The sequence below is a fragment of the Cupressus sempervirens genome, chromosome 10 (genome assembly GCF_028749045.1).
Source record: "Cupressus sempervirens isolate cs-2001-9-10 chromosome 10, ASM2874904v1, whole genome shotgun sequence".
Lineage (NCBI taxonomy): Eukaryota > Viridiplantae > Streptophyta > Pinopsida > Cupressales > Cupressaceae > Cupressus > Cupressus sempervirens.
Genome location: NC_143127.1, coordinates 937,253,465 through 937,325,553, shown reverse-complemented (window position 1 = coordinate 937,325,553; position 72,089 = coordinate 937,253,465). Strand labels below are relative to the sequence as shown.

Here is a 72,089-nt window from a genome sequence, read left to right as displayed (position 1 = left end):
AGTGTGTGATTTGTGTTTGTAAATAAGTTGTTGTTGTGTTTGAGTTCCCAAGTTGCTTCTATGTTGGCAAAATTGCTTAAATTGCTTGTTAGAGCCTAGAATGGTCAAACATTGACCAAGACCCCAAGGGGATGGGAAAGATGGAAAAAATGTTAAAATTTTTAATTACATGTAAATATGTTCATTTAACCATGTTTGAGTTCATGGAGCCATTAAATGCACAATAGTGTAAAAGTTGCACTTGGCAACTTTGCAAGTTTGCAAAGTTGCTTGACAACATTAACAAAAAGTGCTAAAACTTTATAAGGGCTTCAAGAATCAGTTGGAAACCTATAAAATATATTGATTCATGTGGGTAAGAGGTATTTAAGACCAATCAAAGTCATTTTGAGGGTTGGCACATGCTTTTGTACGAATTTTGGCATTGGAATGAAGAGCAAACTAAGCATTTTGATGATAGTTTTCTGATTTCACCCTTCATCCACATCTTTAATGGATTGATAGGGTTTTTGTTTTCATCTAGTTTTAAATTTTATGGAATGTAGATGCTTTGGTAAATATTAGGATTTTTTTTTATCAATTTCTTTACTAGTTTGAAAAATCTTTTTAAAGTTGCCAGTTTGCTGGTCTGTACAAAACAATTAGCAAAGAAACCTCTATAACTTGAATTCCAATCATGGAACCATGATGGAATTTTGGAATCAAGTAATAGACTTTATAAAAAATTTAAATATGTATTTTTGTCTTGTTTTTCAGAGGTTCATTTTTTTTCCAAGATGCCCTAGGCGAGTTTGCATACCCGGCTAGGCAATGAAGTCAGCAAATAAGTGTTTGAAAGGAGCATAGAATGGGGTGTTGGTGGTGCAGGGGCACCTTAAAACATAGGTTCGTCACATTTTATTTTTGTTGCCTTTTTCTCCAAGAGAGCTCATGTAAATGATAATAAGGGTCATTGGACCTAAGTGTGGATGTTGGGGTGTAGGAAGTCAAAATGTCCTAAGTAGACTGCAAAATGGCCTAAAAGGCAAGGTATACCTTACCATGGGGTAATGGGTAGCTTAAGTGATGAGTAACTAAATTAGGAAAGGGTCTCTAGCATGAAATTGCTAAGAGGTGACATATTTGACAAGTTGGAAGTGTAAAAAGGCATATAAGCAAGAAAAATTGCAAAAGTTGCTCTATTGCAATTTTGCAATTTTTGAAAAAAATGTTGTCCTTTGCTAGAAATTGGAGTTTTTTTCTTTAAAACATAAAGAGGCCAATGAAAAACATTATGAGGGGAGGAAAAGATCTAGGAGGAAGTATAAATGACTTCCCAAACCCTACAGTGAGGAAGAAGTTGTCATTTTGCAAAAAACAAGTGCTATAGCATGCATTTTGAGAGCAAAAAGATTGGTTTTTTTCAGTTTTGATGTTTTTCTTCATTTTTTTTGTGTGTTTTACCTGATATAATGTTATATGGAATGATTTAGAACAATTTTTATTTAGGAATTTTGGCTTGAAAGCATTTCGTTTGGTAGTTATAAAAATCTTTTGTTTTTAGGTAGTTTTTTGTCCAGTTTATAGCACTTTGTAAAGAAAATGAGATAACTTACTATCCCATTGTAGGAATTTTACAACCTTTTGGGGATAGTGAGTACACTAAATTTACTATATTTAGGAAAAAGTAGGGCCCTTCAAAATGCTGGCAAGCATTTTTAATCTCTTGCCCTAGGTGAGCCAAAGCAAGCCTAGTTAGGGAAGAGTTGCATAAATAAGCATTTTACATTGCAAGATTGTGGATTTTTTTGTAGGTTGTTGAAGGAGGTTGGAAGAGGAGTTAAAGGAGATTCTTTGGGTGAAATGATAGTGCTCCACAATCCATTTGGCCAACAAACAAGATAGGACAGTAGGTTGTCCTTTGATTCCTTGTAGCTCTATTTTGGAGCAATTTGGTGAAATCGATAAAGAAGAAGGCTTCAACAACCTATTTTGACATGATAAAGGATTACATTGAAAGGGTGTGAAAATCCTTCCATATACTACAAGTGGTTGGTAAGATTGGTCAAGAAGACCTAGTTTGATTGAAGGTTTTGAATGATCTTCATTGAGAATGGCAGCCTGGCAAGTAGCAAGAAGTGAAAACTTCTCAAGATAGTGGAGAAGGGTTTAGGATTGGGGGATATTTTCTTGAAAAAGATCCTATAAATCCATGTGGTGATCTTTGAGGACACCCTAAATCTCAGAGGTAGACTGGAAACATGAATCAGTGATTGATTCATCCCTTCTCTCCCTATCAATTAGGTGCAATACAAATTCATGGAAGGCAAGAGTGGTGAGTGAAGGAAATTAATTCTAGAAGATTAGTGATTTAGAGTCCATTTGAGTGGTGGAAGGAAAACCCTCTATATTCCTATTCATACAAACAAGAAACCCTTGTAAATAGGCATATTTTTGGGAATCCCTTGTACGAATGACCTGGGTGTTTCAAACCTAAAAAATCTTCAAGGGGAGCCAAAAGGGTACCCAAATCATAAAAAAAATTTAGTTCTTCTTAAGGGTTTGAGGAGATATAAGCCAAAAATCAGTTTTGGAGGCCTAATTTGTTATTAGTCCTAGTAGCCCTCTTAACTATGCAATTTGCAAATCGATTGGAAACCCAATACTCCAATCCACTTAGTCATCCTAAAAACTATTGAATGAGACCTAATACAAGCCTTGGAATTCAATATAGACAAGAATGTACTCTTGGAAGCCAATTGTGAAGAATGGTGCAATGAGAGCACTAGGGAGACCCCATGGTGAAATAGAGTTTTGAGTTGATTGGTGAGGATTAGTGTAATAAGGGAATAGAGAGAAGATTCCCTTGGAATAGGGTATATGAGAAATACCCTAAGAGGCTAGGAGAAAGCATGGAGTGAGTTCTAGTAGTTGAGGCTAGAACCTTGTCCAAGATCCTCCCCATCATTTGTCCTCCAACTCCAAACTATTTCCAATACCAAACTAAAACTGATTTTCTAGAACAATCAAAACTGACAACACCAGAAGGCTAGATTACCATGCACCATGCACCTAGTACATACCAACTATTATAAAGACTCAAAACTAGCTATTTCAATCTACCAACTAGGCCTAGTTTAAGGCCATTTACAAAGCAACTCACAATCCCTTGACTTTTGGAACTCTGATGACCCAAAATAGTCTTAAGAGATGACTCAAATGCAAGGATTCTTTTTTTTTTTGGTCTCATGATCAACTTTACAATGGTTTTTACAAAACCCTCCTTTCTAGCTCTTTTACCCTAGGGCTTTCTAGAAATATTACTTTGCAACATCTCTAGAATCCCAATATGGTTCAAACACCTTCACTTTGGTTATATTAGATGACTTCCAATGTAAAATGAAACTCTTGTTTAGAGAAAACACTAAATCCACCTTTGGAGCAATCAATTTTGACTACCCAAACTTGTCTCCCACATGTGGGAATGAGGTTTTAAACTCATTTAGAATCTCAAAACTAAATGAAACCTCCCTTTGGACCCTTTACATGACTTAATTAAGCCCATTTTGGCTTATATTGCCAATGTTGGCAATTTTACAAAATATTGCACTTTTAGTGCCTTTTACATCTTTTAGAGACTTTGATAGCCTTATTACATTATTTAATACCTTTATAGGTCTTTTCTATCCACCCCTAACCTAGGATCAATCTTGATGCAGAGGATAGGGTGATGGACCCAAGTAGCAACCCAAAATGAGCAGAATTGTAACAATGTGCCAAGTGACCCTTCTAGGTCCTGATGGGAAAATCCTACAAATAGTCAACTCTAAGATGTTTTTAGGCTTTAATAGGTTTTTTCTACCCTATCTAACATGTTCCCATCAACACTTTTCAATTTCCATACCCTCCAAGCCAAAATGCAAAATTCACCCAAATGTTGTCAATGCAAAAATTACAAAGTTGCATTAGCAACTTTTACAACAATTTAGCAACTTTTAGGAAATAACCATTAAACTATCTATATTCCTATATTCCTTTGAGGTTTTATTTTTGTCAAACTTTTTCTAAGTCATAGAATTGGAATCAAGTGAAAAATGTAAAAATTGCACTTTTTGTGCAAAGTTACATTGTTGAAAGTTGTAAAAGTTGCTCAAATTTGCAACTTAGTGGAAAAAAGGTCATGGAATTGAACTGTCTTCTCTATTAGCTCTGGGTGGCTATGAAAACCCTATCCTCGACCTCATCCTATTCACTTCAGCACTCAAACGTTCTCGGACATGTCGAACCAGAATGTCCCCAAGGGTCACTAAATGCCAGAGGACTGGGATCTTTGACAGAGCATATCTTAGAGCTTGTGTGAGGTATGGATGTGATTTTAGTTCCTATAGGACCATTTGTAGAGACCTACAATAACTTCTCTCACTTTTTGGATATCACATTCCATTTTCATTTTACAACACCATCTCGAGTGATGTTGAAACTTGCAGTGTTGGCTAGTACAAAGTTGCCAACTGCCAAATCTCTCTCACCTTTTGTCCTGGGATTGAACTATCTGCTCCGTTAGCTTCGAGTGGCTAGGTAAACCTTATCCTCAACCTTTGTCTATCCACTCTAGCACTCGAACATTCTCGGGCACACCGAACCAGAATGTCTCTAAGGGTCACTAAATGCCACAGGGCTGCGATCTTTGACAGGGCATATCTCAGAGCTCGTGTGAGGTATGGATACCATTCCAATTCCTAAAATATTGTGTTATAGAGACCTACAATAACCTCTCTCACTTTTTGGAGATCACATTTTTTTTTCATTTTACAATGCCATCTCGGGTGATGTTGAAACTTGTAGTGTTGGCTAGTACAAAGTTGCCAACTACCAAATCTCTCTCACCTTTCATCATGGGATCAAACTGTCTACTCTATTAGCTCTGGGTGGCTAGGTAAACCCTATCCTCAACCTCATCCTATCTTCTTCAGCACTCAAACATTCTCGGGTACACTGAATCAGAATGTCCCTAAGGGTCACTAAATCCCATAGGGCTATAATCTTTGACAGGGCATATCTTAGAGCTCATTCAAGGTATGGATGTGATTCTAGTTCCTACAGGACTATGTTGCAGAGACCTATAATAACCTCTCTCACTTTTTGAAGATCACATTTTGTTTTCATTTTATAACACCATCTCGGGTGATGCTAAAACATACAGTGTCGGTTAGTACAAAGTTACTAATTGCCAAATCTCTCTCACCTTTCATTGTGGGATCAAATTGTCTACTCTGTTAGCTCTAGGTGGCTGAGGAAAACCTATCCTCAATCTCATCATGTCCCTTTTAGTGCTCAAACATTCTCGAGCACGCCAAACCAGAATGTCCCCAAGGGTCACTAAATTGCATAGGGCTGCAATCTTTGACGGGGCATATCTTGGAGCTCATATGAGGTATGGATGAAATTTCAATTCCTACAAGAATGTGTTGCAGAGACCTATAATAATCTCCCTCTTTTTTTGGAGATCACATTCCATTTTCATTTTACAATGCCATCTCGGGTGATGCTAAAACATGCAGTATTGGCTAGTACAAAATTGCCAACTACCAAATCTCTCTCACCTTTCATCATGGGATCAAACTCTCTACTCTATTAGCTTCAAGTGGCTGAGTAAACCCTATCTTCAACCTCATCTTGTCCCCTTCAGTGCTCAAATATTCTTGGGCACGCTGAACCAAAATGTCCCCAAGGGTCACTAAATCCCATAGGGCTGTGATCTTTGATGGGGCATATCTTGGAGCTCGTGCGAGATATGGATGTGATTCTAGTTCCTACAGGACCATGTTGTAGAGACCTACAATAACCCCTCTCACTTTTTGGAGATCACATTCTATTTTCATTTTACAATGCCATCTCAGGTGATGCTAAAACTTGTAGTGTTGGCTAGCACAAAGTTTCCAACTACCAAATCTCTCTCACCTTTCATCGTGGGATTGAACTGTCTACTCCATTAGCTCTAGGTGGCTGGGTAAACCCTATCCCCAACCTCATCCTATTCCTATGTGACAATGGATAATCAATATTGACTAACTTTAAAGATGTTGAGAAAAGGGAAAATTTAGTTAACAACATTGGAAATTTAGTTTAAAATATTAATAAATTGTTAATGAAGATAAAATATTAAATGGACTTATATCAAAGGTAGTGATGTAAAAATAGAAGATATGAGACAAAGGGGGATAAATGAACTATTGGTGAATGCTACTTAGGGAGAGAAGTGTTATAGTTAAGATATGAGTCAAGTTGCTAGTGTAAATAAGTATTAACTTATTACACTTACTTAAGTTTACTTAGTTTAATGCATTATTTAATTATTTTGCATTATTTTATTTGTGAGACACTTAGGAGTTTGTGCACTCTTGTGAGTTGTCTTGATGACATCATAGGAGTCCACACCTCTTTTAAGCACATGTTTTCTACAACACAAGAATCTTCTACACACATATGAAACTTTGTCATTCTTATCCATTCATCTAGAATTTTGGATAAGGTGCTTAGTTGTCTTATTTCCTGGTTGTTTCTAGAGACATTCTAGGTGCTTCCTGTATATGAGCAATGTTAGTATGCTAATAGAAACCAAATTTAAATAAAGCTTCTACAAACTAAACAAAATTCATAAACTTCAAGATAGACTAAGATGAACTCTCAATTGAGAATATGAGCCATTAATGGGCTCTCTCAATAAGAAGCTCTCTTGTTGAGTGGCTTTGTCTAAATAGATAGGATGTATGCTCAAGCTTATGCTTCAAAAAGGGCTTCAAATGAAGTTGGAATTTGGGTATGAGTGTATGGTTTTGATGTAAAATGGCTTCTTAAAATGGCATTATGACTTTACTTCATGGATTGTTTTAAAATGGGTTGGGAGAGGATTCCTTAAATAGGCAAAGGGCTTGAGGGATCAAGGGCTAGGATGCAAGGATGGGAAAAAGCTTATGGAAGGCTCAGGTTGCATGAGAGGAGAGCACATGGATTGTGCTTTCTTATAGCCAATCAGGGAGTGACACATGTCACAGAGTGAGAGGATGGAGGAAAGGGGAAGGATGAGTCAACAAAGGAGGCTCAAGGGATAAAATCTTCATAAAGACCCTCATAATGGCTTGTAAGAGCAATGAAAGAGCTTTGGAAGAGTCATTTATGGCCTAGTGGGCTTCATAAAGTTTTATGGTTGGGATATTTTGAGGGAGATGAGAGGAATTTTGACTTGGGCTTGATTAGGAAGGTTTTAAGCTTGCTTAGGATTGTGTAAATGATTAGAGGATGGATTAGGATGGTTTAGGATTAGCTTAGGGATAGGCAAGTGGATGGCATTTAATGAGGGTGGGTGAAGGAGGAGATATTTGTTAACTTTTGCTTGGGTTAGTAAGTCTTAACCCATTTTTAGGGAATGTGACAAGGTTAGGAGGGGATTAGGATTAGGTTTAAAGACATCTTCTAGAAGAGTCTAGACTTTGGATGAGGATAAAGACTTTCTAGAATAGTCTAGAATTTCATAGGATGAAGATGAAGACTTTCTAGAAGAGTCTAGAACTTCTTAGGATGAGGATAAATTAGATTTTTAAGAAATAAATAAAGTTTTATTTATTTCAAGAGTTTGGGTTGAGGAGATATTTATTAAAACTATTTTAATAAACATTAGGATTAATATTTAATCTTAATTAAATATTTTGAGTTGCGATTAGGGGTAGGAAATGATGGGATTAGCCTTTAATCAAAATTAAAGAAGGATTAAAAGATTTTGGAAGAGGTTAGTGGTCTTAAGGAAATTGGCCAAGTTTTGGGCAAAAAATAATTTTTTTATTTATTTTGGGTTTTTTGGTCAATTTATTAATTAAATAATTAATAAATAAGGAAATAATGTTTAAATAAGATTTAAACATTTTTGGGAGGGATTCCTTAATTAAATATTTTTAATTAAGATTAAGAGATTTAATGACATAAAAATTAATTAATTAATGATGATGTCATCAAGAATTTTTCAGAAAATAAAAATACTTTATTTTCTAAGGGATTTTAGGTGTCTACACTTCCTAAGAGGCCTTTATATACGGGCACTCCTAGTGTGTTGAACATCACATTTTGATCAAAGCAATCTATTTGGACATACTCTGATTAATTGATCATATCCATCTTTGGTCTACTGTGTGCTTGTGTTTGAGTTCTTAGTTCCTGGGTGAAGTTTGCCCTTAGGCAAATTCTTACATGGTATCAGAGCAACTTGGAGACTTTCTTATCACATAGCCATTTCGAGACCATACTTGCTTCATCTCCTCAGCCCAAATCTAGATTGTTGTAGAAATTGGGAGCATCTAGAACTAGATCTGACCTCGCCATTGCATCTAGAACGCTGAATCGGTGAAAATTGGCTACAAAGCTACCTACCCTAGGCCAAAGTCGATTGCGAGGCAAATTCTTTTTGCAAATCAGCACTCGAAGGACTAATTTGCAAAATTGGTATGATCATTTCAAATCTATATATTTAATTCTCAGATCTACTTTTTTTCATCTACATCTCTGCTATTTTTTTAGATTTGCATTATTTTCTGAAAAAAATTTGACCATAGGGTCATAGAAGAGATTTTTTGCAAGTGAAGATTAAAGCTTGTTGGTGCAAATCTGATCTTTGCATCACATTCAAAAGGTCCAAAAACTCCTAGATCAAATTTTGTTTCATCCAAATTGGACATTTGAGGCAAAATATAGAGCCATTTGTTTTTTAGAGGCGCGGCGGTGATTCAGAAAAAATAACAGCAGCAGGGATTTTCAAACAGCGATATCTTCCTCATACGGACTCCTTTTTGTGAGAAATTTTTTTTGTTTTGGGGTAGGATTTTGTGATCTACACATTAGTGCAGGTGGTTTGAAATCTCTATTTCTGAATTTTTTTGCAACTCCAAAATCTCAAATTTTACCACTTAAAATGCTTGGTATGGGCTCATCCGAAATCCAAATCAAGTTCCATTTTTTTTAGAAGTGCATTTTTTTTGTCTACTTTCCAAATCTACAATCACATTATAGGTTATGTGGACAGAAATACTACTTTCAAAAATAGGCCATATATTGGCAAGTGGCTACCAAGTGCTAAATCATACATTGGGGGGGGGGTGTTTGACTTTCTTTGATTCTTTGGGGGTTCATTGATTGATCTCATGGAGTCTTGTCAGATTTTTCAGTTTGGTATTATGAAATGTCCCTTTCCTAATTTTACATGATATTTCATGCCTCTAATCAGATCTTTAAGATCAAACAACTAATATCACAAAGATCCACCAAATTTTTCAAGAAACCCCAAATCGGGTATGCTGAAAATAGTGCCAAAAGCTTCACCTCTTATTAATAAATCTGAAAGTGGGCATTTTTACAAAAATTTGAGCAGCATAATAGCCTATAAAATGACATTTCTAGATCTGTATAACATGCACACAATAGCTCCCAAACGGAGGACAAAAACAATGCTCATCGGGCTCCCAAAAATAGCACAAAATAGCTTGAAATCACCACAAAACTTAATAATCTATCACAGAAGTATAATCATATCCAAATACAAATTTTTTGCTCTATTTTAACATTTAAAGGTCTGATATATAGCAGCAACCCAAACTGATATGAAATACTCAACTGAAAACACCAAACTCATACAAAAAACACACCCGAAAACTCACAAATATACACTGTTCAGCACAAAGGCAAACTCTGTATGAGCATGCACATGGAATGGCTTCAAACTCCCATCCTTAGCCTTCTTAGAAACCTACAAACTCTCATTCTTGGGTCTCCCTAGAAACCTGCAAACTCTCGTTCTTGGGTCTCCTTCTCCACAGGTTTGGCAGCCTCTGAAGAATAACAAAGAATGAGCAAAAATCAAGTTCTAGAATCAGCCCAAAATGCCTCCAAACCCCTTAAAAGAGGGCATAACCGTAACTCACATCCAAGAGAGGTTAATGAAACATATTTTAATAATAATTTTCATTTATTAGTCCAACGGTTTCCAAAGATTAACCCCCTTTTTTCGAAACTTCAGTTTCTTGGGCCTGCCTGCTTTAGCAAAGATTTTTTTTTTAATTATTTGAAAAGGGGACATGACAAGTCCTCCCCTCCCAAACATTGCTTGTCCTCAAGCAATGGCTGAACAATAAACCAATCAATCCACCTGGATCCCAAATGTAGTCATGAACTATACTACTACCAATTAACACAAGCTCCTGCAATATCCTCTGCAATATGACCAAAAGGAATCCATAATCAAACTGACAATTATAGCTCAACCAAACTCCAAAATCACCACTACCATAGTCAAAAACCCATGAGACACAAACTCTTAGAACATCAGAACCCAAGTAAAGTGGATAAATCAAACTACCAACGCAGTAAATACCATCAACGCATCCCACTGGCCTATATGGAATATACAATCCAACTCTACAACAATGGTGAACACTCTTGAATGAAACTGTACCAAGTATGGAGAATCCACACACTGTACAACTCCTACAGTCAACACAACTCTGCAAATCATCGGCCACTATCTCATAACCATAACTCCCATGCACTGCATGAACAAGTGATACAACCCACTGTGACTGATCACTAGCTAAGTCAGGAGATGTCATAGCCAAAGGAGTAGAATCAATAACAACACCCACTGAAGCATCACTCCCAAACTCCTGCTCTAAGTCATATATTATCGAGTTGTCAATTGCAGAACCTATCACCATGTCATGCCCATCACAACTCTCATCTTGAGGCATCAAACTGTCCCATAACTAATGATAAGCACTAGGAACCAAAGTACATCTCTGTATCATCATCTCATCAACATGGTCATCAAAGGTAAATTGATGAGTGTACCTCACAATGTAATGCCGATAGAATTTTCCAATCTCAGTCAGTGGCTCAAACTGTAATCTAGATGAAACTAACTACAATTTATCATTAACCATGTTGGAACTGACTACTACCTCCAAAGATATCACCAAGGGAGTAGTATTACTAGTAGGAACCATGCCAACTGTCGAATCACCAACATCACACATGATCTTTGATACATCTCTAGTCTTCGTGCCATTAGTACTAGAGGTCACCACCATGTCAAGCATACAACAATCTGCTACAACACCCAACTCAACTAAACCTGACTCTAGTGGGAATGAACCTGATATGCCAATGTTAGTATCAAGGATGGATGCATCTCCATCTCCACTATCTCTGACAATCTCGGCCATGGACATCCTCAGATCACCAAACACCACAGCTTGTGACTGTATAGAATCAGGTAAAGACTGTAGTCGCTCTAACTCCATGGTCACCTTAGCCAAATGAAATTGTGACTCCTTGAAAGCCAACTGTGTACTCTCAAGAATCTCAGAAGTCACCTCAAGCTGCTTAGTAAGCTCACTCACCTCATCTTCCTTGGCCAACAATGCATCATATGATGTACTGCCCCACTCCATAAGATAATCTCTATCAGCTACCAACTACATATAATCCTGTCTCAGAATTTGGATAGCCTCCCATAAAGAGTGGAACTCTATCAAGGAAAGATAACTACCTCCCTACTCATCACTAGTAGAAGAACCCCATCCATAAACTGCTAACAACTGACGAGCAGCATCGAAATGCTGGCAAGTGATAGCAATCTCTCAGTCACTAACTCTCAACTGATTAGACACATGATGGCACTGGCTTGACTATCTCCTACAAACCTCCTCTGATGCACTGTCTAAAGAAGTATCCTCGAAGTTACTAGTCTCTAGAGTATTACCATCCATATTGTGTGAATCAAATCTAAAGCTCATATCAACATATGGAGTATCAAAAACATTAGCATTGTTGTCCAACTCCTCCATACCCAAGGAAACTAAGTCTTCAAAACTGCCCACTGCATCCTCCTAGATGTCATCAATGCCAATATGATCCCAGGACTCATCTATACACACTGCTAAATATGAAATATCATCAACACACTCTAGTAAGTATGGTCAACTGGATATATGAACAAAGCCCAACATTGGTGTATAAAAACTAATACCAACATCAGACAAGATACTGGCACAAGAAAAGACAACACCGTGTAATCTGCTAATCAAATCCATGATAGCACCCAAACAAACACTGCTACCAAAAAGTGTTAAAGATCTCCAGTCAACTGAATCCCAAACGCCAATATAACAATCTTGAGTCCATATCCGTAAACTAGAATCAACTGGTAACTCAAGCAAACTCCTCACCTGAGTAATATGACCAATACCAACTAACTCCACATACCTTTCATGATGAGATAATGAAGTCACAATACTATCTTTGTTCACCTTCAGTTGGCTAGAAAAATCATGTGAAGTACTACCAGCCTCAACCTCATGTGATGAAGCATCTAACTGTGCCTGGTACTCTTTCTCAGCAAAGTCATGAATGCTCAATGTCTGCTCATCTCTACTAGGTATCTCACCATCTTGCACAACAACATCCTCATAATCATCATCTGAACCCACTACACTGTAGTCACTGCCTGTTGTAACTATACCATCCTGAATACCTATGGCATCACCCTTTGACGACCTATAAATAGTTGTCTCAATTTGAGTATCAAGTTGACTGTTACTATCAATCTGTGTAATATCCTTTCCCACCACCTCTTGTGGCAGAGTAAAATTTGAGACCTCTACCTAGCTATCAGCTAGTTTCTCAAACTCCTCATGCAAGTTCTTGGGAATTGTGTCATCTGTCCTGTGAGAAAATTTGCCAAATAGAAATCCAATCAACTTATCCACCTTAGCTGGGTCGGACAACATGTCATTCATTATACGGTGGTGCTCAACCAACTGTTCAGACATGTCATGGCTTATTTTCATAAGTTTATCTCGAATGTCTAAATAACCATCCTTTCTATTGTTTTGACTTTGGATATCAATTGTCCAAGATCGTGTCCTCTGAGACTCTGTACTATACCTGTCCATTCTAGATAAAGTAGAGTGTAACCCCAATAGGATATAACTTCTTCAAACACCAAGAACTAACATGCAAATGATTAGAAGTAGCATGCAACCATAGATTTTGACATGCAACTGATTTTAAGCAACATGCGACCACCAAATTCACTAAGAACTAACATGAAAATGATTAGAAGTAGCATCCAACCATAAATTTTGACATGCAGCTGATTAGAAGCAACATGCAATCATAAATTATGACATGCAAGATCTGGGTAGTTGTCAAAACTAACATGCAAGATTTGGGTAGTTGTCAAAACTGACATGCAAACCAAATTCACCAAGAAATAACATGCAAATGATTAGAAATAGCATGCAACCATAAGTTTTGACATGCATCTGATTAGAAGCAACATGCAACCATAAATTATGACATGCAAGATTTGGGTAGTTCTCAAAACTGACATGCAAACTTCTACAAACCCTCAGGCTGGCAAGATCATGGCTCTGATACCACTGAAATGTCCCTTTTCTGATTTTACATGATATTTCATGCCTCTAATCAGATCTTTAAGATCAAACAACTAATATCACAAAGATCCACCAAATTTCTCAAGAAACCCCAAATCGGGTATGCCAAAAATAGTGCCAAAAGCTTCACAGCTTCACCTCTTATTAATAAATTTGAAAGTGAATATTTTTACAGAAATTTTAGCAGAATAATAGCCTATAAAATGACATTTCCAGATCTGTATAACATGCACACAATAGCTCCCAAACGGAGGACAAAAACAATGCTCATCGGGCTCTCGAAAATAGCACAAAATAGCCCGAAATCACCACAAAACTTAATAATCTATCATAGAAGTATAATCATATCCAAATACATATCTTAAGCTCTATTTTAACATTTAAAAGTCTGATATACAGCAGCAACCCAAACTAATATGAAATACTCAACTAAAAACACCAAACTCATACAAAAAACACACCCAAAAACCCACAAATCTGCACTGTTCAGCACAAAGGCAAACTTTGTATGAGCATGGACATGGAATGGCTTCAAAATCCTATCCTTAGCCTTCCTAGAAACCTGAAAAATCCCATTCTTGGGTCTCCCTGGAAACCTACAAACTCCCATTCTTGGGTCTCCTTCTCCACAGGTTTGGCAGCCTCTGAAGAATAACAAAGAATGAGCAAAAATCAAGTTCTGGAATCAGCCCAAAATGCCTCCAAACCCCTTAAAAGAGGGCATAACCGTAACTCACATCCAAGAGAGGTTAATGAAACATATTTTAATAATAATTTTCATTTATTAGTCCAACGGTTTCCAAAGATTAACCCCCTTTTTTCAAAACTTCACTTTCTTGGGCCTACCTGCTTTAGCAAAGATTATAATTTTATTAATTATTTGAAAAGGGGACATGACATATTAGACCACAATTGACAACAAGGAACTATTACAAATGGAGGACTTTGATAATTGACCATCTAAGAGAACATCCAAGATTGCTTCCTTATCTCTATTCAATGCCACCACATTTTGATTGGACATACATTATCAAGCTTAATCAATTTCTACGTAAAATTATGAGTAGGGAATCTTTTGGTCCTCTTAGATTGGCATATTTTCCTTGTGATATTTGGTGGTCTATTTGGAAAGCATATGGAGATCCATGTGATCCTCCATCTCCAGTGGACTTTCTACATCTAGTCACTCCAGCTATGGTTTCTTCAACCTCAAATGAGATTACATCTCCAGCTCATGTTGCTCCTACTAATATTATTTTATCCATAGATGCTTTGGTATCAGTGCAGTAGGATACTTTATGTCTTCCTACTCTACCTTCATGCAAAGACTTCCTTTCAGACATTGCACAATTGTTCGTGGAGTCTCACATTGAAGATGTGGGAGACATTATTGATGACATTCATCTTCTTTTTGAGGTGGATATTCCATCCTTTGCCCTAGTGAAAAATTCATGTACTTCAGCACTACAGGGTACTAATGGTCTTCCAGGTGATGATTTCTTGCTAGACATTTCAGTTCTATTCTTGGAGTCACACACAGTAGACATGGGAGACTTTTATGATGATTTCTCGCTTCTCTTTCCTGAGGAGTCTTCTACAATTGTTGCAAGGACCCACTCTGACCCTCAACTCCATGCTCTACATGATCAATCCTTCCAAATTGGCATGATTGTGGATTCTTCTTTATAGCATCTGTAGGAGGTCTCTTCATCAGTTGAGAAGACTGTTGGTTTCCTGAGATAGGTTCTACTTCCTTCCTTGTTCAATCTTCTCTTATCTTCACCAATTTTAAAGGAAGCCATCATTAGTATTGACACAGGGACTTTTGGACATGCTTTAGAGACACCAATCATCATAGAGACTCCTTCTCCATATAGGGGACATATATCATAGGTACCCTTGTTCTTGTTTCTTCCAAAAGGGAGGAACATCATACAGAGGTCATCAATCAGCTTCTACATTAGAGCATTTCTCATTGATTGGCACACTACTTTTAAGGGGGGGGACTACTTCATCTCCTTCTTCTCCTTTTTGTGGGAGGACTTTTTCCTCATAGGAGGTTTTGTCCTTCTCCAATCTTTCTTGTATATATATGGATGTATGTCGTAATGGGGGGGTCTTGATTACTCCATCCATCGATGCATCCTTATTCATCTCTCTTTTTGGAGGAGGATTTTTCCCATGAGGTTTTCCCTCTTTCCTCACTTTATGGGAGATTGCATATCATTATGTACATGGGTACCTAACATGGCCTATTAGTTGGAACCCATCTTGCATTGCATCCTAGATTTCGTAAGCTTAAGAGCATTCCCCTAAGTTACACTTAAGGGGGGGTGTTGGTGTAAATAATTATTTACGTATTACACTTACTTAAGTTTACTTAGGTTAATGCATTATTTAATTATTTTGCATTATTTTATTTGTGAGACACTTAGGAGTTTGTGCACTCTTGTGAGTTGTCTTGATGACATCATAGGAGTCTGCACCTCTTTTAAGCACATGTTGTCTACAACACAAGAATCTTCTACACACATATGATACTTTGTCATTCTTATCCATTCATCTAGAATGTTGGATAAGGTGCTTAGTTGTCTTATCTCCTGGTTGTTTCTAGAGACATTCTAGGTGCTTCCTAAGAGGCCTTTATATACAGGCACTCCTAGTGTGTTGAACATAACATTTTGAATAGAGCAATCTATTCGGACATACTCTTATTAATTGATCATATCCATCTTTGGTCTACTGTGTTCTTGTGTTTAAGTTCTTAGTTCCTGGGTGAATTTTTCCCTTAGGCAAATTATTACACAAGTAAAGACATGAACTAGAGAAGTGTTGCAAGGAGGAGATGAATGGTTTATTAGTTCTATGAATATTTTCATAAGGGGGAATATATAATAGAAAAAAGTGAAAATGTTATTGTGTTTCATCATAATTTGAAGATGATAAATATTGGTGAATAGAGGAGATCTGAGGCCATGCACCAATTCATGCACCAATTATCTAGTAATTACTTTGAAAATCAAACCTAGTGTTACCTTATTAGGTCTATGTACTTTACATGGGTTAGGTGCTACAGGAATGGAATTGGAAATGGAAATCTAGGCTTTGGAGTCTTAAATAAATCTCCAAAGGGTGTCTAAATCTACCTATAGAATAGTTAGATTTCAACCTAAGAGGAATTTAAGTCCAGAAAATTAGATTAGGAGACCTACAAGGAATTCTATGATAGTCAACATTTTGTACTATATGACAATTGGAGGGTTAAACCAAGAGTTGATTTTCAATCAGTTCAACATAAGGAATGTGTCCCAATAAAAACTTGGGGTTGGTGAAGGCATTGGTGAAGAGTTACAGTTATTGGCTTGGAATAGGGCTAGTGTCCCTAAAACAAAAAGGTGCAAGATCTTGATCGGAGAAATAATCACCTTGGAGGAGTTCACAAATGACCCTATCACTTTAGATAGGCCACAAAAATGATATCCTAAAGGATTAAGATATTAGGAAGGCCACAAGTTTAGTTTGGTAGATTAGGAAGAAGAAAGTGCTTAAACCTCACTTCTTGCTCAACATCTTTGCATTAGTGAGGGGGAGATGAAGAGGATAGATGGCTACATAGATATGGAAAAAATAGAAATATGAAGAGGGGGAAGGGGAGGGGGAATAAGAGAGAGTGAGATACAAGATAGAGTGAGATACAAGGATAACATGAGCCAAAACTACCAAATTGCAGTGCTTGAATCCTTCATTAGAAAATTGACACCCAAATTTGAATACGAGTCTACAAAACAACATGTTCCTTCCACTTGTCAAACTCTTTTATTTACTTTTAAAGATGCTCTATGATTTTCCATAACATGCATTGTAAATTTGTTAACAAGTATAGCTCCCTCTTACAAGTATCTTATGTGCCATCTTAGATTTGTCCCTCTAATGTGAGATATCTCTCTTTCTTATACATCACAACTATTTATTAAACTTTTATTTTTACCTTAATCTAGTTATTATAGAATAATAACAACACATTCCAATCAACTGGTAATCATTAATGTATGAAAACACATAAAACTATCAGTGATTATGTTACATTTATGATTTTTAAAATAACTTCTTTTTGCAAATAATCCATCTTTTCTCTACTATCTCTGACATTTTTCAATTGATGATAAAGAATGGTGGTTATGTATTGAAGCTCAACAAGCTAATTGCATTTTTTCTTCTTGTCTATCTTCTTTTTGTAACAATGATTTTTTCTTCTACACAAACTTTGTGACCACTTGTGATCAAATTTTTTTATTATTTTTGAAAAATGTTTAGAGAACTTTTGATCTAATTTTGTTGGATAGAGTAATTTCAAACTACTGATTTCTTTAATGGAGTTCCTAATAAATCTCAAGGTTCTCATTTAGGTGACCAATTTCCAGGAGGTCCACGAATATTGCCTGATAAAGTCTATTGCCAATCAATATTGTATCAAAAATTCAAAGTAATTAGGCATAGAATTAAACTTGATAAAAAAATGATAGAGAAGGAAAAATTTAAACATGAACAAGATCATAAATCATATGACGATGACATATTGCAAATAATTAACTTATGCTTAAACAATGATAAAGTTTATTGTTAATCAATATTCTATCAAATTTTTGAATAGATTAGGTATTGAATTTAATTTTATACATGCACATATCTAATTTAATGTCATACATGAACATATCTAATTTAATGTCATACATGAATAAACATGAAGAAACATATCATATCATATGTTGTATATGAACAAACATATCGTATATTAACCAATAATGTCATAAGTCAAATAATGTCATACATCAAATAAATGTCATACATCAAATATAGAATGTCATATACATCAAATGTGTATCGAATATGTCCATTGATGCCTATATATACATGTCTAGATCAATTGCATCTTTTCCTTCCCACAAGGGGAAGGAAACAAGTCTCTCGACGTCCTTTTCCATCGTGTGGAGGGAGATAGTGGAGATGATGGGGCCCTCCTGACATGCTCACTCGACCTCTTGTTGAGGCTCTTCTCCAGCTCCAACTGATACAAATAAAGTACATATGAATCAATATTTATTATACATTGAAATCAAATATATGTACACACAAAATCAATTATTTTCTTATCGCCAACAAATAGTCACTCTGTAAGTTCACCTCAAATGCTCATGGACGATCAGGTGTGATGAGACCCTACAACAATTCAATAAATATAATCACTTATAAATACACATATCACCAAAAAAAATATTGTACCCAAATAAATATCACCAAAGTCATCTTATACCCACCAATTCCAACCCAAGTTTTGATTGTGGGTCCAAGATATTTAGAGCGTGTGAAATTTGATCTAACAACTTATTTTTGGGTCTAGAGTGAAAATACATGTCATAAATGGTAAGATAAGGTCCAATAAATGAAAGGAATTATTTGATTGAAGTTGAAATAGAGAAGCACACTTATAAATAAGGGTAACCTTGAGTTTTTAAAGAAAATGAATCAATATAGGACTTAAATAATAATTTGAAGGTCCAATGAGTGTTAGGAGAGTGTGAAATCAATGTAGGAACCCATAATGTATATTAAAATGGGGCTAAAATTAATAACAAATAAGTGTTCTTACTTTTTCAAATGATACATGTAGTCCCCACTTTATTGGAAGCATGTGTCCACCTCATGCACATAATAAAGTAGAAGAAAAAAAGAGAAAGAGGTAAAGATTTTGGGAAAACTACACGGAGATTAAATATCACCAAGCTGAAGGAAAAAATCTCTCAAACCAAGAATATTAACTATTACATTCATTTGCAAGGATACATAAAAGAACAACAAAATCCTAAAGCTTACTAAGATTTCAAGTCAACTAGTTGAAGAGACCTCACTCAAGAAAATGTCTCAATCTCAAGCATCGTGTTGAAAAAGTTATAGCAAAAGCTCAAGTTCGATTCATCCCAAAGAAATAGTGAACGAGAGTTGATGGTGTTGATTCCAAAAACTATAGTTTCTTTGAATCCTAAGGATATACCTAGTTCTACTATCAAGTTCAACATTTGACTTTGGCCTATGAATAATATTAATTTAAAACACAAATTCTCCTGCACTTATGACTCTACTAGACCAAGGTGAGTATATCTAATCACCAATTATATCTTTAAACTTGACTATTATTTATAGAAAACATATAACTTCCATCTTTTAGGTCCTACTCCTAGTTGCAATCAACTTGGAATACAACTAATCTTCTATTCCTATCTTTACTTTTAATTTCATTATCTCCTACTCTTAGTCCTCATACCTTTATTTGATTTTCCTACTTCTTCTCTACTTCTAACTTCAATATGTGCTCCTAGTTCTTCTTTATCTAATTCTTTCACTGCCACTTCTACCTTCACTCCTAGTTTTTTAATTAAAAGTAGCCAAAACTAGGGGGCTGACCCTTTAACAACAAACTGACCTACTATTAGCAAATAACCATTAAAAAAAACTACCCCTTACCACTTAGTAAAACAAAAACAAGGTTTTGATCCATAATTAAAAGAGTATCAGTAGGCCTAACATACATATTGCTTGTGTAAAAACCATAAAAGCTATAGTAATATATAAACAAAGGTTAACATTAGAAATTTTGAGATTAACTATTATAAACAACAACTAAAACAAATAAAATTCTTTCATGCCTTCGTCAGTGGTTGTGAGCTAGCCACAGCTATGGCCACTCCACTATCAACAGACTGTCACAGATGAGGAGGTGTGTTCGACATCATGAGTTGCATGTCATACAATACACGTTACATCTAACATGAAACATAAAATAAATATAATCAAATGAATTAAATTAACATGAAACAACTATACCTATGTGAAGCTCGTATGATGTCTATGCTCCAAGTCTGTGGTAAAAGTTGAAGGTCCTGTGGAGAACTGATGCACATGCATAATTTTTTTGGTCAATCCTTAATATGATTATGTAATAAATATATGTATTAATTAAAATGATTAAATCGATACATGCCTCAAGACTCGTGAAAGAGACAAAAAATGGGCCTGGAGGATCACTACTAGGCCCAGCAACACTTTGACCCTGAATTTTGAACAATGTCAATAGATGCTAATTAATTAATCATTCACTATACATATGAAATGTGATCAAATTAGTAAATTATAATTGTAATTTACCTGTGTGTCAATGCCAAATGTGTCAATTAGGAACTAATCGGTGACAAGCCCATCATATGCACCATCTCCAGCATGAGTGCCAAATGTGCATAGGGATCCACATGAAGTGCACATGTGACCACAATGCACAGAAGGCTCCCCCTCAACTAATGGGATCATGGAATGGATGAGGGTCTGCATCAAAGCATTAATGGTCCCTAGAGTGCTAGCCTCTACATTTTCCTTCACAAGTGAAGGAATAGTCACATGCTCGTGCTATGGCTTGACCACAGGTGCCCTAACTACATTAGGGTCACAATGTGCTCCCTGCCTCTCAAATGATGACCCCCCACCTCTACCCTGGGAGTCTAATATATCAAAATAATTGGGGATCTCCCCAAGGACAAACTCACAATATAATTTCTTCAAAAAATACATGGGGACCTCATGATTGTTGCAAGGAGGGGCATCAAAAACCATCTACCATCTATCCCAAAAATTGTTTCTAATAGAATCGTGTATGCACCAATGGATGGGGAATCATTTAGTACCTTCTCTAATAGTATTTTTCTCACCGGGTTTTCTAAATAATGCACATATACTACCTTTTGGTATTTCTTTTTTTTTAACATCTTTATATGAAAATTTATTTGCATAAAATATTTTTTGTTCATCCCTCTTAACCCGCCAAATATCTAATTGATCACTAACTGAGGCTATTTGGGTGTTAATAGATTTGAGGGATGATGCCAATTGAGCCCTCATTGGATTGGTTTGTCCAGATTCTTTCAACCGAGCAATGAGTCTTTCTAATTCAGTTTTGCCTCTCTCTATTTCATTTATTATATTTTCTTGTGTGCTTGGCAGAGGTCTTGCAATTGGTTTGGGTTGTGGAATTTGTTGTTCTTCTTGAGGAGGTTTTTGATTTTGAGGGTTTTGAGGCTCTTGTGGATTTTCCAGTTGATTATGGACATTTCTTGATAAAAAAATCAATTGAAATCCAAATAAACAAACAAATCTAAATGAAATTTGTAAAAACCCTACAAAACAATATAAAAAACTTACAAACAAATATGAAAAACATATTAAACAATGAAAAGTTAAGTTCATATCACTTACAGTGTCGTCGTGGGTGTGCTTGTTGTCATCGATTTTGTTGGCGAGGAGGCATATTGGCAAATGATGGTGAAAACTTGGGTTTTTGACCCGCGTACACGTTGTTCTCTATGGGAATAGCAAAAAAAAAACATAAAAATGATGGGATGTGGGTCTACAGCCCATCATATATACTTTTTTGATTGCGCAAATAGCACGTACGTGCTATTGAAATTAGGAAAAAAAAAAACCTTGTCACCTTTTTGGCACCACAACTCGACGCATATGTCGTACTATATCTAATTAAAATAGTATAAAATCTATATAAGAATATTCTTGAATTTTGGCTCTACAAAATGGTGTTTCTAAGTTATTAAAAATATATCATAAAAATTTGTAAGAGTTATTGAAATGTTAGTTTTCTGAAATAATTATATTTCTTTAGTGTTCGGATTAAAACTAGTATAAAACATTAATTTAATAGACATTTCCAATTGGAAAAGTGTGATACCATTTATAACTTAGCTATAATGAATTTATCTAAATCATATCTTTGAACAAAATTAACTTTTAGATAGAAATACTCAAATTCGGTCATTCTGAGTATTTAGCCTGAAAGGTGACACAGCTTTGTACTTTAACCCATGCTCATGCACCAAAAGAGAAGTGGAAAAAATTGGATTAAAAAGTTTTCCAAACATATTTTTAATAGATATAGTTATGGTGTGAAGGGATACAAGCTTTGGGATTCTATTAAACAAAAGGTATTTTATTCCAAAAGTGTTATATTTAGAGAAACTAAGCCTTGTTCCATTATAGTGCAGCTAGAACAAACAAAAGAAAAAGGTTTGATTCAACTACCTACTACACCTGAGAAATTTGAATCGAGGCCCTTAGAAAGAGAATAAGTTGAGGAGAGCTCTACAAGTTCAAAATCATCAAAGGAAAAAGGAGAACATGAACCTAAACCTGAACCAAATCTTTTTTGAAGCTCTAGTAGACAAAGGAAAGCACCAAAAAGGTATGAATATTTTTCTGATGATTGGAGGTGTATATTTTCTTTAAATGCTAATATAAATGAGTCAAGATCTATAGAAGAGGCTCTTGGTATGAATGATTTAGAGTCTTGGAAAGTAGCCATGGATGAAGAGATGGAATCTCTTAAGAGGAATGACACGTGGGACCTTGTATCATTTTTGGAAGGATGGATGCCTGTTGGTTGCAAATGGGTGTTCAAAAGGAAGATGGGTTCAAATGGAAGCGTTAAGAAGTATAAAGCACGATTGGTTGCAAATGGTTACTCCTAGGTTGCAGGAGTTGGTTATGGAGAAATTTTTTCCTTTGTAAAAAAAATGGCATCCATTCAATTCTTACTTTCCATTGCAAGAACTTATGACCGAGAACTTGAGCAGATTGATGTGAAAACAACCTTTCTTCATGGAGATTTGGAGGACAAAATTTATATGACACAGCCATAGCACTATGTGGTAAAAGGTAAAAGTTATTTGGTCTATAAGTTGAAAAAATCCTTGTATGGTTTAAAATAAAGTCCTAGGATGTGGTACCAGAAGTTTGATACATATGTAATGAGTTTGAAAATTGTGCAATCAAAGTTAGATCACTATAAATATTTCAAGTTTGATGCTCATCATTTCTTGTTATTGCCTTATATGTTGATGACATGTTTTTTATTGGTAAAGGAAAAGGTTTGAATGCTAAATTAAAATCTTAGCTCTCAAAAAAATTTGAAATGACAGATCTTGGTGCAGCAAAGCACATTCTAGAAAGGACAAATTTGAAATGGAGATTATGAGAGATAGGACAAATAGAAAGATTTGGTTAGGCTAGAGTAACTATGTTGCTACTATTGTAGTTGATGAAAGATCAACCCCACAACTCCCAAGAATCCCCTACATGCAAACATCTATCACAAAAAGAGAGAGGCAAAAGAAATGGAGGCTCAAATTCCTAGATCCACAGATGAGACATTCTTGATGAGAAAAAAGATAAATTATAGTTGATGAAAGATCAACCCCATAGCTCCCATGAATCACCTACATGCAAACACATATCACAAAAAGAGAGAAGTAGAAGTTATGGAGGCTCAAATTTCTAGATCCACAAATGAAACATTCTTGACCAAAAAAATATATTGATTTATATTATCAAAATTGAATGAATAAATTACAAAGATATCAATCCTTATAAAAGGAGATCAAAACCCTAACAGGGTAAAACCTAGGTTGGTTAATTATTATATGCCCAAAGTTTAGCTTAAGTAAAATAGAGTTAATAAGTGACTTAATAATTAAATCAATATGATTTAATTAATAGGTAAATACTTTATTACTCCAACACCCCCCCTTAACATAAACTTAGGGGGTAGCTGAAAACCTAGAAACTACTACTGAAAGTAGATTTGGGTCTCAACAATAAGGCTTGATGAGTTTCCCAAGCACAACCAAATCTCTAAAAAGAGGAGAAATGGAGAAAATCACATGGGAAAAACCCTACTCCAAAAAGAGATGGAAATGATGTTGAAAGAACTAGTGAAGGACTAAATAAGCCTCCAAACTAGGGAATTTCCTAGAAGATAGGAACAAAAGATTTTAATGAAGAACAGCACTAAAGAATGAAGCTGCAAACACTATCAACCTGTTGATCTAAAGAACCTTCACTATATATAGCATGACCAAGTAGATAAGACTAAGTATAAAGAGTTTATCAATCAAAGATGGAAGGTATCTTCATGGCCTCCAAAAATAGGAATGAAAGAATGTTTATATGGTAAATGATCCATCTCACCAAAATGCATAGGTATCCAAGCATTGCAATCATCTAGTACATAGGATCAAATACTAAATACATAGCTCACTCCATCAAACCAAGAAAGAAATAGAACCAACATAATCCCCCTATAATTCTGAGAGGTAAGACATGAGCATTGAAACTAAATGCAATATCTCCTGTAGAAAGAAGAACTAAGAACATTGGGAGTGCAAAACAAGTACAAACACCTATAATGACACATCTCATCAACACATCATGAAGCTAATGTCATGGAAGGAAAAATTACTTGACAAAGGAAAATGGAAAATATGGCCAACATGAAACCTCCCTAAGGCACTTTATAATGTAGTGCAAGTACAAAAAACACAAAGATGTGCAAGATCCTGAAATGAAATAGAGTGGCACTTTATCTTAGTGTGTTTGCAAACATACTACAAAATGATATCAAAAAAGATCAAAAAAGACATAAGGTTGATATAAGAGATAGTACAACCTATTAAAAATCATCTAAAGCAACAAAATCAATCTCTAGATCTGATAAAGCCAAGATATCCACTAGAATGCAAAAAAGAAAAAAATGAATGGGATGAGGCTAGAACAAAATGTGGAAAATAGAATGTCTCAAGCTATGTCTCTCAGAGTGCAAAAAAGAACTTGTGACTTTGACTAGCTAATCAAGAAACTAAACAATGTTTAAAGTAAAAATAAAATGAACCATCATGATAGGATCGAAATGAGCTTTTTGATGATATCTCATTTGCAAAAAACAAAGTCCGGATGAGCAAGTTACAACCAAAAAAATGCATGTAGGTCAAAAATTATTAGAAGGCCAAAAAAAGTAATGTCTCGATATGTGTGCCAAAAATTTTCGAGAAGTGTTCCCACTAGTACCAAAAACTACCTTGGCAAGTGTGTCAATTTCACACAAAATTGTCTTGATTCACATGCCAAAAATCTCAATTTGCGTCCAAAAAAACTCAATTTGCGTGCCAAAAAATCTCAATTTGCATGCCGAAAAATCTCAGTTCTTTAGACAAAAAATCTTGATTTACATGTCAAAAATCAAAAAAAATTGCCTCAAGAAATGTGCCCAATATGGAAGCAATATTATTTTGCTTCAGATTCCAACTGTCCAAATTGGACAAATTTTATATGAGAATAAGGGTTCTTGGGCCCACTCTGAGCTCAATGGTGATGTTCATTTGGGCTCAAAGTGCACCAAAAAATGGTGACCCCCAAATTCAATACAAAAAAACTCTAAAAAATGAAATCCTCTTAAAGAAAAAAACAAATATCTGAAAGCCAAGCCAAACTTCTCATAAATAGAACAAGGGCATGAAGATATGGAGCTCTGATATCATGTTGAAGTTGATGAAAGATCAACTCCATAACTCCCAAGAATTGCCTACATGCAAACACTTGTCACAGAAAGAGAGAAGCAAAAGCTATGGAGGCTCGAATTCCCAAATCCACAGATGAGACATTCTTGATGACAAAAAAGATAAATTGGTATTATCAAAAGTGAATGAATAAATTACAAAGAGATCAATAGTTATAAAAGAATATTGAAACCCTAATAGGGTAAAACCTAGGTTGCATGATAATAATTAATAAAAAAATTAATTATTATATTCCTAAAGTTTAGCTTAAGTAAAGTAGAGATAATAAGTGACTTAATAATTAAATCAATATGATTTAATTAATAATAAATAGTTTATTACTCTAACAGCTACTATTTTGAGAAGATTCAATATGTACGATTCCAAACCATTGAGTGTTCTTATTACTATGAGAGCAAAGATTTCTAGCTCACAATGTCCAACTCCATTGGAGATGGAAAAGATGAGTCAAATACCATACCAGAGTGTTGTTGGAAGTTTAACGTATGTTATGGTCTATACAAGACCAAACATTTCCAAATTAGTGGGAGTACTTTCCTATTACATGTCTAAACCAGGAAGAGCTCATTGGGATGCAGTAAAAAGATTTCTTAAATACTTGTGGGGTACCTCAGAGTACTCTATATATTTTCATGTGACAAGAAATAAGAATTTCATGGATATTCAAGGCTATGTGGATTCAAATTGGGTCAATGATGTTGATAGAAGAATATCCACCAATGCATATGTATTTACATTATTCAGTGGTGCAATCAATTGGATGAGAAAGTGATGGGATGTGGTTTCTTTGTCCACTACAGAGGCAGAGTATACGGAAGCTACTCATACCTACAAGGAATCCATCTTGCTTAAGAGACTGTGCATAGATATAGATTTCAAATAGGGTGTGGTGATAATTTATAGTGATAGTCAAAGTGCAATTTCCTAGCAAAGTGTCATGTCCCCTTTTCAAATAATTAAAAATAATAATTTTTGCCAAAGGTAGGCAGGACCAAGAAGGTGAAGTTTTGGAAAAAAGGGGTTAATATTTGGAAACTGTTGGACTAATAAATTAAAATTATTATTAAAATATGTTTTATTAACCCCTCTTGGATGTGAGTTAGGGTTATGCCCTCTTTTAAGGGGTTTGGAGGCATTTTGGGCTGATTCCAGAACTTGATTTTTGCTCATTTCTTTGTTATTCTTCAGAGGCTGCCAAACCTGTGGAGAAGGAGACCCAAGAACAGGAATTTGCAAGTTTCCAGGAAGCCTAAGGATGGGAGTTTGAAGCCATTCCATGTACATGCTCATGCAAAGTTTTCCTTTGTGCTGAACAGTGCAGATTTGTGATTTTTTGGGTGTGTTTTTTGTAAGAGTTTGGTGTTTCCGATTGAGTATTTCATATCAGTTTGGGTTGCTGCTGTATTTCAAAATTTTATATGTTTAAATAGAGCTGAATATATTTATTTGATCGTGATTATACTTATGTGATAGATTATTAGTATTTTTGTGGTGTTTTCGGGCTATTCTATGTTATTTTCGGGAGCCCGATGAGCATTGTTTTTATCCTCCGTTTGGAAGCTGTTGTGTAAATGTTATACAGATCTGAAAATGTCATTTTTTAGGCTGTTATGCTACTTAAATTTCTATAAAAATGTCCACTTTCAGACTTACTAATAATATGTGAAGCTGTGAAGTTTTTGGCACTATTTCCGACATACCCGATTTGGGGTTTATTGAGAAATTGGTGGATCTTTGAAAGATTGGTTGTTTGATCTTAAATATCTGATTAGAGGCTTGAAATATCATTTAAAATCAGAAAAGGGACATTTCACAAATAACCTAGCATTTCATGCCAAGATCAAGCACATTGATGTACAATATCATTTTGTGAGAGATATGGTTAAGGATGACAAGGTGAAGCTAGAGAAGGTAGAGACTTTGATGAATTTTGTTGATGCATTAACTAATTCCATGAACATAGAGAAGTTTAGATGGTGTTCAAAGTCTATGGGCCTCTTGGTCCATAGCAATTAAGACTAGGGTACAAGGGATTCCCTGACTCTTGCAAGTTGTTCGACAAGTGGGAGAATGTTCAGAAATATGTCTCATACTTATAAGCCTCCAACCCAATAGTGCATGCATGTTTTTAATGGTCAAACTTGGAAGCCTCCAACTCAATAATGTATCAATGAATTATTATTGTGGCATAGTCAAAATTTGTTAGGTTGTAATTTTTAAGTCACCTACCAAAATTAGGTGCCCAAGTTGAAGGAAACTTGCAACAAAGAATATAACAATTTTCACATAACCCATATTAGATCTGAAATATATATCAATTAAATTCCACATGCAAGAAAATAGACAACATACCCACAAAAATTTTGACACAAGATATACCCTAGAAACCCTCATTAAGGGAAAAACCTAGCCTCCAAAAGCATCCATCACCATGTATTATTCAACAAAATTATCATTGCAATACAATCATGGAAGCCTTCAAATCCATAGCCACAACCAAGAACTCCATGTGAATAAACATGAATCCACACATCCCATTTCATGCTTCCAACCTTCATAAATGCTTCCTTCGCTAACTTTTCAAGCCTTGTCCTGCTCGACTCTTTCCCTTTTTGTCTTCTTCTTCTCACACAACAACTACCCTTTTGGATGCTTATATAGTACCAAGTACCACAAAGCCACCAAGTGGTATTACATAAATCATGCGCTCCCTAACCCATTGAACCCACATTTAATATTGAAAATTTAATTATTTTTCCCAATATTAAATAATTACATGAAATATTATCACAATGTTACAATACAACTCATCAAGTATATCCTATGGGAATCTTTACATGTTGCACATCCATCTAGATGCAACATTACTTATTAAAATAAAATAATACAATATAAACAATATTCTGCAATGTGTGCAACACCCATTATTTCAACACAAGTGTGGTGGCACATGTTCAAATGGGTTGGTCAAATGGAGATAGGTGAACTTGATTTATAAATCATAAATGGTTGTGAAAAGCTTGTATAATGAGGGCTTGGAGAGGAGATGATATATTGAGTTTTGTTTGCAAGACTGGGTGCTAAAAGGTGACTATCCAAGCTCAAGTTGTGGTGATGCTCCTATAAGAACTTGCATTGCAAGTGTATTGCAATCTTCTTGATTTGATAATACATTATGTAGGTTTTTGAGGGTAGGGTTTTTCTCCCAAAAGGGTTTCCCCATGGTAATTACTATACAATATGTGATTCATTTTTATTTTTATTATTCTTTTGTGTGTACTTCTTGGCATCTTTGTGTTATTTAAGTTGAAATTTGCATGGTCGTCCTCTCAAGATTAGAGTAGGAAGTGTGTTTGCATACCTCTGCTTCCTTTTAGAAACAACTCTAGAATCCACCATAATATTTTCCACATGGACAAAATGAAGGACACTTCTTAGTTGTATTTTCAAAATTTAATTCATGGATTTCTACTTTAAAAGCCGTATGGGAACATTATGATCCTAGAGATTTGGTTATAATATTTTTTTTTTCCATGAATCAAAATAAAATTGGAAATAAGGCAAGAGCCTACAATGTCAACTTGTGAGCCTCTCATGTGGGAGGCCTTGTGTTCAATTCTACTTGAGATTAACACATAAAAATAATTAATTACAAAAAATAATAATAAATATTCTAGGCTTTGACCCATTAATGATCAAAATAAGAAGAAAAAAATACTGGAAATGGCTATATTTTCATATTTAAACCCTAGTCTTTTGTTTTATACATCATCAACAAAGGAGATATAAAGGACTATGCCCATCATTATTATATGCTTTGGGCTATTTTTTGGGTGATTTAAAGGCCTTGTGCCAAATCTGAATGAGTTTAGTTATCATTTTTCATTTAGAATATTTTATAATTTATAAAATAAATTGCAAATTTTTGAACCATGTCTTATATTACTTTTCCTATGCTTGTAATCTAGAGTTATACCAAGCCATTTTGGCAAGAAAATTTCTTGCAAAATAATTACTTTAGTGGGTTAGTGGAAACATTTCATGTCATCCTTAACAATTTCTTCTTACATGAAAATATGAATTTTTTGACCTATGACTAGGATATTGTTATGATGTTCTAACAATGAAGAGGTTGTGGCATTTTTTTTTCACATTGAACAAGGGTTCTTATATTCTTGATATTTCTAATGAGAAATTTAAATTACCAACTTCAATCTTAAAGGTTATTTCACAAGATGTAGTTTTCCCACTTTTTTTGAAATTTCTAGACTTCCCTAACTAGGAGAGAGCCTACAATGGATCAACATAAGGGTATTCACATATTACTCTCAATGCACTAATTTTATTTATATCATTTCCTTAAATAAAGGAATAATGGATATTTTTAAAAAGTTCAATTGATCTTTAAACTTCTTAATATTGAAATGACCAATTTATTTAGTCTTAACATTACTAGACATTGAACTACTTGTCTAAGCATTTACTTTTGGTGTACTCATTTTTCATGTATATGTAGATGATTCCCTCAAATCATATGGGGATGGTGTTATTGAATATTTTACTAATATTTAAAGTGACTAATTATTGGTGGAAAACTAGGTTTGTGTTCTTTAAAGTGGGATAATGCAACAAAGTTGATTGAAATTAAAATATTAAACATAATAAAGTTATCCAAGAGATTAATCTAGTACAAGGCATATAATTATTTGGCTTATTACTCAAGTAATTATATTTAATAAAATATTGGTTTTATAATATTTATTCCTTGATAAATTTCAAAAATAAATTAGAATATGACTAGGAAATTTATTTTATGATGTCACTTCTACACCATTTTCACAAAGTCAAGAAATTTTCTTTGATGTGCCAAGAGATCTATTAAAAAAGTGGACTCTAATTAGATCAATATATCTATGATGAAATTGCATACCTCTCATCACAAAGGGATGGTTCTTTCCACTATTTCCATTAGTTGTCATCTTTAAAACCCTTCTGGCAAGTTAGAAGACCTTGTGCTTAAATCTTGTAAGGACTACACTAGCATGGATAGAGGATTTATATGCAAGGTAAAAATGAAACTTGATTCAATGCTTGTGTGTCTATCAACTAAGATTTCTCTTTCAAAGACTTCACAATATTCCTTTTGTATTCTTCTCTAATGTTGATCCTTTCCTCTAGCTTTGATTCAAACTACCTTGATTATCTATTCAACTTTCTTGTAGGCATTGTGTTCTTTTCAATACCCATAGTTGGTTCATTTCTTTGGTAAAAAAATGTAAGGCATTCATTCTTACATCATCTTTTATTTTTACTTTCTTAGTTTTAGTCTCTCTTTGTATTTGTATTTGAGCCCTTTCCATATTTTAAACCTTAAAAAAATTAAACCAAAATGATTTATAGTTCTCATAAATTTATTAAAAAGTAACATTTATAGCTAACATACAATCAAGATAAGTTTAAATTAGAATGATCAAAGTAATAGAAACCATATTCTACTCTAGATATCCACTTTTAAATCTTTATAACACAAACATCTATACAAGTGATCTCTCCTGTGAGAAATGTTCTACAACATTAAGAAGTAAATAAAGAATATTATATTAATTCGTAATTCTGACGTCCTTGTAGATAGTTGGGTAAACCCATTGATCTTGGCTTGTAACATCTTCGCACTAATTATATACTTCATATATTGAATAATTTGATCATCTTTGTAAACTTCAACTTACGTAAACATGTTAAGACGTAGTCCCACTCCATCTACCTTTTGATAAATTAATATAATTATTTAAAAATATATATATGATAGACATTTTCTATGAAAAAATTAAACATTCATATATTTTATTTTCTTTCAGGAATAGCTCATTGTTCAAGAACATTGTCCTTATAAGAGTAACATGTATAGCTCATTAAGCAAGTCATATAAAGAAAAATTATTTAAAATTGACATGATGGTACTTGTGCTGGTTATTAACTTGGCAGGACACACTGATCTCGATTTGATGATTAAATTATTAAACTTCTTTTTTCAAGAGAGTGTGGTTATTGAGTCAATATTCAAAATGGAAAAAATTCAACATGAGGAAATTAGGAGGTGTTCTCAACTCTAAGTAAATTTAAAATTTCATATTAGGGATAATTTCATTCCAACCTCAACAAAGTGGACTAACACCCTTAATGAATGTGTCACTTTTATTTTGGACATTGGGCTCCTTTTTATATTCATATTCCATTCATTGTTATGATCAACTCTCCTAATTCACATAGTAGTGACCCTATTACTGATTTCAAACTCTCTTCTCACAAGCCTTGTTTTGTTCTCCTTGGCTCCTTTTTATTTAGGTCTCAATTGTTTCCATGTGTTTGCCTTAATCAAAATAATAATAATAAATTATTTCTAATTTTATTTTTATTAAAACTAACACACGCACACGCGCGCGCGCACACACACACACACACACACACACACATATAGAAAAATATGCAATGAAATCATTTTCTAGTGTCAATGTCCTTAGATTCAGTTTAGTGATCTCTGTTGTGTGAAATGTTGCATAACTTTAATAAAGAAATGAATACTATGTCATTGCAAGACATTAATAAACTATTAATGACTAGAAAGAAACTAATCATATGTCATTACAAAACATTAATAAATTGCTAATAAATAGAAACTTGACTCAGGACTAGGAAAAATTCAATTGATTATAACTTACCACATTTCTTACTAATTCTATTACATCTATATATACTTTTGTATATGTATATATATATTCTTTTATTTTGTATATACATCCATATATTTCATTTCAAAAGAATATAAAACAATCCAACATAGAGCATCATTAATTATGGCCTAGAGAGCATCATCTTGAAAGAGTAACATAATGTAAAATTATTTCAACTTAACACATGATAACTTATATATACTATTTCGAATAAGTAGGACACGGTCATCTCAATCTGATGAACAAAATATCACAAGTTCTCTTTTTAAAGAGTGTTTCTTGAGTCAGTAATTGGAATAGAGAAATTTCAATGCGTGTAAAGCAGAAGGCATTGAGGCAGGACCATAGGTATACTTGAAACCATAAGGATCTATGACAAATCAGATTAGAAATCAAGGACTGATATTGGCAAAAACTCTTAAATTAAACACAGACCAATCATTATATCCAGTCATCTATATGAGCATAAAACAATTTCACGAGTCTAAATTCCATATTGAGATGTTTGTCAGTGTCCCAAATAAAGGGAACTAATCCTTGTTTATGGATTTGCTGATGAGGAATCTTCTAATGTGACGGATGACACCTCCACCAGCAATGGTGCCCTTCACGAGATTATCAAGCTCTTCATCTCCCCTGATTGCAAGTTGAAGATGCTTCGGAGATATTCGCTTCACTTTCAGATCTTTACTTTCATTTCCAGCCAACTCCAGAATCTCTGCAGTGAGATACGCCAAAATGGCTGCTGAGCATACTGCTGCTGTCGCCCCAACCCTCGAATTGGCAGACACCCGAGACTTCATCATCCTGTGGGTGCGCCCAACTGGAAACTGCATATAAATTACAAACACACAGGTTTCAATCCAAATTCAAGGCCTTCAGCGAAACCATATCTTTGATACGATACATTACACCCCACTTCACCTAAGATTTTCACGTGGATGGTATGCATAAGAAAAAGAATCAGCATTGGTAGAGGAGATAATGGAATAATATAAGTCAATATGAGATCTACTTGTTATAGTGCATCCTGGGGTATTTATATAGTAAGTCTCCATGACCAAAAAAGAGATATTTATCTTACTTATCAGACGATGGGTTCTAGGTACAATACCCATTTAACATTATCAGATTTCTATAATTCATTTGAAATATATGAATATTTTTCTAGATTTGATTGTGTGAATTTTTTAACATCAACATTTCCATTCAAACAGTATCCGTCATCAATTTCTATTATTGCATTCTCTTAACATCATGATTTTATCTAACGATGAACTTGCAACAAAGAATATAACCGTTTCCACATAATCCATATTAGATCTAAAATATATATATCAATTAAAATCGACATGCAAGAGAATAGACAACATATAAAAAATTTGACACAAAATATACCCTGAGAAACCCTCATTAAGGGAAAAACTCAGCCTCCAAAAGCATCCATCACCATGTATTATTCAACAAAAATACCATTGCAATACAATAATAGAAGCCTTCAAATCCATAGCCACAACCAAACAATCCATGTGAATAAGCATGAATCCACACATCCCATGTCATGCTTCCAACCTTCACAAATGCTCCCTTGGCTAACTTATCAAGCCTTGTCTCACTCCACTCTTTTCTTTTTTGTCTTCTTCTTCTCACACAACAACTACTCTTATAGATGCTTATATAGTACCAAGTTTCACAAAACCACCAATTGGCATTACATAAATCATGTGCTACCTAACCTATTGACCCCACATTTAATATTAGAAATTTAATTCTTTTTTCCAATATTAAATAATTACATGAAATATTATCACAATGTTACAATACAACTCATCAAGTATATCTCATGGGAATCTTTACATGTTGCACGTCTATCTAGGTGAAACATTACATAATAAAATAAAATAATACAATATAAACAATATTATGCAATGTATGCAACACCCATTATCTCAACACAAGTGGGGTAAGGCACATGTTCAAATGGGTTGGTCAGATAGAGATAGGTGAACTTGATTTATAAATCATAAATGGTTGTGAGAAGCCTCTATAATGAGGGCTTGGAGAGGAGATGATATATTGAGTTTTGTTTGCAAGACTAGGTGCTAGAAGGTGATAGTCCAAGCTCAAGTTGTGGTGATGCTCTTATGTATTGCAATCTTCTTGATTTGATAATACATTATGCAAGTTTTTGAGTGTAGGGGTTTTCTCCTGAAATGGTTTCCCCATGGTAATTACTATGTTATGTGATTCATTTTTATTTTTATTATTCTTTTGTGTACTTCTTGACATCTTTGTGTTATTTAAGTTGAAATTTGCATAATTGTCCTCTCAAAATTAGAGTAGGAAGTGTTTTTGCATACCTCTACTTCCTTTCAGAAACAACTCTGGAATCCACCATAATATTTCCACATGGAAAAAATAAAGGACACTTCTTGGTTGTATTTTCAAAATTTAATTCATGGATTTCTACTTTAAAAGTCATATGGGAACATTATGATCCTAGAGATTTGGTTATAATATTTATTTTTTCCATGGATCAAAATAAAATTGGAAATAAGGCAAGATCCTACAATGTTAACTTGTGAGCCTCTCATGTGGGAGGCCTTGAGTTCAAGTCTACTCAATATTACCACATAATTTTTAAATAATTAATTACAACAAATAATAATAACTAATCTAGGTTTGACCCATTAATGATCAAAATAAGAAGAAAAAGAACACTTGAAATGGCTATATTTTCATATTTATACCCTAGTCTTTTATTTTATACATCATCAATAGAGGAGATATAAAGGACTATGCCCGTTATTATTATTATATTGTGTGCTTTCAGCTATTTTGTGGGTGATTTAAAGGCTTTGTGCCGAATTTGAAGGAGCATAGTTATCTTTTTTTATTCAAAATATTTTATAATTCATAAAATAAATTGAAAATTTTTGAGCCATGTCTTATATTACTTTTCCTATGCTTGTAATCTAGAGTTATACCAAGCCATTTTGTCGAGAAAATTTCTTGCAAAATAATTGCTTTAATGGGTTAGTGGAAACATTTCATGTCATCCTTAACAATTCCTTCTTACATTAAAATATGAATGTTTTCACCTATGACTAGGACATTGTTATGATGTTCTAACAATGAAGAGGTTGTGACATTTTGTTTTCACTTTGAACAAGGGTTCTTATATTCTCGATATTTCTAATGAGAAATTTAAATGTTTCAAAATATCAGGTGTATTGCCTTAGTCTTCATGTTTAATCTTTCTCCCTCTTTCCCAAAATCACTAATATACATAGCCAACTTCAATCCTAAAGGTTATTTCACAAGATGTAGGTTTCCCACTTTTTTTGAAATTTCTAAACTTCCCTAACTAGGAGAGAGCCTACAATGGATCAACATAAGGGCATTCACATATTACTCTCAATGCACTAATTTTATTTATATCATTCCCTTAAATAAAGGAATGGTTATTTTTAAAAAGTTCAATTGATCTTGAACTTCTTAATATTGTAATGACCAATTTATTTAGTCTTAACATTACTACACATTGAACTACTTGCCTAAGCATTTACTTTTGGTGTACTCATTTTTCATGTATATGTAGATGATTCCCTCAAATCATAAGGAGATGGTGTTATTGAATATTTTACTAATCTTTAAAGTGACTAATTATTGGTGGAAAACTACTTGTGTTCTTAAAAGTGGGATAATGCAAGAAAGCTAATGGAAATTAAAATATTAACCATAATAAAGTTATCCAAGATTAGTCTAGTACAAGGCATATAATTATTTGACTTATTACTCAAATAATTGCATGAAATATTGGTTTTATAATATTTATTCCTTGATAAATATCAAAAATAAATTAGAATGTGACTAGGAAATTTATTTTATGATTTCACTTCTACCCCATTTCCACAAAGTCAAGAACTTTTCTTTGTTGTGCCAAGAGATCCATTAAAAAAGTGGACTCTAATCTAATCAAGATATCTATGATGAAATTACATACCTCTCATCAAAAAGGGATGGTTCTTTCCACTATTTTCATTAGTTCTCATTTTTAAAACCCTTATGGCGAGTTGGAAGACCTTGTGCTTGAATCTTGTAAGAATTGCACTAGCATGGATAGAGGATTTATATGCAAGGTAAAAATGAAACTTGATTCAATGCTTGTGTGTCTGTCAACTAAGATATCTCTTTCAAAGACTTCAAAATATTCCTTTTATATTCTACTTTAATGTTGATCCTTTCCTCTAGCTTGGATTCAAACTGCCTTGATTATCTAGTTAACTTTGTTGTAGGCATTGTGTTCTTTTCAATACCCATAACTTTGGTTCATTTCTTTGGTAAAAAATGTAAGGTATTCCTTCTTATCATCTTTTATTTTTATTTTCTTAGTTTTAGTCTCTCTTTGTATTTTTATTTGAGCCCTTTCCATATTTTAAAGCTTAAAAAATTAAACCAAAATGATTTATGGTTCTTATTTATTAAAAGTAACATTTATAGCTAACATACAATCAAGGTAAGTTTATATTAGAATGATCAAAGTAATAGAAACCATATTCTACTCTAGATAGCCATATTTAAATCTGTAAGAATTTGGCATAACTCTGATACTATGTAAGAATTTGTCTAAGGCAATAATTCAACGCCAAGATCAAGAAGCTTAGTAGATAGCACAAGAGAGACAAGTAGTGATCAAATGAGAATCTCAATAATGATCAAGATGATAATGGGTATCAGATGATTTGATATCATATAATTGGATATGAGATGAATACACACTAGAAGTGCCTTGTATATAAAGGCAACTAGAATGACTAGGAGTCATGCAAAGAGATAAGCAACAACTAAGCACATGTTTAGCAAGAGTGGATCATCCTCCATTGAGCATAGGAGTTTGTGTGATGATGAGTGGATAAGTTTACATAGGTGTATCTCATAAAGAGATGTTGTACACACCATGTGTTCTAATAAGTTGCTAACTCCTATGTTGTCAACACAACAACTCATATGTCTATGCATATTTATAAGTGTCTACATGACAACTAATATAAAAATGCATTATCCTAAGTAAACTTAAGTAAAGTGTAATAATAATTAATTATTTACACTAACACCCCTCCCCCCCCAAGTGCAACTTAGGGGAATACACTTAAGCTCACAAAGCTAAATGCAAGATGCAATGTGGGTCCCAGCTATTAGGCCATGTTAGGTACCCATGTACAAATGCAATGCTCTACATGCATTCTTATGCAATGCATTCTCTCTGAAAATAGAGAAAGAGAGAAAACCTCATGGGAAAAACCTCCTCCAAAAAGAGAGATGAAGAAATACAAGATGCATGCAAGGATAGAGTAATCAAGACCCCCCATACATTATGACATACATCATGCATGTACAAGCATATATCCGCCATAAGAAAAAATACATGATGGTATTCCCCCCATATTAAATAATCACCTGCAAGGATGTCATGAAGACAAAAAAGAATCCAATGCCCACAAACAACATTTCTCCCTTTGGGACACATCACTTGTAAGCTCAATGCCCTAGTCGTGGTTGCTGGTCAGCTCTCGCTGCCCTAGCTGTGGTCGTTGGTCAGTTTGTTGGTTTTGTTTTGGACATTGCAATTTTTGGTCGACGCACAACCCTTGGTGTGGCCACTGGTCAGATTTTGCAGGCTCTCTTGTGCCCGTGCTCCAATTCATCTAGGCACTTTCTCACTGATTGTTGTTTGTAAGTTTTTGGTATAGGGTGTGGGAGTGGTGCCTTTGCCACTATGCCTTCTTCTATTGTTTCAACTAGATTAGGGTCAACTTCTCCTATGCCTTTAGGGGGTGGGGTTGCCTCTTATGCCCATGTGGCTACATTCAAGGTGGGTCTTTATGGTGTTGTTCGAGCTACTCATTCTGGGCCTTCTCATCCCCATGAAGTTTCTCCTATAAGTGTATCAAACCCTATAAGGGTACTTTTAGACTTAGATATAGTTGATGATATTTATAGTATGGAAAAAGAGCTCTCTACCATTGCTACTATTTTTCACTTTCAAGGTTTTTGGCCCTTTCTTGTTAATCTTCATGCTTGGATCTCCAAGCATTGGGAACCCATTTTAGAATATGATGTCCACATCTTTTTAATGGCTAAAGGATTTTTCATAGTAAATTTTAAAATTGTAAAGATAGGAAGACTATTTTGTGCGATAACAATTTTTCATGGCAAGACAGATTTCCACTTATGGCCAAACTGTGGCATATGGATTTCAATCCACTTACAGAATCCTTTAACATGGTTCCTATCTGGGTCCAAATTCTAAATCTCCCGATGCATCTCTAGCTAGATTTTATTTATGAAGCTATTGGGGATGTCATCAGTGATTTTTTATATGTGGACTCAAACACTTCGAATATTCTCCATTCGACATGTGCTCAAATTCTTGTAGAGATGGATATTTCAAAGGGCCTCCCTAAGAAGGTTTGTTTGGAATCCTCGAGAGGCTCTTGGATCCAAATATTGGATTATGAAGGTATCCCTTTTCACTGTAGAAAATGTCATATGACAGGTCACATTGTTGCTCATTGTGTTGTTGTGAAGACTAAATCAAGGCAACCACCTTCCTAGTGGTTAGGGGCCTCTTCTGAACACTATACGATGGTTAAGTCCATAAATGCACCTCTAGATTTTGTGGATGACCCTACAAATGATTCCTCTGCTGATGATCATTCAGTGCCAGAGATAGCAAAGGATGTCCAGACTCTTGGTCAGGTCCCTGTTCCTTCTCCTACCCCTGTATTGGATATTCTTCCTAGTCCTATTGGGGGCCAAGACCATGTACCCTCTACTGCTTTTGCCTCTGTATCAAACATTCCTCCTAGTCTTGTGGGGAGCCAGCTGGCTACAAACTCTTCTAGGGAGATTGTTTTTGTTTTTTATTCCCCTGGGCTACATTTTTTAGTTTCTTCTAGGGATTAGATTACTGAGGCCGCTAAGGTGGAGGATGGTTGGACTATAGTAAAAAGAAATGAAACTAAGCCATCTACTCCTCCTTTAGATATGAACCTCTGATCATGCAAGGAAGGTTCTAAATCAAAGGGAAAATCATGAGCTCCATTGTAGTATCTAGCTCTTAGGTTAGTTTTTTGCCTTCTAGCTAGATCTTTGGTTTTGGCTGGTGATAGGATTTTCTGTCACCTTGGTTACCCTTTGTTTGGGGGGTCACCAATTTCACTTTTTTCTACTGTATTTTTTGTATCTTTACTTATTGAAAATCTTTAGACTTGTACAGGGTTTCAAGTACCCTTCAAAACCTATTTTACTTAATCAAAAACATTTCTCCCTTTAGGAAGAAGATACACCAAGTATAGGTGCAAGTATACTTCCCATTGTGGATAGGAGGATGGATGAGGAATCCATATGTAGTATGCTATGGATGTTGCCTCTGAAGTCTACTCATATGTTGATAAGTTCTAGATGAATGTAAATGCCACAAGCCAATCTGGTGGATGCCCAAAAGAAGGTGGAAAACAAGGTAACATGTCCATGTATGAAAGTGAATCAAACTCCAAAAACAAGCAATCACTCTTATAGGAAGATATGGGAAGAGAAGCAATGTAGCCTCCCCTCAATGATGAATGCACACCCATGAAAGAAGCTCCTTGATGACTGAAGAAGTTGCACCATGAAAACTAAATGATATTCCTCCTTGTAGGAATAAGTGGTGCCATAGGTGTAGTAGAGAATACTCCCCAACTAGTAGGAAGAATCCTCAAAAGATATGATGTTTGAGGAAACTAGAATACAATCTCCAAATATTGATATGTCTCCTTTGAAATAAAAGAGTCCCCCTCCAACTGCTGAAAAGAAGTGTCCACAATCATGTCAGTCTCAAAAGAAAGATCAAGTTGTTGAGGGATAGAGTATTGTCTCGTAACAAGCAAAGAAGAATTCTCCTCAACAAAGAGAAGATGGATGTCATCAATAATGTCTCCCACATCTTCAATGTAAGACTCCACAAAAAACACTGCAATGTTAGGAAGGAAGTCATCCCATGAAGTTGAAATAAGAAGACATGGTGTTTCTTATTGCACTGAATTAGGAGCATTTGTGGCTGGAACTGGACTAGTAGAAGCAACAGGAGCATTAGAAGGTATGATCTCAATTGGAGTTATAGGTACCACAACTGGAGTGACTGGAGGTAGAATTTCCTCTAGTAATGGAGGGACTCGTGGATATCCATATGCTTCCCAAAGACACATCCAAATATCATGAGGACTACTTGCCTTACTAAGAGAAGCAAAAGATTCCTTACCCATACTGTTATGCATAAAGTGAAGAAGAAGAGAAAGATGTCCCCAATTAGTATTAGGTGGAAATATCTTTGAATATACATAAGAAAACACTTCCTTATGTTCTCTTAGATGATCAATCATCAAAGCACTCCATTTCTAATAGTTCTTTTTTATTAATTTGAATCTTAAACCAAAGTAACACTTTTGACATGACTCTATGAGATCAAATAATGTATGCACCCCAAAATGCAAAAAAAAAAATCAAAGAAACCCTCCCTAATGCATGATTTGGTACTTTATATTTAGTGTGATTACAATGGCCACTTGCCAATTTAGGGCATAAGTGGATTTCTGATTTTGATGGTTACAACAACAAATATGAAACTATAACAGACTCAACAATATAACACACAAGATCTCTAAAGGATCTAATTACAAGTGCCAAAATAGACCAAAAATGACCAAATACTGAAAGTATTATGTCTACTTAGAATTACTCCAAACTGATACCAGATTTGAAAAGTAGACAAAAAAATCATGCACTTTCAAAAAAAAATAGCACCTGAATATGTGTCCATATGAGCCCAAACTAAGCCTTTGAAGTTGCAATAATCAAGATTTGTGATTTGCAGAAAAATCTAAGAACAGAGATCTCAAACATCCCACACCAATGGGTAGATCATGAAATTCTACCCCAAAACAAATAAAATAAAAATTGCTCAAAAAAAGGAGTCTGTATGAGGGAGTTATTACTATTTGAAAATCACCTTTGTAATTATTTTTCCTAAATCATCGCCATCGCACCTCCAAAAATCAAATGACTCTAGATTTTTCCTCAGATGTCCGATTTTGATGAAACAAAAGTCGATTTGGAGGCTTTTTGACCTTCTGAATGTGATACCAATATCTCATTTGCACCAACAAGCTCCAATCTTGACTTGCAAAAAAAAATCTCTCCAATGGTTATGCAATGAAGCTCCCATGGCTCTGATACCATGTAAGAATTTTCCTAAGGCAATAATTCAATGCCAAGATCAAGAAGCTCAATAGATAGCACAAGAGAGACAAGTAGTGATCAAACAAGAATCTCAATAATGATCAAGATGATAATGGTTATCAAATGATTTGATATCAGATAATTGGATATGAGATTACACATTAGAAGTGCCTTGTATATAAAGGTAACTAGAATGACTAGGAGTCATGCAAAGAGATAAGCAACAACTAAGCACATGTCCACCAAGAGTGGATTATCCTCCATTGAGCACAGGAGTTTGTGCGATGATGAGAGGATAAGTTTACATAAGTGTATCTCATAAAGGGATGTTGTAGACACCTTGTGCTCTAATAAGTTGATAACTCCTATGTTGTCAACAAGACAACTCATATATATACTAATACATTTGGTACCAAATTGCAACGGCACTGTCGTTGCAATTTGGTACCAAATGTATTAGATGTCTATGCATATTCCTAAGTGTCTACATGAAAACAAATATAAAAATGCATTATCCTAAGTAAACTTAAGTGTAATAATAATTAATTATTTACACTAACAAAATCTTTATAACACAAACATCTATACAAGTAATCTTGATAGATAGTTGGGTAAACCCCCTAATCTTGGCTTGTAACATCTTCCCTTTAGTTCTATACTTCATATATTGAATAATTTGATCATGTTTGTAAAATTAAACTTACCTAAACATGTTAAGATGTAATATCACTCCAACCACCTTTTGATAAATTAATATAATTATTTTAAAAATATATGATAGACATTTTCTATAAAAAGTCAAACATCCATATATTTTATTTTCTTTGAGGAACAACTCATTGTTCAAGAACATTGTCCTTATAAGAATAACATGTATAGCTCATTAAGCAAGTCATATAAAGAAAAATTATTTAAAATTGACATGAGATGGTACTTGAGCAAGACACGCTGATCTCAATTTGATGATTAAAATATTAAAACTTCTTTTTTCAAGAGAGTGGTTATTGAGGCAATATTCAAAATGGGAAAAATTCAACATGAGGAAATTAGGTGTTCTTAACTTTAAGTAAATTTAATATTTCATATTAGGGAGAATTTCATTCCAACCTCAACAAAGTGGACAAACACCCTTAATGAATGTGTCACTTTTATTTTGGACATTGAGCTCCTTTCTATATTCATATTCCATTCATTGTTATGATCAACTCTCCTAATTCACATAATAGTGACCCCATTACTAGTTCAAACTCTCTTCTTGCTAGACTTGTTTTGTTCTCCTTGGCTCCTTTTTATTTAGGTCTCAATTGTTTCCATGCTTTTGCCTTAATCAAAATAATAATAATAAATTATTTCTAATTTTATTTTTATTAAAACTAACATATATATAGCTAATCTGTAATTGAATTTATATTGCAATGATTGAAACACTTGAAACTTAAACATATATATATAAAGTATGCAATGAAATCATTTTCTAATGTCAATTTCCTTAGATTCAGTTTAATGATCTTGTTGTGTGAAATGTTTCATAACTTTAATAAAGAAATGAATAATATGTCATTGCAAAACATTAATAAACTGTTAATGACTAGAAAGAAACTAATAATATGTCATTACAAAACATTAATAAATTGCTAATGACTAGAAACTTGACACAAGACTAGGAAAACTTCAATTGATTATAACTTAACAACATTTCTTATTAATTCTATTACATCTATATATACTTTTAGATATATACATATATATTCTTTTATTTTACATATACATCCATATATTTCATTTCAGAGGAATATAAAATTATCAAACATAGAGCATCATTAATTATGGCCTAGAGAGCATCATCTTGAAAGAGTAAAATTATTTCAACTTAACATGATAACTTAATATATACTATTTCGAATAAGTAGTACACGGTCATCTCAATCTGATGAACAAAATATCGTGAGTTCTATTTTTAAAAGAGTGTTTCTTGAGTCAGTAATTGGAATGGAAAAATATCAATGTGTGTAAAGCAGAAGGCATTGGGGCAGAGCCATAGCTAAACTTGAAACCATAAGGATCTATGACAAGTCAGATCATAAATCAAGGACTGATATTGGCAAAAACTCTTAAAAAAATCCAGTCATCTATATGAGCTTAAAACAATATCACGAGTCTAAATTCCATATTGAGATGTTTGTCAGTGTCCCAAATAAAGGAAACTAATCCTTCTTTGTGGATTTGTTGATAAGGAATCTGTTAATGTGAGGGATGACACCTCCACCAGCAATGGTGCCCTTCACGAGATTATCAAGCTCTTCATCTCCCCTGATTGCAAGTTGAAGATGCCTTGGAGTTATTCGTTTCACTTTCAGATCTTTGCTCGCATTCCCTGCCAACTCCAGAATCTCTGCAGTGAGATACTCCAAAATGGCTGCAGAGTATACTGCTGCTGTTGCCCCCACCCTCGAATTGGCAGACACCCGAGACTTCATCATCCTGTGGGTGCGCCCAACTGGAAACTGCACAGGTTGCAATCCAAATTCAAGGCCTTCAGCAAAACCATATCTTTGATACGATACATTACACCCCACTTCACCTAAGATTTCCACGTGGATAGTATGCATAAGAACAAGAATCAGCATTGGTAGAGGAGATAATGGAATAATAAGTCAATATGAGATCTACTAGTTACAGTGCATCCTGGAGTATTTAAATTTTATACAGTAAGTCTCCATGACCAAAAAAGAGATATTTATCTCACTTATCAGGCGATGGGTTCTAGGTACAGTACCCATTAACATTATCAGATGTCTACATTTTATTTGAAATATGTGAATATTTTTCTAGATTTGATAGTGTGAATTTTTTAACATCATTATTTCTATTCAGACAGTACTCATCATCAATTTCTATTCTTACATTCTCTCATTCTAATGAAAGTGTGATAGGAAACATTAATACTAAAAAAACTCACACAATTAAATCCACAAAAATTTGACAGTACCCATTTTTTTTAAAAGTTGGAAATAAGTACTTGAAGATGGTTATACATAGATGGAGAAGTCTTCGTGACATCAGAAACCTATCTGTCCTAGATACTACGGTATCTGATAATAGAGGTACATATTAGTGATTTCAAAACAAAACAAAAAAAGAATCTATAAGATAATGTTTCTTCAGAAAATCTCCATCATGGTAATGTATTTGTTTAGTTTGCTTAATTTTGCAAATCACCCATCAGCTGTTTTAGAAAATTTAATGAAGTTCGTGTGATATATTTGGAAAAGCTCAATTACAAGTTTCTTCATTTTCAAGAAAGACTTATACTTGATATGGACTCTTCTAGTGTCTGGAGTCGTCTGTATAGAGATCACCGAAACAAGGGATTTGTATGAGGGTCAGAGTACAAGTCTCCTGGTATTTTCTGTTACAGATAAACATTAGTGCCTCCAAATAACAACATTCGGTGGCAGTGAAATGAAGCTACACAGGCTAAATAAACATTTTACTGAAAAGAAAGTAGCTGTTTGATAAAACTTTCATATTGAGCTGCGGACTTTCCTCTTTATGTGCTGTCTGAAGATCATTTTCCAATTGTACTCAGTTTCTCTTTTGGTATAAAATTGCTTTTAAAACTAAATGGAAAATATGATTTTCATATTATGATATTGCTATCAGAATTTAATTGTCTAGTATTTGAGTCGAACTCATTGATTCATGTTTCATGGGTACGAATTCAACATGAATCCATCTCTCATAACAATAAATGTAACACTTAAAACACTTATTGAATCTAAATGATGCTTACAGAGATGAAGTGCCAGAACTTCTAGTATCTATCGAAAGAAACTACCCGTGGTAAATTCTCAGAGTGACAATGCTAAGGCAGGCAGGGGCAAATAGAGAAAAGATATACAGCGGATGTTCAAGAAAAGATAAAACATATACCTTGAGTAGTTCCCACAGCCATAATACAGAAAGATTTAGCTCATATTCTTTTTCCTCCTTATAGCCACTGTAGAAAACAATTTTGGAAAGAACATATTCTCTAGTCCTAGAAAATAATCTAAATACAGCTGTAAAAATCTGAAATACTTTTCTGTATAATTTATTTTGTTCATATTATTTTAACAGTTTAATTATTACATACGCATCTAAACCTAAGAATTTCTACGAATGTCAATTGTCTAGAATATGACATAAAATCAACAGTGTTCACAGGCACTGACTGGTCTACTTTCCCACATTATATAACTACCTGGCAACAATACTTACCCAGCTGAGGACTACATAATTTTTCTAACCTAAGGCAAAACAATTGGGGTTACAACAGCAATTCCTTAAATATGCATCATATTATCAAGCATAATCTGTAGAAATCAGTAAAATCTACAAAGGGAAAAGATATATTGATCACATCTTCGAAAATTGTCAATGGCTATGCCATGCACTTGTTCAAGGGGGCCAAAAACAATGCTTTTCATATCAACATTGGATCTAACAGGGCTGTACTGTCTACGTAATAAAACAAAGTAACAGCAGCAAACTATATGGAGCCCCCCACTGATAAAATGCAGAAACTGCTACCAGGGTGGCAGGAAATAAAACTGCATGGCTAACGTGCTAAAAAAAAGTTGTGGGCCTAAGGAAGTTTATCTATAAACTTGTAAAAGAGGCATTGTACAGGTTTAAATAGATGAAATATTGTGAGGCTATCCACAGATACATTCTGAAAATGAAAGAAAGTTGTTCTATTGTTTAAACATCTTATCTTAATGCTTGGTTCCTAGACTAAAAGTGGTAAATATTCATGATTGACTTACTTTTCTAAGATTAATTTTTTTTATGTTTAACAATCGCACCCATATACAAACATGATCAAATTCACTGTGGCAGGCAAGGACAAATCATAAGCCAAAAAAAATTTCATATATAGACAACATAAACAATGTACAAACCTGGAGGCCTGCACGAGATGAGCGGGTGATGGACTTCTTCTTATGAGCCTTGTTAGTACCGGTAGACTTGTTGTGATCAGCCTTTTCAGTCCTGACTGACTTGTTTTTATCAGGCTTCTTCTTATAAGCCTTCTCACCAGCCGCAGAGGAAGAGGAGGACTTCGCTGAAAGATCTTTATAAGCACCTTTGCCTCCAACCATTTTCTTTGTGGAATAGATTTATAACTCAATTTCAACGCTGAATTTAGTAAAATTTGTCGGAAGATCTAAAGTCTCGGAAGCTCCTCCAAATGGATCCTACCTAACACCAACAACACAATCGGTAGGTTTATAAACAAATTAACCAGATGGCTATGAGACTTCGATGAAGAAAACGGCCAATGATAAACAAATTACCCAAGATGGGTATAAAACATTGATGAAAAAAACCATGTCAAACAACTTAATCCAGGGTACAAATCCTGAATATTGTTTCCTGAATATCGTTTGTGCAATGGAGAAAGAAGCAGTCATATAAGACATGCAGGGGGAAAGGACGATCAAGATCAAGATAAGGTGAAAAGAAAGTACCTGTAATTCTTTGTTTGACTTCACACATTCACCTACACCACCTGATGAAATGTCTCTTGTTAGATGTCGGATAATGTTTTAGGCTTTTTTTTGGGCTTCATGATTTAGGGTTTTTTTGTCGCATTTAGGGTTTTTTTTTTTTTTTTGGAGCTTTATGTTTTAAGGTTCATTTTTTGCAGCTTAATATTTTAGAGTTCATTAAACCAATTACTCAAGATGGGTACAATCATGTCAAACAACTTAATCCAAGGTAAGGTGAAAAGAAAGTACTTGCAACTCTTTCTTTGATTTCACACAATTGTCGCATAATGTTTTAGGGCTTTTTTTGGGCTTCATGTTTTAGGTTTTTTTTTTTGTCTTATAATGTTTTAGGGTTTTTTGGGGGGGGGGCTTCATGTTTTAAGGTTCATTTTTTGCAGCTTAATATTTTAGAGTTCATTTTTATGTGGCTTAATATTTTAGGGTTCATTTGTTTGCAGCTTAATGTTCTAATTATGAATGTTCATATTTTACTGCTTAATGTTCTAATGATTTTTCATCCATTCTTACCTAACCCTTTAATTACGAATGTTAAAGAAACTAATAAATTTCTTAACCCTTTGATTAGGGATTTTGAAGAAACCAATAAATAATAATTATAGAAATTGGAGTTTCTCAGAGGACTACTAATACCCCACCCCTATTTACCTAGAACCACCACTACTAATTTTTACAAAACTAATCAAAATCAATTTAAAGACTCGTTGATAAATTTTATATCCATCAATAACCATATATGTACATTTACATTTAGAAGATGGCCACTCATACCATTATTCATTTCATCTAAGAGAATTATATGGAAAGAAAGATGACCTACATGTCAAAGATGCATTCCTTATTTTATCACAAAATCTTTTTTTTTTTTTATTTGAATTTATTTTCATAAGACACTATAGTGATTTGGTTGATAAGATTTTTTTTTAATAGATTATTAAGAAAATTAAGATTGAATGGCAAGTGCCATGTGAGTTATAAAGTGATGTATTAATTTTGGCATTTTGAAAGTGATCACAAATCTATTCATTAATTTAGATGAAATGAACATAATTTTTTCTTTGTTCTATATGTATCATTAACAAAAAATATGAAGACTAATTTGAATAATCATTCTAAAGTACATTTAGTAAATATTTTAGAGTAATTGTAAGAATGATTAGAGATATATCATTTGAATTAAGGAGAGATCTCTTAGTTTCCATTTTGATTTTAGCTCTTTTCTTCCAAACTATCATTATTAGAGGAAGCCCTCCAATTACATTCCATAATGAATTATGGCTTTTTTTTTCAAATAAGATTTTTCATTTATATTGATATATCATTCAATATTCTCCAAAACTAGCCAAAAGCAATATTGTGAAAATGGTTGTGTGAATTTTATGGCTACCTATACCCTTGACTTAGTGGTCCACTCTTTATATTGACCTTTTTCACATAAGGTTTTTTTAAATAATTGTTTTTTCATTTTGGCTTGAGTGGAGAGAGTGACAACTTGTACACTACAATTAGCAAGATTCTCAAATATGATATTTTATAATTGATATTTTATAGTAAATTATAAATTATTATAAAGGTTTTGAGTCACTTTTATTATTCTATAATTCTATCAATATCAAATGTAACCTTAATTCTTTTTTTTTATTAAAGAAATGCATCCATTAAAATTAAGATTTTTTGATTTAGGTCAAATATGTTACAAAGTACTCTCAATGGAGAATAATTCAAAATTTGAACATCCCTCCTAAACAATACTAGGATGAAGAATAGACCAAGTTGTATGATGATTATTGAACATGCAGATTATCCAATATTGAAGAAACTTGTCAAACAAAAGTCACAACAGCCCTTTCTCCAAGCCAAACAAAACCTTTTTTAGCATGTTTTTATTGAAAACTAAAAATAACTCTGAAGCAAGACTTAATATATAACTTGCATAAGTAGAAGAAGATTTTAAAATGCAAAAAAAAAAGAAAAGGATTTGACCCAAAAGACTCAAGAAGAGGAAGAAAACTCATGTAGATTATCTTCGTGGTTTTAGGGTTTGAGGGTACAAAGACTAGTGAAACCTTGACCCCTTCAAAATAAGACTATTTCAATAAGGATTGAAGTTTCAGGATTGTAAGATCTCAACTCCCCTTTCACGAATAAGGGGATCAAAAATCTCAAAACCCCAATTAATTGTCATTCCAAATGACAAAGGGGATCTAGGTTTGGGGTCTAATGTCCTAGTTTCATTATCCAAGGTTGGGGTTGCAAGAACCCTAAAATCCCAAGTGGGTTTTGTTTCAAATAGTAAAGGTATATACAAAGGAAATAAGGGTTTTGGGGGTTTCATAATAGGATTCCCTTTATTGAGGGTTTGGATTATAAGAAATGTAAAAGTTACAAACCTTGAGACCCCAAAACCTCAAAACTTTAAAACCCTAAAAATTAAAAACTTCAAAACCCCAAAATATAAAAACTTTGAAAACTCAAAATTGCAACATCTTGAAACCCCAAAACCTAGAGATTTTGAAACCCTATAACCTCAAAATTTTGAAACCCCAAAAATTTGAAACTTGAAAACCTTGAAATCTCAAAAACCTAAAACTTCTAAACTTTAAAACTTAGAAACCTCAAAACCTTGAAACTTTGAAACCTTGAAAGCTCAAAAAATTAAAATTTACTTTATGGAATTAACCTAGAAACTAAAGCACCAACCTGAAAATTAGACAAAAAAAGATAAAGGAAAGAGAGGGAGGGAGGGAAACCAAAAGAGTTTGGCCCACACTACTTGACTATCAAACTATGTCAAGCCTAAAAAGTCCACGATATCACTTACCCAATACTATCATAATGAGATCAAGGGGGGCAACAAAAGCCAAAAAGGGGGGTTTGGGGGGGGGGGGGGGTCCTCATTAGGCACAACATTTCCCTCTCTTTTTTCAGCATTTTAAGCCCCCTAATATGAATGCACATGACAGTGTATTGCCACTTTGGTTAAGACTGTGTGGGTAAAACTATTTATCATTACTTATTTTTCTAAGATTTGATTCCTCACACCCTCTTCTTGACCATTGTTCATCTTCATTCCAACATAATGGAATCTCCTATCCATAATGCTTTGGTGAATATATTATAGATTATAAAACTAATCGATTGTATAATTGGGCAACGATTCAATCATTTATTTCATTGCTAAACATATGTAACATGGAACAACTTTGTGGGGTGACAAGTTGTCTAATAATGTAGAAGCAACCTTGACTCCCCTAGGTCCTCAATGGGGGTGGAAAGACATCAATTTTGATTTTGATTTACTTGCAACAATCAATTATGAAAAGGACATTTTTGGAAAGAGATGTGATTATCACAAATGAGGAAGATGGATTAATTTGATGTATAGGAAGAAGTGGGAAATACTCTATGAAGATGGGATATATATTACTGACAAATGAACAAATTTTGGAGGATTGGCCTTAAACATTATGTTGTGACAAAGATTTTGTACCAAAGGTAGGAGCCTTTTCCTACCTTACTAATCATAGAAATTTAGTAACTAGTTAAAGGAGGAGGATGTATGGTTTCATGGGCTCGACTAAATGTGTAATGTGTGAGAAATGTACAAAAGATGTTGATCAATTATTGGCAGAATGTAAACTTTCTCAAGAATGTTGGTTAGGGATAATTAGGGAATTGGGATGGCTTGGCCCCCTTCAAAACATAACTTTGAATGTATTTAAAGGTTTGCAAATATGAAGGAAAAATGAGTTTTATCAAAGCTATGGATAATATGTTGGTCCATTATTGTATGGGAGATATGGAAGGAACATAATCGTAGGATTTTCCAAGGGAATCAAGATTCTATTGAGAGGGTTAGAAGAAGAATATAATTATAAATTAAAGAGCTTGTGATTGCAGAAGCAACCCATCTAAAATCAAACATTATTTTTAACTCTTGGGATAGTTCACTTGAAAGGGAGTGGTCTAGAAATAAGATATATTTCCAAAGCTTTGGTTATTCTACAAAGAAATCTAAGGTGGAACGAGGGTTCTTCTCTTGGCTTAGGCCAGAAGAGGGATGGATTAAGATTAATTTTGATGGGCCTGCTAGAAGAAACATAGGGCCCTTGGGTAAAGGGGTGATTATAAGAGATTGGTATAGTGAAATTATTGCCTTTGCAACTATGAAATTGCTAAATGGAAAAAATAATCTAGAAAAACTAAAAGTAGCTCTATTAGGAGTGAGAGTGGGAAATTTATCAAAGATTGAAAAGATACACTTAAAGGGGGATTCCAAGATAATTGTAGAGGCTATTCAAAGGAGAAGAACTCAAGTATAACATCTTCAAAATGAAATTTGGTTAAAATTCATAAAGATTTAATGAGCTTTAAACAATTTAAAATAATCCATACTTTGAGAGAAGGTAACTATGCAGTGGACACTCTTTCAAAATGGGCAGTTACATTTGAAAATGTTGATGACTTTATTTTGGAAAAAGTGGAACATTGGGATTTAGGGAGTTTGTTCCAAGCTTAACTATTAATTAAAAATTTTAAAGAAAGGACTATGGAAAGAAATTTTTTTAAAGAGAAAATGATGAGTTAACTGACATTACTATTGGTCAGAGCTAGAGGCTTTAATTCTATTCAAATTAAATAGAAGTTGTTAGTGTGGTTATGTGGTGGAGAAAAAGGTTGAGGTGGAAATTTGGTGAATGATGATTTAAAACCTCTCAAATTTTTGTATCTTATGTGATAGGAAGAAAGAAGAAAAGCAAGGTGATTTTGTAGATGTTAAAATAATGATGAATATTTATTAGTTATAATTAATGAGGTTGAATGAAAACTTTGAGTTGTGATAAGTGAAGGAGTGTGAAGGATAGCTTGATATCATTTTGGTAATTGAATGATGGTCCTTTCTTATTAATAATTGCTTTTTCTATTTTTGATGTATTTATTCAACAGCCAAAAAGGGGGGGTTGACCATTTGGTATAGAGGGATGGAGACCAACCGAGAATTTTACCCCTACTATCTAACCAATACCTTTTCTAGACCTATAAAACATCAAAAACATCTTAATGTTTGAACCCTAGTATTAACCTACAAAATACTAGTATTCGCTTTACTACCCTCAACATTAATACTATGCCAAAAAATATTCCAGCAGCCGATATTACAAATGTTGCTTATAACATGATTAATATCCATAACAACTAAAAATGCAACCAAGGGCATAGAATTCATAGTTAACCATAGCATTAGACAAAATAAAATAAAACCAAGCATAGGGGCTATCTCCCCTCCACCTCTGGGTCATCCTCCTTTTCATCAGGATCCTCCATGGCCAATTTTTCAACCCCCTCCTTGACAGGTTTCTCCAAAAGAGTCTTGAGACAATCGTCCACTAGGAAGCTATAGAGGGAGTAGGTTATCTCACTTTCTTTTCTCTCATCCTTCTCGTCTTGTCTCACCTATAGAAAATAAAGAGTGGTGGTCGTTGATTGCATGACTTTAGTAGATAACTCCACTAGGGTTTCAACCTTTCAACATAGGGCTTCCTGATTATTAGACAAGTCATGCATTGAATTCTCCACTCTGTCCAATCAGGTTTTACTCTAATTCTGCCCATGGCTATGATGCCCCTTCCTCTCACTCTTAGTTGCATCCTTTATAGGGGATGTTATATCTTCCCCTAAGATTTTATCCAAAAATAGGTTAGCTTCCAGGGTGTCTGAAATGTGAGACAGACTTGGAACCTCGTTATCCCCTAAACCAAAGTGCATGACCTTCCTCTTTCTTTTGGTGGACCTCCTTTCACTTTTTGTGGACTTAGAACTCACCTCCTACTTGGGGTTGTCTTAAACTTTTCCATTTTAAGCCTTTTACTAGACCTCCTTGCAGTTTTCTTACTCTTCCTAGTATTCATAGCAAAGTCAATAACACTCATGTTTTTTCTATTACTTAGAGTCTTATTGTCTACCTTCTTCGAGGTCAAACTAGGGCTAGGGTCCATGGAGACTTGGGAAGTAATGGTGGTGAGAGGATTAACCAAAAGAGGCAAGTTGAGGGCAAGTTGGAACTTGTAAAGTTTGAACATGAAGGCCTAGTGTAAAATATAGAAGAGTTTTCCTTCCTCCCTCCTTCTCCTAACAATAAACACAATATCCTCCATTGAATGCAAAATAAGGTGTGGGAAAGAAATTGGGTCTTGGTTCCTAAAATGGTTTAGAATAGAAAAATGGTAATTATACAACACCTAATGTCAATCTTCAAGAGTTATGTAATGCATAATGGCATAGCACACAATGTCCCAAGGTTTTGGTAGGTCCTCCCTTGAAAAACCACCCCTCATGCAAACAGGCTTCTCCTTAGGGTAGAAAAAATTTCTCATACTCATTTCATCATAAACACTGGCCTACTTGTGCCAACTCCTGCCCTCGAGAGACAACCCACCAATCAGTGTAACAAGTTCCTCCGTCATTTTGAACACCACCCCATTAAAATTTACCTTCCTATTATTCCAGATGTCAAAAAATTGCAGGGATACATGTTCATCATACCCTTCAATGCCCTCCATGAATGGCAAAAAACCACCTTCACAAAAATAAACACACATTGCCTCACTCTTCCTGATATAATCTTCAATCATATCTAGTTCAATGTGGTCGATGGCACCCATATCTTCACCAAATCCTCATATCCTCTGACATCTCCTTGTTGCAAGATAAAAGTCAAAATTTGGGGTCATTTAAAGATATAGCACTAACAATGAATCTAAGAAAGCAATCGATTCTCATCATTAAATCACAAGGCTTCACATTTTCCAATCCCCATCCAGCTTGAAAACATGTGAACAATACCTTTCCCATTGAAGTTAACCATTGTCAGTTGTGTATTGAGTGTAGTGTAAGGGAATTGTCATTATTATTATACACACCTCCCATTTTTGGCAGATTTATTATTCTAACTAAATCCACGTGGATCGTCCTCTCACCATAGCACTTAATGCTCACAATGATGGATCCCCAAAATAACATAAACACATAATCTTTCCAAATATTTTTTACTTATGATTTTTCACTCTTGGGTGCTCCTACTCACCTGGATCCACATCATTATGCCACTTTTTTTCCTTCATTAAATTGCACCACATAGAACACATTCACTTTCCACCATCATTTGTATGGATGGTGGGGTTTGGTTGACGTCATCTCATTCCTTTATTCCTTCAACATTATGACCCACTTTAGCCAGGTCATCCACAATATCATTTCCTTCTTGATATATATGCTCCACATGGACTTCAAACATCCCATTCAACATGGTGTGGATTTCCTCTACTGCCTCTTTTATCTTCTAGTCACACCTACCAGTTTTATCCTTCACAACATTAATAATCAACATTGAATCTCCCTCAATAGCTAGTTTATTAATTCTTCTAGCTCTCACTATCCTCATTCCCCATAGAAGGGCCAAGGCTTTCGCTTCATTATTTGTCCCCCACCCCCCCCCCCCACCACACACATAGTTCCTAGCATAGGCAACCACCACCTTACCGATATTATCCTAAATAACACCTCCATTTGTCATCCTCTCAGCAATGGTTGACCCATCAAAGTTGAGTTTCAATCAATATTCGAGGGCGGGTGCCAAACTATTTTATGTCGCATTAGCTTTAGATTTTTTGAATCTTTCCACCTTTAGACTTAGGCCCCAAGAATTGGCCCATCTCATATCTTGGTCCCTCCGGGGGTTTGAGGGGGATTCCAATGCCAGATCTTACTACATTCTTTCAATAGCCTGATCGCTTGTTGAGCCACCACCTCACTAGGAGAAGCCTTGTCCTAAAATATGTGATTATTCTATTCCTTCCATATTTTCTATGCCACATAAGGGGGGATGTTTCTCCAGAAGGTTTTGAGGTATGGGTGGTTAGAGGGACCATCTCAACAAACAAACTAATGGAGTTTCTCATTGAGGTACCATTGAATCTCCCACAAGGAGAGAACCTTCCTCCAAACTTCCATAGAAAAATTTATCTGTGGTAGGCTCCAAAGGTGCCAATCATTTTTCTATTCCTTTGGGGATTCACCACCCTCAAGACAACAAGCATAAGCAAATTTCACTATGAACTCTCCAAAGGGGGTAAGTTTCCATCTCAAAAAATCCTCCAATGGATAGAAGGGATATGAAAATTCTATAACATCTCCTGAAGTTCCATAAGAAGCCTCATTCCATGATTGTCCTGATTGTAAAGTCTTTTCCATTTGTTCTCAAGGTTAATATAGTTGCAAACTAGAGTACCATGAAGCCTAGTACATGAATCTCTTAGAGGTTGCAACTTGGTATTCATGAGGGGGGCATCTTTTAGCCAGTTATCTTCCCAAAAGACGACTTTGATCCCATTCTCCATCACCCAATGAGCATCCTTCTTCAGCATTTTGTGTATTTTTACAATAATGTTCCATTTTTTTAGTCTCTGGGGGAGCATCACAATCCAAAGATGTTGGTGCAATGCTTCACCCATGACCTACTTAGCCCTAATAATACTACACCAACTACTCTAGGAGCACATCAATTTCCAACCAACCTTAGCCAAGAGGACCTTATTCAAATGCCCAATTCTTCTAATGTCCAGTCCCTCCATGAACTTAGGTTGGCAGACTTTCTCCTAGCTAACTAAACTTATTATGTTCTTGTCCTTTGTTCTAGACCATAGGAAATTTCTTTGAATTCATTCAATAATTTCTTTATATCTTTCTAGAGTTTTAAAGATTGATAGGAAGTACACATGGATGCCCAATAAAAAGGTTGAGAGAAGCTAAAGTTTTCTTGCATTGCTCAAAATTTTTGCCTTTGTAGCCCGCAAGCTTCCTGTGTAAGCATTCTACGAGCCCCTTCCAATATTGCAAGGTTACTTCTTTTATTGTGAGAGGGAGGTTGAGATAGGTATCTAGTAAGCGTACCTCCTAGCATTCCATAATCTTGATCACTTTCCTCCTCAAGTCCTTGTCTGTATTAAAGAAATACACTTTTCTTTTTTGATAGTTAATGTATTGTCCTAAAACCCTCTCATACTGGTTAAGAAGGGTCTAATGATTTGACTTTTCTTCTAGATTTGATTGTGTATGTTTTTTGTCGTCAACATTTCAGATCACACTCTATGATCCATTATCAAGATGGAAGAAGGATGTAAGATGCATGTAGACTAGCCAGGCCAAGGAGAATAAAAATGTGAGAAGGGAGAAGGAACACACAATACAAAGAAGAGATAAAAAGAGATAAAAAGAAATATTAATAAAAATACCTCTAAACTAGTAACTAGAAACAAAGAAGAATAAAAATGCAAGTGAGAAAGAGAGCAAAGATACAACTAAGAGGGAAATTTGAAACAGTTAGACAATAAAAGGAATGAACAAACAAATGAAAAGAGGACGAAATATAAAAATACAAAAGAATGTACACACGCACATACATTCTTTTGTATTTTTATATTTCGTCCCCTTTTCATTTATTTGTTCATTCCTTTTGTTCTATAACTATTTCAATTTTCCTTCTTAGTTGTATCGTTGCTTTCTTTCTCGCTTGCATTTTTATTCTTCTTTGTTTCTAGTTACTAGTTTAGAGGTATTTTTATTAATATTTATTTTTATCTCTTTCTTTCTCTTCTTCATGTTGTGTGCTCCTTCTCCCTTCTCACATTTTTATTCTCCTTGGCCTGGCTAGTCTGCATGCATCTTACATCCTTCTTTCATCCTGATGATGGATCACATAGTGTGATCCAAAACATTGATGACAAAAAAACATACACATCAAATCCAGAAGTAAAATCAAATCATTAGAGATGGATTGTGGAAATATGATATAATTAAGAAGGGTCTTCCAAGCTCTAGCTTCATGAATAGAAGATAGGCAAAGTAGGAATTTGTCATCGACAAATATTTGGATCACCTACGGGGGACTAGATGAGGCAGGTTCAATGCCTTTTATCATGTCATTTCATGCCAAGGCCTTTAATTTTCTTCCCATCGCCTCGACTATAATGATGAATAAGTAAGGAGAGAGGGGGTCCCCTTGTCTAAGTGCTTGAGAGGAGGTACTTGGGGCCCCATTCACTAGGACCAAGAACTAGATGGTATCAACAACAGCTTGGATAATACTAATAAACTTCTCTTTGAATCCTAATTTGGTCAGAATATCAAATAAAAATTCCCTCCTTATCTTATCATGGGCTTTGAAGATGTCAAGTTTTAAAGCCATACCTAGGTTCCCGCACCTCTCCATAGAATGTAGCACCTCATGGGTGGTGATGATTGCATCACAAACTCATTCTAGTAAGGACCTATAAACTTATCAAGCTGGGGCTTGATAGGGTTCACCTTGACCTTAGAGAGGATCTTATAAATCGTGTTGCAGAGGCTTATGGGTCTAAATTCCTCAAGAAGTCCAGGTCCCTCCATCTTAGGTATTAACACTATGAAAGTTTGGTTGAGTTCCTTTAGCAACTTTCCCATTCTCACAAAATTATCTGCAGCATGAGCAATATCATACTTGACAATATCCCAACATTCCTAAAAAAAGTAGGAGGAAATCAATTTGGGCCTAGTGCTTTGAACTAGTTCATACTAAAAATAGCTTTCCTCATGACTTCCTCCTCCATAACTTTGACAGTAAATTCATTGTTCATTTGGTCATCCACAATCGGGTGCATGATCCTTAAAATATCCTCTTGAGTGTTAATACTAATTTGACTTGCTTGGGGGGTTGTAGATCTCTTGAAAGTATTTAGAGGCTTAGTCATCTATGTAATCCTCCTCCAATATTTTTTTCCCATTGTAGTCTACCAATAGGTTGATAGTGTTCCTCTTTTTTCTCTTTGATGTTGATCTATGGATGCTTTACTTCTGCAAGTGATTTTGGTGAGAATCTGAGCAAAGAACTTTCTCTGTTGACATAGAGAAGTGGTAGAAAGGCTTTAAGGGACCAATGAAGTTGGAAGGCTACATGGACTTTTTAATATTAAAAGTGATGAGATGATCTAGGTTGTGTTGGGGGTAACTGGGCCTTGATTCTAGAGTGGAAGAGGAAGTGGAGAGTAAATATGGATATCATTTTGATTATAATAGCCTAGGGTTTAGAGATAGGTAAAAGCACTAAAGAGATAGGGAGGGTAATCAAAGCATTGTTTAAGGAGGACCTCTTGGAAGGCTTGGAATCCATCCTAGGTTGGGGTCAGATTTGAGGAAGTATTTTGAAGATGAGGATGATGTTAGAAGGCTCATAATGGTTCCTTTCTTAAGGTGGCAGGTGAAAGTAGATGAAGTAACTTACAAAAAGAAGGTTTTGGACTCTTGAAAGAGGGTGAAAAATAAAATAACTTGGCCTAAGGAGCGGATGAGGGCATTAGAATGGATGAGGAACTTGTAGGTGCCTCACCAAGAAAGAATCTCTTGTTGTCGAGGCGTAGAGTGATGGCATAACCAAACTTGCAGAGGTAATGTAAATTTTTACATAATGTTTTGAGAAGGTTTTTTGTAGCCTAAAATGCTCATTGTGAAGAATACTAAAGAGCTAGGTCAAGGTTAAAGAAATCAATAGTGATGGAATGATAGCAGATAAGCTTGAACAAAGATATGTTGAACTCTCAAAAAAACCATTTTTTGTAAGACTAGTTAACTTTTTGATCTGAAAATAATTATTTAGTGACCTCTAAGAATGGTTGGGAAGAAGCTTAAAGATTCTCATAGCTTCTATTGACATGTTTGTTGCAGATATAGAGAATGATGATGTAAGCCAGGTTTGACAATATAGGACAAATCTAAGGGATGCTTAGAGTGGTAGGACTCATAAAGTTAGTAATATGAAAGGAGATTTAGTTATGATGTGTAAACTATATGAATGCAATATTATTTTTTATATCAATAATACACAAATATATTCTTGATAAAAAAAATGATTTCAAATTAAATTAAGAAATGTTTCTATTAAATTTTAAATAAAATAGTAATAAATTCACAATTGATGCTCCAAAAGACTTTTGAAACACCAGATTAGCATACACTAAAGGCATCTTAAAAATATAAAGGTATTAATATTGCAATAATTGTTGTCACATTTTAATTTATATATAATTATTGAATCATTCAATGAGAACTTTGTTGAGGAAAAATGATGAAAACAATTGAACAACTACTACCTTGTTTAAAGTGTTCTGATAGAATCACTATTAAGCCTTATACATTTCTAAGAGACAAATATTTTCCTTAATTTTTTACGAGAAATTATAGTTTAGCAAAGATAGGCTTGAGAAAATAATGACTTGGTGCACTATGTGAATTGTAGAATTGAAAACAAAGCACGTGCTGAAGTATTTTCATTTGTAAATTTTAGAATAAAATAGAGCAAGCTAATGATGTCTTACAAAGGAGAAGGTGTTTCCTTCTAATGGACAAAGGAGAATGTAAGAATTAGAGGAGGTTGCATAAATAGCACTAGAGATTAACAATGCTTATGGGAGGAAGAATAGAGTATGTGGCAAGAGAAGAAGTTAGAATAAAGAAAAAAATTAATCACAAATTAAGTCAAAATGAAATTTTTCCTAAGGTTGGCTTACATATTAATATTATTACTGATGTTGTTAGACATGTTCTTTAGTTGCATATTTGGATGAATATATGTAAAGATATCTTTAATAATCATAGTGATGGCCAAGAAATTGTATTTATAAGGCTTCACAACATTTTTTATTATCTTAGATCTTCATTGTCTCAACTACAAATTGTCGTTGAAAAAAATTTTAAGTTGGACTTTCAAATTCAACAAATCCATTCTCAAATTACAAAATTGTTTGGTCACAAGAAGGTTAGCATGGGGTGGAATTTGAGACCTATCTACATGATGATCCTATCATGGTTATGCTTATGATGACAAGATGGAATATTGTTATGTTATAATTGGTGCTAGTTTATGTTTATCAAACATTAAGATAGATTGTTAATTGACATGTTCATGTTAATGTTAATAAGATGTTAATGTTTCATTTGTTCATTAGCTTATTCATATAGTGTTTACATTCATTGGAAAAAAACTTTTTGTTTAAATTTAATATAAAGAATACATCAAGTTTTAAAGGTGTGAAAATAGTCATTAAAATGAAATTTTATTGAATAATGTAGTGTTTAAATAACCAAAAACACAAGCATGCAATTTTACTTGATATAATTTTAAATTTATTATAAATCAAAATAATTTATTTTCTAAATATTGTAGGATGAGAAGCAAAGCAAATTTGTCTTGAATAAGTAACATATTTTGAATCCCCAAAATGTCTACTCCACCACGATTATAAAATTGCAAACTATTAACTGTTTTAATAATTTTAAACAATAATTACCACAATCTCTTAAAATATTATATTGATGCAAATACCATATATATAAAAAAGGTAAAACGTTTATTAGATTGTGGATGTATTAATATACAAATACTATGTTGGCTACTGAGTGGAGGAGAGCATTTTGGAATAAAAGACGGAAATGTATATAATTTAATTAGATAATTCTCACATCGCGGGGATAGCTCAGTTGGGAGAGCGTCAGACTGAAGATCTGAAGGTCGCGTGTTCGATCCACGCTCACCGCATTTTGTAATTTGTATTTCAGTAAACCAACGTGATAATCTTCAACGCATAATTGATGTTTCGCTAAACCGACATTTCAGAAAGAACAGTTTAAAAAATTTTGAAATATACGAGGTTGATTAGCGAGCATTAACTTTGTTTCATACGGCTGTAGCTCATATGGTAGAGCGCTCACTTCGCATGCGAGAGGCACGGGATTCGACTCCTGGCACCTCCACTGACACTCATGAACTCTATGCATTGTAATGGATTCAGAAAATATAAAAATTTATGATATTGAGATTACTAATTTATATTTCTCTTCGAGTTATTAAATTTTTTTTAAGACTAACATATAAAGGTGGCATTAATGAGGATTATCTTTTTTATCAACAAAAATATCATGTGTATTGTGAAAGTGACATTTATGAAGATTATCTCTTTTACCAACAAAAATATGATGTGTGTTGTCAAGGTGATATTTATGAGGATATTAAAACAGAGATAAGTGGTTGAGAAGGAAGAGAACATCATACATGATACACTATGTTCACCTCTTCTATTAGAATGATCCCATTTAGAAGACATGTCACCTTGGGATTTGGGAAATTACACTAGATTTATGAGGTTGTTGCAACTACATCTTGTCTATCCCATGTTCACCCCTTCTGATTTTTTATTAAAAAACATTTGCACCATGTTCACCTCTTTTGATTAGAATGATCACCTTGGAATTTGACAAATCACACTAGATTTATTAGGATCGTCTCTTTTACAAACAAAAATATCATACTCAAAATAGATGATTATGACAAGTGTGTAAGATGTCAAATCATTTGCAACTACATTGTGTCCCATGTTTGCATTAGATTTATGAGGATCGCCTATTTTACTAACAAAAACATCATATTCATAATACCTTTTGATTAGAATGCTCCTTTTTCCAACTCACGTGACCTTGGAATTTTAGGAATTGCACTAGATTAATGAGGATCACTTGTTTTACTAACAAAAATATAATAACTTCATAATAATAGGTGATTATCACTAGTGTGTAAGACATTAAAATAATAGTGTGTTTCTTAGAGACATCAAATTTCCACTGAAGTTTTGGGCACTAAGAAATAGCATCAAGATTATTGCGGCACCAACCACATATATGAACCTCTTTTCATCATTGATACATATCAAACTTAAAAGTCACAAAATTAAGACTTGCAAACAATGAGATTTATATTACAACTTAAGGTATGTTTTTAATTTAAGTGACAATAATTATGTGATTATAAAGTAATATTTGTAGTATAGAATATGCTTTAATATAACTATATCCAAACATAAAATTACAACATAATTCAATACTTGAACATTCATGACACGGGGGGATTGTACAAAGACGTCAAGATCTACACAATCCTTATATGAACTTTGTGATGTCTTTTCACAATTCCAATGTTCAATTCCATTGGTGATCACTACAATGTGACTATGTAACTACATCTTGTCCCATGTCTACACTAGATTTATGACGATCTCTTTTACTAACAAAAACATCATATTCATAATATCTTTTGATTAGAATCCTCCCTTTTCCAACTCACCTCACCTTGGAATTTTAGGAATTGCACTAGATTTATGAAGATCTCCAATTTTACTAACAAAAATATCATAGTCATGATAATAGATGATTTGACTAATGTGTAAGACATTAAAATAATAATGGATTTCTTAGAGACATCAAATTTCCACTAAAGTTTTGGACACTAAGAAATAGCGTCAAGATTACTATAGCACCAACCACATATATGAACCTCTTTTCATCATTGATACATATCAAACTTAAAAGTCACAAAATTAAGACTTGCAAACAATGAGATTTCTATTACAACTTAAAGTATGTTTTTAATTTAAGTGAAAATAATTATGTGATTATAAAGTAATATTTGTAGTATAGAATATTCTTTAATATAATTATATCCAAACATAAAATTACAACATAGTTAAATACTTGAATATTCATGACACAAGGGGATTGTACAAAGAGGTCAAGATATACACAATCCTCATATGAAATTTGTGATGTATTTTCACAATTCCAATGTTCAATTTCATTGGTGATCACTACAATGTGACTATGTAGATCCTTGATGCCTACCCCTCAAAACTGAGAGACACAATCATAATTTTGTCATTGATTTCAAACCTGCTACTTGTTGGTGAGACAATTGCTAATTTGGTCTAAATGCTATCATTTGATTGATTGATGAAAAGGATTTGAAAAGAAAGGATAATAAGAGTACCTAGATAAAGGTTGAGTTATATGGTGTATAAACACAGCACTAAGACCAAGTAGGACATTGATGATTGTACAAAGACGTCAAGATCTACATAATCCTCATATGAATTTTGTGATGTATTTTCACAATTAAAATGTTCAATTCCATTGGTGATCACTACAATGTGACTATGTAGATCCTTGATGCCTACCCCTCAAAACTGAGAGACACTTTCTATGCCTAAAAACTATGAACATTTTTTTTTAAATGTGTCTCCCACTCCCACTCGCTACATTTGCTTTGGCACTTTTGTGGTTTCTCCTTTAGTTTGTGCCTCTATGCTTGCTACATATACTCTTCCTACTAGTGTGGTTTATGTTGTTCCCCTAGGCTTTGATCCTTATGACCTTCTTAAGCTCAGGTTGGGGGTTTCTGTGATTTTACACCTATTATTGCTAAGCATTCTTCGATAGACTTTCTCATGGGTCTTTTGGACCAATATATATTTGGGTCCTCCCCCAAAATCCTCTTTTTCTTTCTAACAGATGAATATTTTCTCATGTTTCCAAATATAGTGGTGTTCTTCCTCTCGTAGGTAAATTTGATCCTCTTACTTGTGTGAAACCTCTCATATTAAGGTTTGTGGCCATGATGTTATGGATCTTATGGATTTATATCAACATTGTGGGTTAGTGTGTTAAAGAAGATTGTTGAAGTATATAAATGAGGAAGATTGATGAAACCTATCATGGAACAATAATAATTTTGTCACTGATGTCAAACCTACTATGTGCTAGTGAAACAATTATTGATTTGGTTTGAATGCTATCATTTGATTGATTAGTGAAGAGGATTTGAAAATAAAAGATAACAAGAGTACCTAGGTAAAGGTTGAGTTATATGGTGTATAAACGAAGCACTAAGACCAAGTAAGACATTGATGATTGTACAACGATGTCAAGATATACACAATCCTCATATGAACTTTGTGATGTATTTTCACAAATGTACTAGATTTATGAAGATCTCCAGTTTTACTAACAAAAATATCATAGTCATAATAATAGATGATTTGACTAGTGTGTAAGACATTAAAATAATAGTGAGTTTCTTAGAGACATCAAATCTCCACTGCAGTTTTGGACACTAAGAAATAGTGTCAAAGTTACTACAACACCAACCACATATATGAACCTATTTTCATCATTGATACATATCAAACTTAAAAGTTACAAAATTAAGACTTGCAAGCAATGAGATTTCTATTACAACTTAAGGTATGTTTTTAATTTAAGTGACAATAATTATGTGATTATAAAGTAACATTTGTAGTATAGAATATTTTTTAATATAATTATATTAAACATAAAATTACAACATAGTTAAATACTTCAACATTGATGACACTAGGGGATTGTACAAAGAGGTCAAGATCTACACAATCCTCATATGAAATTTTTGATGTATTTTCACAATTCCAATGTTCAATTCGATTGGTGATTACTACAATGTGACTATGTAGATCCTTGATACCTACCCCTCAAAACTGAGAGACACAATCTATGCCTAAAAACTATGAACATTTTTTTCAAATATGTCTCCCACTCCCACTTGCTACATCAACTTTGTTACTTTTTTGTGGTTTCTCCTTCAGTTGGTACCTATATTCTTGCTACATATGTTCTTCCTACTAGTGTGGTTTATGTTGTTCCCCTAGGGTTTGATCCTTATGACCCTCTTAATCTCAGGTTGGGGATTTCTGTTGATTTTGCACCTATTATTTCTAAGCATTCTTTTATAGACTTTCTCATGGGTCTTTTGGACCAATGGATATTGGGCTCCTCCCCCCAAATCATCTTTTTCTTTCTAATGGATAAATCTTTTCTTATGTTTCCAAATATAGCAGTCTTCTTTCTCTCATAGTTAAATTTCATCATCTTACTTGTGTGCAAACCTCTCATATTAAGGTTTATGGCTATGATGTTATGAATCTTACGGATTTATATCAACATTGTGGGTTAGTGTGTTGAAGAATATTGTTGAAGTATAGAAATGAGGAAGATTGATGAAACATATCATGCAACAATCATAATTTTGTCACTGATGTCAAACTTGCTACTTATTGATGAGACAATTGCCAATTTGGTCTAAATGCTATCATTTGATTGATTGATGAAGAGGATTTGAAAAGAAAGGATAACAAGAGTACCTAGAGAAAGGTAGAGTTATATGGTGTATAAAAGAAGCACTAATACCAAGTAAGACATTGATGATTGTACAAAGATGTCAAGATCTACAAAATCTTCATATGAACTTTGTGATGTATTTTCACAATTCCAATGTTCAATTCCATTGGTGATTACTACAATGTGACTATGTAGATCCTTGATACCTACCCCTCAAAACTGAGAGATGCAATCTATGCCAAAAAATTATGAACATTTTTTTTTTCAATGTGTCTCCCATTCCCACTTGTAATGCTTTTTAGGCATACATTGTGGGTTAGTGTGTTGAAGAAGATTGCTGAAGTATAGAAATGAGGAAGATCGATGAAACATATCATGGAACAATCATAAGTTTGTCCCTGATGTCAAACTTGCTACTTGCTGGTGAGACAATTGCTAATTTGGTCTAAATTATATCATTTGATTAATTGATGAAGAGGATTTAAAAATAAATGATAATAAGAGTACCTAGAGAAAGGTTGAGTTATATAGTTTATAAAAGAAGCACTAAGACCAAGTAAAACATTGATGATTGTACAAAGACATCAAGATCTACACAATCCTCATATGAACTTTGTGATGTATTTTCACAATTTCAAAGTTCAATTCCATTTGTGATCACTACAATGTGACTATGTAGATCATTGATGCCTACCCCTCAAAACTGAGATGAATCTTTTCTCATGTTTCCAAATATAGTGGTGTTCTTCCTCTCATAGGTAAATTTCATCCTCTTACTTGTGCACAAACCTCTCATATTAAGGTTTGTGGCCATGATGTTATGGATCTTATGGATTTATATCAACATTGTGGGTTAGTGTGTTGAAGAAGATTGTTGAAGTATAGAAATGAGGAAGATTGATGAAACCTATCATGGAACAATCATAATTTTGTCACTGATGTCAAACCTACTACTTGCTAGTGAGACAATTGCTAATTTTTTCTAAATGCTATCATTTGATTGATTGATGAAGAGGATTTTAAAGGAAAGGGTAATAAGAGTACCTAGGTAAAGGTTGAGTTATATGGTGTATAAAAGAAGCACTAAGACCAAGTAAGACATTGATTATTGTACAAAGACGTCAAGATCTACATAATCCTCATATGAATTTTGTGATGTATTTTCACAAATAAAATGTTCAATTCCATTTGTGATCACTATAATGTGACTATGTAGATCCTTGATGCCTACCCCTCAAAACTGAGAGACACAATCTATGCCTAAAAACTATGAACATTTTTTTTTAAATGTGTCTCCCACTCCCACTCGCTACATCTACTTTGCCACTTTTTGTGGTGTCTCCTTTAGTTCGTACCTCTATGCTTGCTATATATGCTCTTCCTACTAGTGTGGTTTATGTTGTTCCCTTAGGGTTTGATCCTTATGACCCCCTTAAGTTTAGGTTGCGGATTTCTATTGATTTTACACCTATCATTGCTAAGCATTCTTTGATAGACTTTCTCATGGGTCTTTTCGACCAATGGATATTGGGGTCCTCCCCCAAAATCTTCTTTTTCTTTCTAAAGGATGAATCTTTTTTCATGTTTCCAAATATAGTGGTGTTCTTCCTCTCATAGGTAAATTTCATCCTCTTACTTGTGTGCAAACCTCTCATATTAAGGTTTGTGTCCATGATGTTATGGATCTTATGGATTTATATCAACATTATGGGTTAGTGTGTTGAAGAAGATTGTTGAAGTATAGAAATGAGGAATATTAATGAAACCTATCATGGAAAAATCATAATTTTGTCACTGATGTCAAACCTACTACTTACTAGTCAGACAATTGCTAATTTTGTCTAAATGCTATCATTTGGCTGATTGATGAAGATGATTTAAAAGAAAGGATAATAAGAGTACCTAGGTAAAGGTTGAGTTATATGGTGTATAAAAGAAGCACTAAGACCAAGTAAGACATTGATTATTGTACAAAGATGTCAAGATCTACCTAATCCTCATATGAACTTTGTGATGTATTTTCACAATTAAAATGTTCAATTCCATTTGTGATCACTATAATGTGACTATGTAGATCCTTGATGCCTACCCCTCAAAACTGAGAGACACAATCTATGCCTAAAAACTATGAACATTTTTTTTTAAATGTGTCTCCCACTCCCACTCACTACATCTACTTTGCCACTTTTTGTGGTTTCTCCTTTAGTTGGTACCTCTATGCTTGCTATATATGCTCTTCCTACTAGTGTGGTTTATGTTGTTCCCCTAGGGTTTGATCCTTATGACCCTCTTAAGCTTAGGTGGGGATTTCTATTGATTTTACACCTATCATTGCTAAGCATTCTTTGATAGACTTTCTCATGGGTCTTTTTGACCGATGGATATTGGTGTCCTCCCCCAAAATCCTCTTTTTCTTTCTAAAGGATGAATCTTTTCTCATGTTTCCAAATATAGTGGTGTTCTTCCTCTCGTAGGTAAATTTCATCCTCTTACTTGTGTGCAAACCTCTCATATTAAGGTTTTTGGCCATGATGTTGTGGATCTTATGGATTTTTATCAAAATTGTGGGTTAGTGTGCTGAAGAAGATTGTTGAAGTATATAAATGAGGAAGATTGATGAAACCTATCATAGAACAATCATAATTTTGTCACCGATGTCAAACCTACAACATGCTGGTGATATAATTGCTAATTTGGTCTAAATGCTATCATTTGATTGATTGATGAAGAGGATTTATAAAGAAAGGATAACAAGAGTACCTAAAGTAAGGTTGAGTTATATGGTGTATAAAAGAAACACTAAGACCAAGTAAGACATTGATGATTGTACAAAGATGTCAAGATATACACAATCCTCATATGAACTTTGTGATGTATTTTCACAATTCCAATGTCCAATTCTATTGGTGGTCACTACAATGTGAGTATGTAGATCCTTGAAGCCTACCCATCAAAACTGAGAGACACAGTCTATGCCTAAAAACTATGAACTTTTTTTTTTAAATGTGTCTGCCACTCCCACTCGCTACATCTTCTTTGGCACTTTTTGTGGTTTCTCCTTTAGTTGGTGCCTCCATGCTTGCTACATATGCTCTTCCTACTAGTGTGGTTTGTGTTATTGCCCTAGGGTTTGATCCTTATGACCCTCTTAATCTCGGGTTGGGGATTTCTATTGATTTTGCACCTATTATTGCTAAGCATTCTTCGATAGACTTTCTCATGGGTTTTTTGGACCAATGGATATTGGGATCCTCCCCTGAAATCCTCTTTTTCTTTCTAATCAATGAATCTTTTCTCATGTTTCCAAATATAGCATTGTTCTTCCTCTAATGGATAAATTTCATCCGCTTACTTGTGTGTCAACCTCTCATATTAAGGTTTGTGGCCATGATGTTATGGATCTTATGGATTTATTTCAACATTGTGAGTTAATCTGTTGAAGAAGATTGTTGAAGTATAGAAATGAGGAAGATTGATGAAACCTATCATGGAACAATCATAATTTTGTCATTGATGTCGAACTTGCTACATGCTGGTGAGATAATTGCTAATTTGGTCTAAATACTATCATTTGATTGATTAATGAAGAGGATTTGAAAAGAAAGGATAACAAGAGTACCTAGAGAAAGGTTGAGTTATATGGTGTATAAAAGAACCTTTAAGACCAAGTAAGACATTGATGATATAGTGTATTGGTTTATGTTGTTCCCTCAGTGTTTGATCTGTATGACCCTCTTAAGCTCGGGTTGGGGATTTCTATTGATTTTGCACCTATTATTGCTAAGCATTCTTTGATAGACTTTCTCATGGGTCTTTTGGACCAATGGATATTGGGGTCCTTCCCCCAAATCCTCTTTTTCTTTTTAATGGATGAATCTTTTTTCATGTTTCCAAATATAGCAGTGTTCTTCCTCTCATAGATAAATGTCAATCCTCTTACTTGTTTGCAAAACTCTAATATTAGGGTTTGTGGCCATGATGTTATGGATTTTATGGATTTATATCAACATTGTGGGTTAGCATGTTGAAGAAGATTGTTGAAGTATAGAAATGAGGAAGATTGATGAAACCTATCATGGAACAATCATAATTTTGTCACTGATGTCAAACTTACTAATTTTTGGTGAGACAATTGGTAATTTGGTCTGAATGCTATCATTTGATTGATTGATGAAGAGGATTTGAAAAGAAAGGATAACAAGAGTACCTAGAAAAAGGTTGAGTTATATGGTGTATAAAAGAAGCACTAAGACCAAGTAAGACATTGATGATATAGTGTATTGTTTATCTACTTAAGGTTGTAATGAAAGGATACTTGAGCAAAGACTAGAAGAAGGCTAACTAAAGAAATGTGTCGAGCAAGTTAGTGTAGGCTAAGCAAAAAATTAGTTGAATTCAAGCGAAGTAAGTTCAGTATGTGTCGAGAAAAGAGAAATCTAGTAGGTGTCAAGTAAAAAAAGTTTAATGTGTGTCGGACACTAGTAAAGACTTAGTGTATGCCAAGCAACCTAGTGTTGACTGAGCATTAGAAGATAGCGTTTGCTAAGGAAATAGCATGTTATTGTCAAGTGCTAGTAAAATGAGTTTGATCAAATATTTGACAAGTCTGAGCTAACAAAATTGATTTCTAGAATTGTGTGAAGTGTGTGGAAGATATGTATGATGAGCTGGTGGCACAAAATTCAAGATAAACTATTTGAAGATGAATTTGGAGAAGATTGTAAGAGAAGTTTCTAGAAGGGAATAAAATGGAAAAAATGATAGATTCAATGAATTTGACCTAATCCTAAGATGGATGATTGTGGTTGAGTGGGAAAAGATCTAAATTCTCTATATAAGGAGATAGTAGGCCAGAAGCAAAGTGTCATAGTGTGAACTAGAGATAGACAAGGTGTCTTGTGTTGGTACTTCATTTGGTGGTCGAAGGGATGAATGTACGGTTGGCATACTAAGAAAGAAGGCTTAAGGAGGTGAAGGCTTCAAGGGTGAACAAGAAGTCAAAGATAAAAGAGATTCAATGCCAAGTAGAATGTAGGACTAAACAAGTGATCTTTAATCTGCAAGTGAGTTGTTTTTTTATCAAATAAAATCCTACTATTACTTTCTAACAATTGTATCAGTCTGGATAAATCCTTTGGATTAAGGTTAACATAATAGTCATGAGTAATCCTTTAACAAGGTGACATTCTAATGGAATGTTCAAAAGTCCTCTAATAAGGCTCACTCCTAGTAGGGTGATTGAAATCCTTTAATCAAGATAATATTTAATAGTATGCATTTACAACCTTTAATAGGGTTGGCTCCTCATCGAGCTCAATTCAGAAGAGTGAAAATTGGTAGCATGTTACTGGTAGTTTTTCCTAAATTGGGTTTCCACATAAAATCCTTGTGTCAAATTGTGTAAATTATTTTGTGATATTTCATGTTTACATTTCTGCAAAGTTCATTTGACCTAAGACAAGTAATATACTAAAGTTTGAGATATTGGATGATCAATGCATGCACAAGTATTTGTTCAGTACTGAAAAGTTTTATATGTACATTTGTACCTTGGATAATTGATTCACCCCACTCTCAGTTATTCTAAAGCATTCCAACAATTAGTATTAGAGTGTTTGGTGCTTGTGAAAGAAAAAGGTTTGAAGGTACTTTAAGCTAAAGATCAAGATGTACAGAAAGGAGGTGCCCAAGTTAAACAAGGAAAACTTTCTTGCATGGAAAAGTTTGATGACGTTGCATCTAGGAGGACTTGGATATTATGCATAGGAAACCATCACTATTGAATATGTTGCGGTAACGAGAGCCCCAACTACTAAAAAACTCAAATAGAAGAAAGAGTACATTTAGGCAATGTTGGAGATTGCATCTGCCCTAAGCTATTTAGAGTTTGAAGACATTAAAACATGTACCACTTTTGAAGGAATGTGGGATGCCCTACAGAAGATCTATGGAGGAGATAAGAATGTGTCGAGAGCCAATGCAAAAAGTCTAAGAGAAAAATTTGATGAAATGAGAATGCAAGAAGGGGAGACTATAGTCCAGTATTGTGCAAGAATCAAAGATATTGTAAATGCAATAAGAGGATCTGTAACGCATCGCCAGGGAACCCAATATCAATTAACCTATATTTTTACTAAGTCTTCCAAACATTTTTTTAAAAGATAATAAGAAACAACATTTATAATATAGTGGAAGCAATAACAACAAGAGATAAAATAGTGGAAGCAATAACTCACATACATACACTCATCATAAATACATTACATCTCTTAAGGTTTTGTGACATTGAATCACATTTAATTTTAATTACTACTAAATCCAATACACAACATAGCCACATCAAAGAATAATCACAAGTACAAATTCATTTAAATAATATACAATTATATAAGGTGCCACTTGGAAATAATTAGAAATGCTTAATCATCTGATGTACAAGTCACAGGGTATGATAAGCTTAGAATAAACAACATATATAAAAACCATCATCTCATATGATCTATGACAAATCAAATATAGTAT

The 72,089-nt window shown here is 34.1% G+C and overlaps 1 protein-coding gene, 1 non-coding gene and 1 pseudogene across 2 annotated transcripts; 1 reads left to right on the top strand and 2 right to left on the bottom strand.

Moving 5' to 3' along the window:
• Window positions 1-33,200: 33,200 nt before the first annotated feature.
• On the bottom strand, window positions 33,201-33,506 carry LOC149537054 (putative histone H2A variant 2 pseudogene; annotated as a pseudogene).
• Window positions 33,507-44,116: 10,610 nt separating this feature from the next.
• LOC149537053 (uncharacterized) lies at window positions 44,117-47,182 on the bottom strand. The gene is made up of 2 exons (XM_089804129.1): window positions 46,896-47,182; window positions 44,117-44,456 (listed from the first exon to the last, which is right to left on the bottom strand). Exons 1-2 carry the CDS (start codon window positions 47,094-47,096, stop codon window positions 44,157-44,159), a joined length of 501 nt encoding a protein of 166 aa, XP_089660255.1. The 5' UTR covers window positions 47,097-47,182; the 3' UTR covers window positions 44,117-44,156.
• A 13,873-nt stretch (window positions 47,183-61,055) lies between these two features.
• On the top strand, window positions 61,056-61,128 carry TRNAF-GAA (transfer RNA phenylalanine (anticodon GAA)). The gene has a single exon. It is a non-coding gene; the product is annotated as a tRNA-Phe (tRNA).
• The last annotated feature ends 10,961 nt before the right edge of the window (window positions 61,129-72,089 follow it).

Bases quoted from the DNA above. Each gene is read 5' to 3' on its own strand.
- LOC149537053 (XM_089804129.1), bottom strand. From the start codon at position 47,096: ATGGTTGGAGGCAAAGGTGCTTATAAAGATCTTTCAGCGAAGTCCTCC. The intron at 44,457-46,895 runs GTTTGTACATTG...CAACCTGTGCAG, and splicing joins CATCTCGTGCAGGCCTCCAG to TTTCCAGTTGGGCGCACCCA.